At 36.6% G+C, this 72089-nt stretch overlaps 3 protein-coding genes and 1 non-coding gene across 4 annotated transcripts; all 4 read left to right on the plus strand.

Annotated features, from left to right (window-relative positions):
* Nucleotides 1-16840: 16840 nt before the first annotated feature.
* Nucleotides 16841-18185, plus strand: LOC131607504 (uncharacterized acetyltransferase At3g50280-like). The gene has a single exon (XM_058879509.1). The coding sequence runs from the start codon at nt 16857-16859 to the stop codon at nt 18180-18182; it is 1326 nt and encodes a 441-aa protein (XP_058735492.1). The 5' UTR covers nt 16841-16856; the 3' UTR covers nt 18183-18185.
* A 6382-nt stretch (nt 18186-24567) lies between these two features.
* On the plus strand, nt 24568-26467 carry LOC131639352 (uncharacterized acetyltransferase At3g50280-like). Its single transcript, XM_058909861.1, has one exon. The coding sequence runs from the start codon at nt 24785-24787 to the stop codon at nt 26132-26134; it is 1350 nt and encodes a 449-aa protein (XP_058765844.1). The 5' UTR covers nt 24568-24784; the 3' UTR covers nt 26135-26467.
* Nucleotides 26468-58327: 31860 nt separating this feature from the next.
* LOC131645349 (small nucleolar RNA R71) lies at nt 58328-58434 on the plus strand. Its single transcript, XR_009296978.1, has one exon. It is a non-coding gene; the product is annotated as a small nucleolar RNA R71 (small nucleolar RNA).
* A 9653-nt stretch (nt 58435-68087) lies between these two features.
* Nucleotides 68088-70642, plus strand: LOC131607515 (PI-PLC X domain-containing protein At5g67130-like). Its single transcript, XM_058879517.1, has 8 exons — nt 68088-68377; nt 68457-68579; nt 68766-68903; nt 69061-69159; nt 69273-69576; nt 69668-69891; nt 69984-70070; nt 70222-70642. The coding sequence occupies exons 1-8, from the start codon at nt 68258-68260 to the stop codon at nt 70411-70413; spliced, it is 1287 nt and encodes a 428-aa protein (XP_058735500.1). The 5' UTR covers nt 68088-68257; the 3' UTR covers nt 70414-70642.
* Nucleotides 70643-72089: the final 1447 nt, after the last annotated feature.

Raw genomic sequence — 72089 nt, forward strand, 5'->3', positions numbered from 1 at the left:
AGACATTAAACTCAGATATTAAGTGGATGTTAACCCCAATCCTATGTCTAGAATCAAAAGCTAACAGACATACCCCTAATCAAGATTTGTAATGTCTATTTCTACAACAACAAAAATCCAAAGCATTTAAGCAAAAAGATCAAGGAAACACCGATTAAGATTTGTAAAGCAAACTTTATACAACTAGTAGAAAAAGCAACAAACATCCATGGGTTTAGAGTAATTACATACAAACTCACCAAAAGAGAAATACAAAGAGAAGAGAAGAAGAGGAACCAAACATTTCTTGGTTTGTCAACACCAATCGATAAGAAATTCGACCTCCGATCATCCGATTACAAGCTCCAATGGTGTTTCCAAGCTAAATCTACCAAAAAATGACCTTGGATGAGTTGGGGTTCAAAAATACCCAAAACATAACCTAAAAAAATCTGATTTTCGCCTATTTATGAAATTTTCATATCTGTCCAGCGCGCATCGCGCCCAACTCGCTGACTTGAAAAAACAGCTTTTAGTAAAAATGACATAACTTGAGAACCGTAACTCCGATTTGCGCCCGGTTCGAAGCGTTGGAAAGCTTATTCAATTTCCTATCTAAAAATGAATAAATGGAAGTCAAATTGATGATTTTTATCATCCTTATTTTGATCCTTAACCACCGAATGAATTGATTCCGTCGCTCAAAATCGCGCGTTTGAAGCCGTGTCTTCGACACTTTATTGCTCATGCTCCAAATACGCAAGAATACCTACAAAAAGAGTAGAAAACTATCAAAAAGTATAAAAGTGTATGAAAATATATCTATTCACTAAGTATACGTATTTATGCACAAAACGGGGAATTATTCAACGGTATTAACAAAAAGTATCGATAAGTGCAACAAAACATATATACAAAATAACTACATTTTGGCACTTAACACTGGCCTGAGTATGATGACGCAATGCCACGAAAGAAAAAGGGCCGCCCCAACAGTACTTGTATTCGAACCGAAATGGACGTGCATGACAAAATGGAAAGAAAATGTAGCATTTGTCGTCAACTAGGCACAATAAAAGAAATGTCCTAGTCGTGGAACAACCTTATCGCATGTTTAATCAACTTTGTAACATATTTTTACGATAATGTATCGACTTTGTAACATATTTTTGATCAATAAACTCTACTTTATTAAGCGGCGGAATCAACAACACAAACATTAAATAACATAATTAGGATTAATGTCAATTTTACGAAATCGGCATATCGGAATTTATTGAAAAATTTAGAGAGAATATCAAAGACCGGAATCGAAAACTTTGCGCGAAATGAAACGAAATGGGTTATTTTTTTTATAAAAAAAACCTAACACATAGGAGCCATTTCAAATGGCTAGCCTATTCTTTATCAACATTTAAGCCAAATGGTTGAAGGATAGAAAAACACTTAGAAAGGGGGGGTTTGAATAAGTGTAGTCTAAAAACTTGAACGATAAAAACAAATTGCACAATTATTTTTATCCTGGTTCGTTATTAACTAAACTACTCCAGTCCACCCCCTTGGAGTGATTTACCTCACCTGAGGATTTAATCCACTAATCTCAACAGATTGCAATGGTTTTCCACTTAGTCCGCGACTAAGTCTTCTAGAGTATCCTGATCACAACCTGATCACTCCAGGAACAATTGCTTAGACACAAGCTAAGACTTTCTAGAGTATCCTGACCACCACGCGATCACTCTAGTTACAACTGCTTAGACACAAGCTAAGACTTCCTAGAGTATCCTGATCACACTTGATCACTCTAGTTACTTACAAATTAATGTAATCAATTCTAAGAGTATTACAATGCTTCTGAAAAGCTATAATCACAACAGTGATATTTCTCTTAAAGTTTAAGCTTAATCTCACTAATATATTACAACAACAATGTAGTGAGCTTTTATGAAGATGAAGTTTGTGAGCTTTGATTTGAACAGCGTTTCAGCAAGTTTGTATTCACAGAATTCGTCAGAATCGGTAACCTTGCTTCTCATCAGAACTTCATATTTATAGGCACTTGAGAAGATGACCGTTGGGAGCATTTAATGCTTTGCGTATTCCGTACAGCATTGCATTTAATGTTTCACTCTTTTGTCAACTACCTCGAGCCTTGTTTACGCTGTGTCTACTGACGTTGCCTTTAATAGCTTCTAACGTTCCTTTTGTCAGTCAGCGTAGCCTGCCATCTTGTACTTGCTTCTGATCTGATGTTTGTGTATACAACGTTTGAATATCATCAGAGTCAAACAGCTTGGTGCAGAGCATCTTCTTGTCTTCTGACCTTGAAGTGCTTATGAGCGTGATACCATGAGAACTTCAGTGCTTCTGCTTCTGATCTCAAGTTCTTCTGATGCTTCCATAGACCCATGTTCTGATTCTACTTTGACCATCTTCTGATGTCTTGCCAGACCATGTTCTGATGTTGCATGCTGAACCTTCTGAGTCAAAGCTTCTGAGCGCTGATTTGTGCACACTCTTTATATATTTCCTAAAGGGAAATTGCAATATATTAGAGTACCACATTATCTCATCCAAAATTCATATCCTTGTTATCATCAAAACTAAGAATATTGATCAGAACAAATCTTGTTCTAACAATCTCCCCCTTTTTGATGATGACAAAAACATATATAAATGATATGAATTTGCGATCAGAAAGAGCAGACGGCTAAAGACAATTACACAGCTAAAGCATAAGCATGTGAATATGTCTCCCCCTGAGATTTATAATCTCCCCCTGAGATAGATAATCTCCCCCTGAAATAAATACTAGAAGAATTTTAATAATAAAAGACTTCCCTGAGTATTTCAGTAGAGACGTTCACATATGCTTGATCTTCAGAACATTCATGACTTCTGATTCTTGCTTCCATCGGACAGCTTCAGAACTTGAATTTCTTTGATCTTTAGAACATTCACAGCTTCTGATTCTTGCTTCCATCGGACAGCTTCAGAACTTGAATTTCTTTGATCTTCAGAACATTCATAGCTTCTGATTCTTGTTTCCATCGGACAGCTTCAGAGCTTGAATTTCTTCTTACATCACTTCATGCTAGATTGTATCTGAACATTGTTGAATGTACCAGAGCATCATCAGAGCATCTCTACATCCTGAAATGTTACAGAACAAAGCTAAACGACAAAAGTCAGCATGAATGAGTCAAAACATAGAATATGTTTCAGAACACATAATATGTATCAGAGCCACATAATATGTATCTGAACAAATAAACATAATGTTTCAGAGCATATTCTATCATCAGAATATCTGAACATTCTTGCTTCTTGCTTCTGATTCTGAAGCTTCATAGCACTCAGCTTGCTTCAAGAATCCAAGAGCTTGATTCTTTAGACTTGCTTCTCCTTGAAGAGGATCTTTAATTCCTGCAAGTCAACACTCAAAAACCATAGAACTTTGCAAGTTCTGTTAGCAAATGCGGAGCCTTTCTCCTAGCAACCGATAAAAATAAATCAGATCATTTATCACATATTTCTCCCCCTTTTTGTCATAACATCAAAAAGAATATAAAAGATTCAGATGTAGAAAACAAAAGACAATAGGAATGAAACAGAATTAAACTTTTTCATTGATTTGAAAGAGAAAGTACACAAAAATATGCAGAACAAGCAGATGCAACAAGGAAAGAAAACGACAATGACCAAAGACTAAGACCCTAGCCTAGACAAAATCTGCGCCAGTATGTCATGAATCCCGTCAGTGCTTGCAGTTTGCCTTGCCATGAAGGAGCGAAACTCAGCATTGGTTGCTTCTTGCATGTCCAAACGAGAAGCTAGCATGGCTTGATTCTGATGTAGAGCTTCCAAAGTGTTCATCAGAGCTGAGGGTTCACCAGAAGAAGAAGCGCCAGAACTTCTGCCAACAGGGACAGCAATCTCAGTAGGGCGATCTTCTGGAAGGTCTTCAGCTTCTGCACCTTCCATCTCAACATCTGAGTCTGACTCAGAAGCAGCCTCAGCATATTCTGGTTCAGGCAACTCAGAAGCTCCAACTTCCAACGCCTGAAGAATAGCTGCTAGGTTTGTTGGAGGAGTTGGACCAACAACTTCTGCAGGATAAACCACTTCTGGAAAGACCATGTGAGGAGCGCTTTCAGAAGGGTTCATTCTGAACCAATTAAACAACCATTGAAAATCTCCAGTCAGCACTGGATTCCATGGTCTCCATACCACGATGTCTCTGCAGGGATTTCCTTCTTCCATCTCATCTGCAGGTATCCTCTCTTCAAGAACTCTTCTGTTCCTGATGAGATGGTGATAGCTGCTTTCACCAGCTTCCAAAAGAAGACCACGAGCACCAGGTGCTTCAGTCATGATCCTTCTCTGGACATCCATAGCCCTAACCAGAAAATCCTGGCAAAAGGCTTCCCAGAGGTTGCAGGTAGCAGACTCATCCAGATGGTTAAGGTATGCAGCACCCAGAATCTCCAACCAACTATTTACATCTAAGTGTAAAAGCTCTAGATAGGTATGAGTGGTAGGTGTTGGAGGGTTGACTGTGAATATGGAATCAGGATACACACAGCTGTAGAGGTTAGGTGTTCTGGTGGGAAAAGGGTGTGAGAGAGATGAGGAGATATCTGTGAGATGGGTTGAGGGGGGAAATATATCAGACGGTGATGATGGTGGTTGTAGAGAGATGAATGAAGAGGAAGAGGTGGTGGAGGTCTGTGAAGAGGGAGGTGATTGGGGATACCTTCAAGGGGTTTAAACACACGTCTATAGTAGTTTCTAGACAACATAGCTTCAAAAGGATTCACCTTGAGAGGATCGTAGGTGATCCTTGTCCTTTTTGGTTTGTTTTCATATTCTTCGGTTGCCTTTATCTTTTGTTTATGATCAGTTGCTTGATTTAATGAGCTTGACGAAGGATTCATGGTGACGTTGCAGATAGTGAAAACCGCTAGGGTTTATGATATGAATGCAGAGAGAGAGAGAGCAAAAGATGAAACTGAATGCAAGAGAGAGAAATATAAGAGGGAAAAAGAAACGTTTGAAGAATATAAAAGAAAAGAAATAAAAAGAAATGATGGATAGCATTTAATGTTACGTGACGTGAGGAGAGATAATTATGACAAAAGAAGTGATTAGCACAGTTATCTAAGTAGGCGTCCCCTCAACTGCACGCATGCTTGTCCAGAAATAGTGAATACGTGTTCATTTTCTAGAGAGACTGGTGATAGCTGTTTTGCTTTAAAAGAGCTTCTGAATCAACTTAGATAATGACACGTTAGAGATAACAGAATCAGAGATTCTAATTGATTAGTATCAGAACTTCTTATGGCTGCCTAGTCTTACCACATTTCAAAAGATACTCATACAAAGATCTTCTCATCTTCTCATTCTGGGCACAAGTCCATACTGATATTCTTCAGAATGAACTTAAACCTATCTTCAGCAAGGGGTTTTGTAAAGATATCAGCCCATTGATGGTCTGTATCCATAAAGTTTAAAGATATAACACCCTTCTGAACATAGTCCCTTATGAAATGATGTTTAATCTCAATATGTTTAGCTTTTGAATGTAAGATAGGATTCTTTGATAAACATATAACAGAAGTATTATCACAGAAGATAGGAATGTTACTCTCATATATCTGATAATCTTCTAGCTGACTTCTCATCCAGAGCATTTGTGTGCTACAACCAGCAGCAGCAACATATTCTGCTTCTGTTGTTGAGAGGGCAATAATAGCTTGCTTCTTGCTGTACCATGAGATCAGATGACTTCCAAGAAATTGACAACTTCCAGAAGTGCTCTTTCTTTCAATTCTATCTCCAGCATAGTCAGCATCACAGAATCCTACTAAGTTTTATTCTTTGGATCTTCTGTAAACTAAACCAACATTAGTAGTACCTTTCAGATACCTCAGAATTCTCTTAACAGCAGTTAAATGAGATTCTCTCGGATCTGATTGGAATCTAGCACACAAACAAACACTGAAGAGAATGTCAGGTCTAGAAGCAGTTAGGTATAGAAGAGATCCAATCATACCTCTGTACAACTTCTGATCTACCTTCTTACTTACCTCATCCTTACCTAGGACACATGTTAGATGCATAGGAGTTTTGGCTTCTTTGCTTTCAGAAAGATTAAACTTCTTCAGAAGTTCTTTCACATACTTCGTTTGATGAACATAGGTTCCATCAGAAGTTTGGTTGATTTAAATCCCAAGGAAATACTTGAGTTCTCCCATCATGCTCATTTCAAATTCAGCCTGCATAGACTCAGCAAACTCCTTTCCAAGTGTAGCATTAGATGTTCCAAAGATGATATCATCAACATATATTTGACAGATTAAAATATCCTTTTTAAAGGTTTTACAAAAAAGAGTAGTGTCCACTTTTCCTCTAGTGAAACCATTTTCCAGAAGGAAAGAACTTAAACGTTCATACCAAGCTCTAGGAGCTTGCTTCAATCCGTATAATGATTTCTTTAATTTAAAAACATGATTTGGAGACTTGGAGTCTTCAAAACCAGGAGGTTGATGGACATAAACTTCTTCATCTATATAACCATTTAAGAAGGCACTCTTGACATCCATCTGATAAAGAGTGATGTTGTGTTGAGTGGCAAAAGAAATTAATAGACGAATAGATTCTAACCTGGCCACTGGTGCAAAGGTTTCTGTGTAGTCAATCCCTTCTTGCTGACTATAGCCCTGAGCAACCAGTCTGGCTTTGTTTCTTACCACTTCTCCCTTCTCGCTTAGCTTGTTTCTGAATACCCACTTAGTGCCGATGATGTTAAATCCTTTTGGTCTAGGAACCAAGTCCCATACATCATTCCTTGTAAACTGATTGAGTTCTTCTTGCATGGAAATTATCCAGTCTGGATCTTCTAGAGCTTGATCAACAGAAGTTGGCTCGATCAAAGAAACAAGACCTAATTGACAGTCTGCATTGTTCTTAAGGAATGCCCTTGTTCTGATGGGATCGTCTTTCTTTCCAAGGATCACATCTTCTGAATGAGCTGATGCAAGTCTGGGTGATCTTTTGACTGTTGGCTCTTCAGAAATCCTGAGATTCTCTAAAGATGCAGCAACTTGATCTTCTGATCCATTGCTTCTGAGACTGCCAGCTTCTACAGCTTTGCTTCTTGGTTCTACAGCTTATGATATATCAATATCAAAATCTGCAAAATTCTCAAACTGCTTTGGTTTTTCAAGACCAAGCTTATCATCAAACCTGATATTGATTGATTCTTCTACAATCAATGTTTCAGTATTGTATACTCTGTACCCTTTAGAGCGTTCAGAATATCCAAGAAGGAAACACTTTTGTGCTTTAGAATCAAACTTACCAAGATGATCTTTAGTATTCAGAATTAAACATACACATCCAAAAGGATGGAAATATGAAATGTTGGGCTTTCTGTTCTTCCACAATTCATAAGGAGTCTTATTTAGAATAGGTCTGATAGAGATTCTATTCTGAATGTAACATGCAGTGTTTATTGCTTCTGCCCAGAAATGCTTAGCCATATTGGTTTCATTGATCATGGTTCTGGCCATTTCTTGTAGAGTCCTATTCTTTCGCTCTACAACTCCATTTTGCTGTGGAGTTCTAGGACAAGAGAAATCATGGGCAATACCATTTTCTTTGAAGAACTCCTCAAAGAATATGTTCTCAAATTCGCCACCATGATCACTTATGACCTTAATGATCTTGCACTCCTTCTCAGATTGGATCTGAGTGCAGAATTCAAAGAACACTGAATGAGACTCATCCTTGTGTTTTAAGAACTTTACCCATGTCCAGCGGCTATAATCATCTACGATGACTAATCCATATTTCTTTCCTCTGACAGATGCTGTTTTGACTGGGCCAAACAGATCAATGTGCAAGAGTTCTAGCGGCCTTGAGGAAGAAACAACATTCTTAGACTTGAATGCAGGTTTGGAGAACTTGCCCTTCTGACATGCTTCACAAAGAGCATCTGATTTGTATTTCAGATTTGGGAGTCCTCTGACCAGATTTAGTTTGTTAATTTGAGAAATCTTTCTCAAACTAGCATGTCCTAATCTTCTGTGCCAGACCCATTGCTCTTCAGAAACAGACATAAGGCATGTCACCTTCTGCTTCTCAAGATCTGAAAGATCAATCTTATAAATGTTGTTCTTTCTCTTGCCTGTAAATAGGATTGAGCCATCCTTCTGACTTACAGCCTTGCAAGACTTTTGATTGAAGATTATATCATAACCATTGTCACTTAATTGACTTATGGACAGTAAGTTATGCGTTAATCCTTCTACAAGAAGTACATTAGTTATGGAAGGAGAGTTACCAAGAATTATGGTTCTAGAGCCAATGATTTTGCCCTTCTGATCTCCTCCAAACATGACTTCTCCACCTGGTTTAAGCACCAGGTCTTGGAATGTAGACCTTCTTCCCGTCATGTGTCGCGAGCACCCAGAGTCCAGGTACCATGACATGTTGTGCTTTGTCTTCTTTGCAGCCAAGGATATCTGCAACAGAAATTATCTTCTCCTTAGGTACCCACAATTTCTTGGGTCCTTTCTTGTTAGTTCTCCTCAAGTTCTGATTGAACTTGGGTTTAGCATAATATTTAACAGGAGGAACAGCATGATATTCTTTAGGTTTATCAGCATGATATTTCTTAGGATGTGTCACATGCTTCTTGGTGTGAACAGTGTTAAAACTCTGTGCATGTGAAGTGAGCCTAATATCATGTGCATGGCCATATTTGAACTGATCATACAATGGCTTGTATGTGATCTTCAGATCATCAATAGGTTCAAATTTATGTGAGGTATCACCCTCATAGCCAAAGCCAAACCTTCTGTTTCCAGAAACACCATATATCATAGAAGCAAGATGACTTCTGCCAATACTTCTAGATAAGAACTTTCTGAAGCTCGAGTCATATTCTTTCAGAATATGATTGAGACTCTGAATGGATTTTTCTGTTTCAGAAGGAGATCCACTATCTTTGGATAGATTTAAAACTTTTTCCTTCAGTTCAGAATTTTCCACTTCCAGCTTCTTAGTTTCAAATTCAAACTGCTTCTTCAGCTTTTTGTATTTGATACTAAGATGAGCCTTGAGTTCCAGAAGTTCTGTTAAACTGGAAACTAACTCTTCTCTAGATAGTTCAGAAAATACCTCTTCAGAATCTGATTCTGATGTAGATTCTGATCCATCATCTTCTGTAGCCATCAGCGCGAAGTTGGCTTGCTCTCCTTCAGAGTCTGATTCTAATTTTGATTCAGAATCATCCCATGTTGCCATAAGACCTTTCTTCTTATGAAACTTCTTCTTGGGATTCTCCTTCTGAAGTTTTGGACATTCATTCTTGAAGTGTCCAGGCTCATTGCACTCATAGCAGACAGCCTTCTTCTTGTCAGATCTTCTGTCACCAGAAGATTCTCCTCATTCAAATCCATTTGAACTTCTGAAGCCTCTGAACTACCCTTTTGGAGATCATGGACAGTTCATCTTCTTCTTCTGATTCTGATTCTTCAGAATCTTCTTCTTTAGCCTGAAAAGCGTTAGTGCATTTTTTAACATTAGATTTTAATGCAATAGACTTACCTTTTTTTTTAGGCTCGTTTGCGTCCAGCTCTATTTCATGGCTTCTCAAGGAACTGATAAGCTCTTCCAAAGAAACTTCATTCAGATTCTTTGCAATCTTGAATGCTGTTACCATTAGACCCCATCTTCTGGGTAAGCTTCTGATAATCTTCTTTACATGATCAGCCTTGGTGTAGCCTTTATCCAGAACTCTTAATCCAGCAGTTAGCGTTTGAAATCTTGAGAACATCTTCTCAATGTTTTCATCATCTTCCATCTTGAAGGCTTCATATCTCTAGATTAGAGCAAGAGCTTTAGTCTCCTTGACTTGAGCATTTCCCTCATGGGTCATTTTCAATGACTCATATATATCATAGGCCGTTTCCCTGTTAGATATCTTCTCATACTCAGCATGAGAGATAGCATTCAGCAAAACAGTTCTACATTTATGATGATTCTTGAAAAGCTTCTTCTGATGATCATCCATTTCTTGCCTTGTAAGCCTTACGCCACTAGCTTTCACTGGATGTTTGTAACCATCCATCAGAAGATCCCATAGTTCACCATCTAGACCAAGAAAGTAACTTTCCAGTATTCAAAGTTTTCACCATCAAATACTGGTGGTCTAGTATAACCATTGTTACCATTATATTGCTCAGCAGAGCCAGATGTAGATGCAGGTGGGTTTGTTGGAATTTCACCAGCCATCTTTTACTGAAGCATTTTTCTCTTCCTGAATCTTTTCTAAACACGGTTAAGTGCTTGCACCTTAGAACCGGCGCTCTGATGCCAATTGAAGGATAGAAAAACACTTAGAAAGGGGGGGTTTGAATAAGTGTAGTCTAAAAACTTGAACGATAAAAACAAATTGCACAGTTATTTTTATCCTGGTTCGTTGTTAACTAAACTACTCCAGCCCACCCCCTTGGAGTGATTTACCTCACCTGAGGATTTAATCCACTAATCTCAACAGATTACAATGGTTTTCCACTTAGTCCGCGACTAAGTCTTCTAGAGTGTCCTGATCACAACCTGATCACTCCAGGAACAATTGCTTATACACAAGCTAAGACTTTCTAGAGTATCCTGACCACCACGTGATCACTCTAGTTACAATTGCTTAGACACAAGCTAAGACTTCCTAGAGTATCCTGATCACACTTGATCACTCTAGTTACTTACAAATTAATGTAATCAATTCTAAGTGTATTACAATGCTTCTGAAAAGCTATAATCACAACAGTGATATTTCTCTTAAAGTTTAAGCTTAATCTCACTAATATATTACAACAGCAATGTAGTGAGCTTTTATGAAGATGAAGTTTGTGAGCTTTGATTTGAACAGCGTTTCAGCAAGTTTGTATTCGTAGAATTCGTCAGAATCGGTAACCTTGCTTCTCATCAGAACTTCATATTTATAGGCACTTGAGAAGATGACTGTTGGGAGCATTTAATGCTTTGCGTATTCCGTACAGCATTGCATTTAATGTTTCACTCTTTTGTCAACTACCTCGAGCCTTGTTTACGCTGTGTCTACTGACGTTGCCTTTAATAGCTTCTAACGTTCCTTTTGTCAGTCAGCGTAGCCTGCTGTTATACCCCAAAATTTGCCCGCATCTTTTTTCAAGAAAACTTCAATCTAAAAATTAAGAGTTTCATATAATCTTGGATTTTCACATCCTGATTTATGAATACTTGATTTTTAGAATTTTTTCTTATATAGTATTTTGGCTCGCTGTTGGATTTACTCTTACGCAAACGCCAAGTACTGTTTATTGCATCACACACGCTATTTATTTGATATTTGTTTACATATAAATAGTACTGACACAATTGGTACAGAGTTAAATCTTTTGCAGGCGCAGAGTCCGGGATTCAGACTGTACTGGTAAACAAGTAAATTATTACTAATTTTTGTTTCCCACTAACTTTTGTACTATATTCCATTATTTTAAAAATCTCTTTTCAAATCTCTTTTTCAAAAATCAAATCTTAACTTTATTCTACACATCTCTCTTTTTCCCAACACTATCATATACTTTCTTTCAAATCTTACTTCCACTCAAATTTTCCTTTTGTACAGAATCACTTCATTCCCCAACGTCTCTATCCTTCTTTTCATTCTATAACTACCTCTCATTTTTTCCATAAAATCTCACATCAAATTCTAAATCATTTCTCAAATTTCTACTTCATATCCATTCTCTCTTCCTCCCCGGCAAAATGGCGAAGCGGATGGAAACATGTTTTCTTATGGTCATCACCATTGCTACGGTGATCATGTCCTTCTTCTGTCTGCATAGTCCTGAAAAATGTGGACCTGCGATGGTTACACTCCCGATCATCTATTTTCTGTTGGTCATAGCATGGGTTATTAATCGTCATTCTTAAAGTTTGTCGTATCTCTTATTTTCTTAAATGTACCGTTTATTCGTCGTACTGTTCATTATATTATGTAATGTTTGTACTGTCAGTATTAAATGTTGTACTATTTGTCATACTGTTGCTTAATTATTCAGATAATATTTTGTGTGTTTTCTGCTAGTCAAATATTTATTTTTTCTGTGCATTAAATGATTTTCAAGGTTATTATCGGTAATTTTGCTCGCGTACAGTAAATATTAATTATTTATTATGTCTGTGTTTTTTAACAAGTCATGTAAATAAACTTTCATCTTTCACATAAAACAAAAACAACAAAAAGAAAATTAACTTTGACTGTTGATTTTTCACTCTAGCTGTTACATGCATGAATAGTCAGTTGACAGTCAAACTGCTGACAGTACAATTCTCCGTGTTTTGTACCATCAATCAAATCAAACTTTTGCATTTCAAAATTCCAAGATTTTTGTCCTAGAAGTCTTCTGAATATCACATGATTAGCAGAGACTCAGCACTGCACAAAAATCAGGTACGCTTAACTGTCTCCTACACAAACAGTCCCTGATTAGGGTTTCTTGTTTTTTCAGGAGAAACAATTTTTTGAGACCTCAAATGGATTTCATGGACCTCCATATATCTCAAAGTACCATCATACAAATTTTCAGACTTCAATTCACTCAGACGCACCGTCAGCAGCTCAAACAGTCAACAGACGACCCGTTTGACCAAAAAGTCAACAGACAGTCAAAAATGAATTTTTTTGTCAACATCCATATTTTGTCAAAGGATTCATCATTTGATCATTGGATGATCATAATTCATCAAGGAAAGATCAAAAATCAACAAAACCCTAAGATTCAAAATTAGGGTTTTCTCCTAAAAATTCAACTGAACTTTGAGTGGTCATAACTCTCTCATCCTTCATCCAAAAAATTCAAACCAAAGCTCATCTTGAAGTAAATTCAATTATATTTCAAATGCAATTGGTCCCATGGTCATTAGGTTCACCATTTGAAAAATATGAACCAAGACATTACAGGTCATTTTCAAAGTCAACAAAAAGACACTTTTTTCAAAAGGATACACAAGGAGCATCAAAAATTATTTTGACATGAGACCAAAGACATTGGTTAGAGGACTCTTTGAGGTTTCCAAAAAGTGAAAGATCTCCTTCATATGACAAAAATTGAGGGATTTACACCTTGTTGAAGTTGGCTAAATTTTGGGAAAATGCATAAAACCAACATTGCTCAAAAATGTATTTTTTCCAAATGGGGCCAAGTTTTCATGGTTCAAACATGTTTTCCATGATATTATGGGCCTCCCACGACCAAGACAAGGCCCACACCATTTTTATCCATTTTTGGTTTAATTTTATCCTATTTTAAGATTAAATGAAAATGGAAAATGGAAGGATAATGGATAGCTTAGTTTCTAAGCATGAGTCATCCAAGAATCTTTAATTTTCTGAAGAAGATTGAGGTACAAGGCAAGAGCATTGAAGAGAAGCAAGACTTGGTCAACAATTCAAAGGTTTTAATATAAAAAAATCAAGAATTCAACAAAGGCAACCAAAGGCTTCTTGGCTTCAATTCTAAGCACAACATAGCTTATAAATAGCTTAGAGTACTTCACAAAGAAGAGGACCACGAATTCAGAAGAGAATCTATGCTTGTAACCATACTTGTAATCACTTAAATTTTTAAAAGAAATTCCAAATTCGAATTTTGAATTCAAGTCAGTTTCAATACAAACTAAACATTCAAACACCTTCCTCAAGTATCACTGAAACTATTCCAATCATTTCCCAGCCTTGAAACCCACTGAACTAAGCACTACAGGTCACGATTTATTCAAAATAAAACCAACTCGTATCTGATCATTCAGGCATGTTTAACAAGATGTAGACATATATTTGAACTTAGCTTAATGTCCTGATCATTTCTGGACATTTAATTAAAGTTTGGGAGCCTGTACACGAAACTACCATTTTAGGGTTTCTTAGTTCAAATTTAGGGTTTTTCGTTAGAACCAAAAATAGGACAAATTAAGGGCATGGTTGAATTCAGTAGATTGAGACGAATCGAATGGGCATGTCGCGCCAAATTTATATTCATGTTTGACCCTATTCGCTATTTTGCAGGTTTAGAAGGTATCTATTACAGCGCTTTTATTACAAAAACGTTATTAAAGGTGCTGGCTGGAGGTTGAAGACAATGAGGTGTCCTCACCTCATTGGATAGAACGCGCGCGCCAGTGTTTTTGAATTCTGGGTTCCCATGTGTGCTTTACATCATCTTTCCATGTGACCTCAATATCTGGGCCGTCTGATCTCATTAAACTCTCAATCCAACGCATCAAAACACTCATCCTTACCATGGTCCTCATTTAAATACCACACCTCATCATTCATCTTTTTATTTTCTATTTTATTTTAATTTCTTTGTTAAATTAATTAAAAATAGTTTTAAAAATCCAAAAAATACACAAAAAATATTTTTAAGTTTCTAAAATAATATTTTATTTTCTGATATAAAAATATTTTATTTTTCTTCATAATTTGAATATTTTGTGTACTTAATTAGATAATATGCATATATTTATCTTTTAATTATTTTCACCCAATCAAAAATCATAAAAAAATTTGTTCTTTATATTAAATATTGTTTATATATTATAAACTAATTTTGTACATATTTTGAATAATTTTCTCTTCAAGTTTTAACTATTTGTGTAATTATTTATATAATTATGTATTAATTAACTTAATAGATTTCAAATCAAATTTAAAAAAAAACAAAAAAAATTAGTTTTGTTTTAAATTTAATTAACAAGCATTTTTGAACATATTTTGAACTTAATTTTTAGGTTTGAAATTTATTTTCATCTTTTGTCCTCATTTTAATTTAATTAATCATGCATTAATTATAATTAAAATCAATCATAAAAATCCAAAAACATTTCTTTTATATTTCTTGCAATTTAAATTCCTAGATAAATGTATAGGTTGTCAAATTCATGTAAATAGCGTAGTTTACATTTCCCGCACAATCGATGTAATAGCGTAGATTTACTTTCCGCATTTTAGATTTCCGCATTTTAAATTCCAGCACATATAAACTGCGTACATGCCAAAGATAAAATTGAATCGTTATATCACTAACTTCAAAGATAAAATATCTGAATCCAAACACAATCACACTTGCACCTCTTAGGGTAATCCCTTTCTCATTCTTTTCAAAATCAAAATCAAATTCTATTATTTCAAATGCAAAATCGAACTTTTGTTTATATCCGGTGAAAGGATAGATTTTTAAAGGAAATAGGATAAATACCTTATAACTCAGGGTAGATCTCCTAATTTGCTTGCTCAAATCAAAACAAACAAATCTCTCATATATCATTGTTTTTTTTTCAAAAATAAAACTTTCAAAAAGACAATACTTTGTATATATCCAAACAAGGATCATTATGAAGTTAACGCTCTTTTTTCCAAAGCATCTTTTGAAAGATAAAAACACTTTGTATACATCCGCACAAGGATCATTACAAATTCAATTTACAAAGGTATTTGAAACCACATACGAGCATTTAAAAGCAATTGAAAACAAGTGAGCTAAGCAAATTAAAGAGCCCATGGATAACCATGGATACAAAGGGTGCTAACACCTTCCCTTTGTATAACCTACCCCCTTACCCAGAATTTCTTAAAGGTCTTTTTTCTGTTTCTTTTATAAACCTTTTCTTAATTGGATAAAATAAAAGGTCGGTGGCGACTCTCTGATTTTCAAACACAAAAGCAGAAACAAAAAGAGTCAGTTCGCGTATCTCTCCGCGAGAGGTATGGCAAAAAACCGAGCGCGCGACACCTGCCATCTTGTACTTGCTTCTGATCTGATGTTTGTGTATACAACGTTTGAATATCATCAGAGTCAAACAGCTTGGTGCAGAGCATCTTCTTGTCTTCTGACCTTGAAGTGCTTCTGAGCGTGATACCATGAGAACTTCAGTGCTTCTGCTTCTGATCTCAAGTTCTTCTGATGCTTCCATAGACCCATGTTCTGATTCTGCTTTGACCATCTTCTGATGTCTTGCCAGACCATGTTCTGATGTTGCATGCTGAACCTTCTGAGTCAAAGCTTCTGAGCGCTGATTTGTGCATACTCTTTATATATTTCCTGAAAGGGAAATTGCAATGTATTAGAGTACCACATTATCTCATCCAAAATTCATATCCTTGTTATCATCAAAACTAAGAATATTGATCAGAACAAATCTTGTTCTAACAATGGTATGGCGCATTCACCCTAATTTCTTACCAATGCGCCATTTAGCTTGGCGCATATTCTAAGTTGTACTGCCAAACCTAGACCCTTTGATAAATTTTTTAAAAAATTAGTTTTTTTTTATTTATTTATTTTAACCTGGTTATTTAATTTTTTTTCACTGAATCATCTCTGTATATTTGACTCGAAATTAACATTATAACAAGTTTAACAATTGAGGGACGAAGATTAATTTTGTGAGTTTGACAAATCAGAAGATAAATAATATAATTAAATTAAAAAGTAATAAATGTATCCATATTTGGCAATTATTTTCTTATTCAAATCTTATAAAGAAAAAGTAAATAATATCAATTTTTTCACATATATATTACAAAAGTGTCTAATAAGAATCTGATCCAAAATGAACTTTATTAGATTTATAATCTTTTTACATTTTTATTTTTATAAAATTGATTTTACTTATAAATAATAAAATCCATTTTTGACCATTTTTTCATTTTTAACACCAAGACAACTTTGCTGACTTAAAAGCTTTAAGAACACCTATAAGAATGGTCCTCTACCAACACTTCTTCACACAACAAATTAAAATTTCTCATTCTTCATTCAATCATGGCTTCCATCAAACTCATATCAACCACTACAATTCAAGCACCAACTCACATACCTCAAAAAATCCATTTAACCCCATGGGATCTCTCATCTCTCCAAGTTGAAATGAACCAAAAAGGACTTCTCTTTCACAATCCTCAAAACCCAAACGACACATCAAACCAAATCCAACATCTCAAAAACTCACTTTCCTCAACTCTTGCTTTCTTCCCACCTCTCTCAGGTCGTCTCATCATCGATAATCACGGCGACGACAACAACAACAACAACGCCTCGTGTTTCATCCTTTGCAACAACCTTGGTGCATTATTTATCCATGCAAAAGCTGAAAACATAAGTGTCTCCGACACTCTTAAACCAAACTATGTTCCTCCCATTGTTCACTCTTTTTTTCCATTGAATAAAGTCAAAAACTATGAAGGCACATCAAAACCATTGCTTGCTGTACAAGTTACCGAGCTTGTTGATGGTATCTTCATTGGCTTCTCAATCAATCATGCCGTTGTGGACGGTAAGTCCTTTTGGCATTTCATCAATTCATGGTCTGAAATCTCACGTGGTTTCGATCAACCATCGAAACTCCCTACGCTTAATCGTTGGTTTCTCGATGACTCGATTGAAATTCCCATTAAATTTCCATTTAAAATAGAGGAAAATCTAAAAAATACTGAAATTGATGAAAACTCTCTTCCACTTGAGAGGATTTTTCATTTTACAAAGGAGAAAATTGCAAAACTCAAATCAAAGGCTAATGAAGAGGCTAATACAGACAAAATATCTTCTCTGCAAGCACTTTTAACTCATATCTGGCGAGCTGTGATTCGTTGTCACAACATCGACCTTGAAGAAGAAATCATGTATTTTTTAGTCATCGATGCTCGAAGCCGAGTTGTTCCGCAGTTGTCAGAGAATTACTTTGGAAATGTGTTGCAGGTTGGTGGTGTAAAAGTGAAAGCAAAGGAGTTACTTGTTGAAGGAGGGTTTGGAAAAGTTGCTTTTGAGATGAACAAGATGATAGGTTCATACAATGGTGATACTTTGAAGAGAAACTATGAAAATTGGGTGAAAAATCCAAGCTTGTTTCAAGGAAGGCTTAGTAATGTTAAGGCTTTGGCAACAAGTAGTTCTCCAAGGTTTGATGTTTATGGTAATGATTTTGGTTGGGGTAAGCCTGTGGGTGTTAGAAGTGGGGGTGCAAATAAAAGTGATGGAACTATTACTATGTTTTGTGGGGAAGAAGAAGGGAGTATTGATGTTGAAGTTTGTCTTTCTTATGATGTTTTGGAAGCTATGGGAAATGATCCTCAATTCATAAATATCTTTTAAATAGTTTATGGTTATGAAATGTTATGTGTTGTTAATTTGAGTTTTCATAGAAGTCTAAGCACAAATTGTTGATATTCAAGATGTTGTTTGATTTTTAAGAATAAAAATATAAGTTTGGACTTTTTAGTTTGTGTTCTGTTAGTCTTTGTTAATCCCTATATTAATGAATGGTTTTGAATAGTTTGATGTTAAATTTGAGATTAAAATAGAAGTTTTAGTCGTAAGTTTTTCTTTAATAGATATTCCCTTTCATTTGTCTCACAATAGACTTTTTTTTAATATTTTTTTTTTAAAATAATGATTAATTGTGTTGATTTTAATTTTAATGATAAAATAAATTCATTAAATAAAATAATTTCATTAATAATAAGTAATAGAGTAGTTATATAATTTAAAATATAATAAATAGGGGTAAGTTAATGGAAAAAAATAAATAATACATTGATATTAAAAAAAAATTGAGACAAATAAAAATGAGAAAAAGGACACATATTGTGAGATGGATGGAGTACTAATCAAGGGAATATATGTATTCTTATTTGTGAATTCTTTTATGCAGTCTACTCGCTCCGGTCTCCAATATAAACAAAAACAAAAACAATATATAATTATTACATGTCATTATTCTAAATATACCTTTATTTTTTTAATATTTTAATTTTTTTAAATATTTTCAAAGAAAAAATAGAGGTAAAATTAGAAAGAATATAAAACTTAAATGCATTTAAACATTTTTTTAAAGGGTAAATTTTTTCGTAAAATTGCTTATATTTATAGGGATCAAATTACACATGAAGAGTTATACCACGAGTACACTCGCTCAATAACTTCATTTTGAATAATTTTTTTTAAAATCAATGACATGTAGCTTATGCAACATAGATCTAGAATTTAGCTTAGCATAGTCTATCATTGATGCTTTCATTACCCTAAACTCATGACTCCCCCTAAACCTACCAACCTTTCTTCTAAAGATATTATAGAAGAAATTGTCAAATTAGCTCATCTTCATTTGGATAATGCAATGCAAGAAACTCAGCAACAACTGAATGAGAGATTTCATATGGCTGCTGCAGATCTAGAACAACAGGTGGGGCAGATTCATAGCAGATTTGATAAGGAGAAACAAATTTCTTACTCTAGGCATGAATCCATCATGTCCATCCTTAGCAAGATTACTACCCAAATGGAACATCCTCATATTGTTTATTCATATTCTGCAGCAACATCATCAGTTATCACACATACCTCCCCTTTTATTTCCATTGTAACAACACCTGCTACACATGTCATCACCCCTACCCACACCCTCATTCGTCATTCTGCCACTTTTTCCACCAACCCCACACAGCCCACTGTTACTGCACCCCCAATTTTACTACTGAACCCCCAGCCCCCTTTTCCGCCCTATATTTCAACCCCAAACGGTATGCCCTCAACTCAGACTTTTACACCCCCTTTTATACCCCAGGTCCCTTATCCTCACATTCTCCCTTTACCCCCATTTCAAAGCCCTAAACTTGAACTCTCTTTGTTTGATGGTTTCAACCCTTTAGATTGGTTGTTTCAAGTTGATCAATTCTTTATTTTTTATAATTTACCACCTGAACATAGGCTATCATTGATTTCATTTTACATGAAGGGATACGCCTAATCTTGGTTTAAATGGATGCATCAAACTAATTTGTTAACTGGTTGGTACTCTTTCACTAAGGCGCTAGAATTGCGATGAACCAAGCTATTGGCCTTACCAAAATCATTGAATCCAAACTTAAAGATTCCAAACCCAAACCCTTCAAACAGTCTCCATATCAATATCAAAAACCAACTAATTCAGTTTCCAATTCCACACCGTCTAAAACATCCACCCCTTCTATACCAAATCATACATCTCTGCCTAAAATTCAAACAAACCCCCTCTCAAAACTAACCATTTGATGTCTCTCTCAAGCCCAATTACAAGAAAGATGAGCCCAAGGTTTGTGTTTTAATTACGATGAAAAGTTTGTTACCGGTCATAAGTGTTCAACTAGCAGATTTTTGTTGTTAGTAACTGAAGAGGATCTTAGTGAGGACCACATTGAAGTGGATGATAACGTTGAAACAAGTGTAGAACCTGATTTGCATGATATGTATTTTCACTTGTCTACTCAAGCTATGGCAAGACAGTTTCCCCCACAAATTTTTAAGTTCAAAGGACTTATTAGAGGTATGTCGGTTATGGCTTTAGTGGATACGGGCAGCACTCATAATATCATGCAGCCCCGGTTTGCACACCATCTGAATTTAACAACTACCCTAATTTCCCAATTCTCGGTTATGGTTGGAAACATATCTCATTTAAATTGTGAAGGTATCTGCAACAATGTTTCACTCATTTTTCAAAAATAGGTTTTCAAAGTTCCATTTTACCTATTACCAATAAAGGGTGCAGATGTTGTTTTGGACATGGCCTAGTTATGCACCTTAGGTCTTATGCAAGCTGATTTTTCCATTCCATCTATAACTTTTACATACCACAACCAAACCATCACTTTAACAGGTGATTTGTCGTCATATCCCATTCACAATACCTTTCATCAACTCTGTCACCTTGTCCATACCAAGTCCATTTCCTCCTTCCACCTCATGATAATGCAACCCATAGATTCATCTTTCATCCACAACTAACAGACTCCACCCACACAAGACCTTCACCCTGAAATTATTAAACTCTTAACCACTTACCAACCTATCTTCCAACAACCAACTGGGCTTCCTCCACCAAGACCTCATAACCACTACATAAATCTTCTCCCAAATACTACCCCAGTCAATGTAAAACCTTACTGTTACCCACATTCCAAAAAAGATACTATGACCTCATTGATCTCGAAAATGTTAACAAATAGAACCATCACTTCTAGCACTAGCCCATTTTCCTCACCCGTTTTATTAGTTAAAAAGAAAGATGGTTCTTGGAGTTTTTGTGTTGATTACAGAGCACTAAACGCGGATACAATTAAGGACATATTTCCTATTCCTACTATTGATGAACTTTTAGATGAGCTAGATTCCGCGACTATTTTCACTAAGATAGACTTACGCTCTGGCTATCACCAGACCCGTGTTGCATCGAAAGATACGTATAAAACAGCTTTTCGCACTTTTGATGGACATTATGAGTTCCTAGTAATGCCATTTGGTCTAACCAATGCTCCTTCTAATTTTCAATCTGCCATGATTGGCTTGTTGCGACCTTATTTAAGAAAATTTGTGTTGGTTTTCTTTGATGACATTCTTATTTACAGCCCTAACTTTAGTGATCATCTAATTCATTTGTAGGTGATGTTTTAGTTGTTAGAATCCCATTCATTTTATGTGTTATCTAAGTGTGTTTTTGCAGTTGACAAAGTTGATTACCTTAGGCATGTGATATCAGTTGATGATGTTGTACCAGACCCCGAAAAAGTGAAAGCCATTTTGGATTGGCCTCCACCTTGATCTCTCACAACACTCTGCAGTTTGTTAGGCCTCACCGGTTTTTATCGATGATTTGTACGAAACTACGCCTCTCTCGCCGCTCCTCTCACCGATTTGTTGCGTCCCACTAAATTTACATGGAGTTTAGAGGCCCATCCAGCCTTTATAGAGTTAAAACATAAAATGAACGACACGCCAATGTAGGTTTTACCAGGCTTTACAAAAGATTTCATCATCGAAACATTTGCGTCGGGCGTCGCCATTGGTTCAATCTTGTTTCAAAATGGTCGCTCGATTGCCTTCTTCATCAAGAAGATGTATCCAAGGATGCAAGCCGTTTCGGTCTATCTCTGCAAAATATTTTCAATCACCAAATTCGTAAAGAAATGGCGTCAATACCTTATTGGACAAAAGTTCATCATCTACACTGATCAAAAGAGCCTAAGAAATTTGTTACTACAAAAGATCCAAACACCAGAACAATAAAAATGGAAAGCCAAGTTGCAGGGATTTAACTTCGATATTTTTTACAAACCTGAAGTTCAAATCTGGTTGCGGATGCTTTGAGTCGAAAGTTTGAAAATAATAAGTTGGAATCTGTAGTTCTTACGTTGCTTGCTTTCTCTTCACCCGCTCTGGATCTGTTATCAACACTTTGTGCATTTTATCAAAAGGACAGTGTGGGTTAGTTATTACTCAAGAATATTAAATAGACTGGAAAAGACAACAAATTGTATCATTTGACAAATGGTCTACTTTACTACAAAAACAAAGTCTTTATACATGATCTACCATAGTTGCGACAAAGTATCATTTTGGAATATCATGCCACACCTACTGCGGGACATCCAGCTGTCAAAGCCACCCTTGCGCGGTTAGGCTCTTCTTTTTGCTGGCCGGGATTTTATCTGCAAGTCAAGAACATGATTAAGCATTGTAACATTTGCCAACATAACAAATACGAGACACAAAAGAAAAGAGGGATCTTAAAACCATTACCGATTCCTAATCAGGTATGGGAAGATTTGACCATGATCACTCATTTACCAAACTCGTTCGGCCACACGGTCATTTGGGTAATATGCGATCCTTTGTCCAAATTTGTGCATTTCATTGGCTTACCCTCAAAGTTCTCCGCTAAGGATCTTGTAGCTCATTTCACTGTGGAAATCTTTCGACTTCATGGGATCTCAAAATCTATAGTTTCTTACTGCGACTCCCTCTTCCTCAGCATCTTCTGGAAAGAGTTTTTCAAACTCCAAGGTACAACCCTGAAATACAGCACTGCTTATCACCCCGAAACCGACAGACAAACAATAGTAGTGAACAAATCTATGGAAACGTACCTTGGTTGTTTGTCTAGCGACCACACTCGTCAATGGTTTAAGTTTTTGCACTTGGCAGAGTATTGGTACAATACCTCGTTTCACACCGCCATCCAGATGACTCCTTTCAAAGCCTTGTATGGACTTGATCCACCCACGATACCAGACTACTTAGCAAGATCTAGTCGTGATGAGTCCCTGCATGTATATCTGTAGCAACGCCAACAAGTTATTGTGCAGCTTAAAGACCATCTAAAAATGAGTAAAATACTGAAACAACTGCACGAAATCATAGGATCAATGAAGTCGTCATCGATTGTTTATTTATCCCATGAGATGGGAAAGGAAAACATCGAGTAAAACCTATAGGAGAAAACAAACAAAGGTCTTACGACCAAGAGAAAGGGTAAGGATGTCGGTTACGCAAGGGGAATGGATTAGCACCCCTCACGTCCGTCGTACTCGATGGGATCCGCTCTTGTTAGTCTAAATCTAAGGGTGTTATCTAAAACTCTAAAGCCTAAAACTAAAGGGAAATGCCTGCAAATGAAAGAGAAAAGAAACACGGGGAAACGAAAGAAATATATACAAGATTGTGCTCGTTCAGGCCCCGCAACCTAATGCCTACGTATCCCTTTCAAGAATCATAGTCTCTGTAGTTCGGCTCAAAAGTTATGATGTGTCTGTGTGTGTTTTTTTTAAATGAACGATGTTAAACGTCGCGATCCACTGCTTCTCGACCTTTGGAGACTCTCGCAATTGTCTTGGAAATGAATTAACACGTTTTTAAAGGGAAAATAAAATTAAATAAACCATTTAATCAATTAATTAAAAATTGATTAAATTAATTAATCAAAGTTAAGAAAAACCAATTAGTAAACTAATTGATTTTAACTAACTATAGTCAACTAATTAAAACAATATTTAATTAATTGATTAGAAAGTTAAACAAGTATGTACAAAAATAGTGATCAAATAAAGGACTAAAAATTAAATACATATTTTTGAGGGAAAGTGATTGAAATATAGACAAACAAATCCCACTACGGCCCAAACTGTTCAAAAATAGTGATCGAAATATAGACAAACAAATCCCACCAACCACAAATTGCCAGCCCTTTGACTCAGTACCCTCACATCCCCACTACGACCCAAACTGTTCAAAAACCTCTTAAGGCCAACAAACCCAACAACCACCTACACACTTCCAGCCCATTTTCAAAATTTTCACCCCTAGTTTTTTCAGCTATGAACCTTGAGGACAAAATTCTTTATGGGCCCGAGAATATAGTTAAGAAGTTATTAAGACCCATTAAAAAAAAAAAAAAAGGAAGAAATCAATTTTTTTAAAGGACTTTCTTATGAAGTAGGGGTGCGGTTAGTATAAGTATTCTGAGTATTTCAGGGCACATGGCCCATTTAATATATATATGCTGAATTAATAAACAATAAAGAAAAATTGTTTTATCATTTTTATCTCTTATGCAACATAGATCTATAATTTAGCTTAGCATAGTCTACTATCCCTCAAACATGCATAATGCTTAAAAACGTCAAAAGCGCAAGCTGCTTTAGGGAAAGTGATCGAAATATAGAAAACAAATCCTACGTGAATTATTGAAATTTTATGAGATACAAAATAACATGAAAGTCATTATCCAAAAGGTTGGATTTTTGGATGGGACACAAAAAGACCCACTGGCTTGTTGTACTATAGTTAGTATACCAACCTAAAAGAATATTTCATATTTGACCAGCTCCGTCTTGGTCTCCTCACCAATCCACACTCAACAGCACAAAGCTTCGTTTAATTCAATGGATTCCGTGAAAGTAATATCCACATCTACAATCCAAGCACCGGTTCACAACAACGGCAACTCAACTCAGAATCAGAATCAGACAATCGAACTAACACCATGGGATCTTCAGTTCCTCCCACTTGAAACCATTCAAAAAGGCCTTCTTTTCCACCAACCCATTCTCTCATCCAACCAAAACCACATCAATCATTTGAAACAAACCCTTTCAACCACACTCTCCTTCTTCCCTCCCTTAACAGGCCGTCTCATAATCACACACCACAACGACCAAAACAACAACAACGCTTCATGTTCCATCATTTGCAACAACGTTGGTGCTCTCTTCGTTCACGCTAAAGCAGAAAACACAACCGTTTCCGACATCCTTCAACCCAACTACGTACCTCCCTTTGTTCACTCCTTTTTCCCACTTAACGGCGTTAAAAACCACGAGTCCACATCACAGCCGATTCTAGCAGTCCAAGTAACGGAGTTAAGTGACGGAATCTTCATTGCTTTCACTGTCAACCACGTTGTTTCCGACGGTAAGTCGTTTTGGCATTTCGTCAACTCTTGGTCACAGATCTCAAATGGTTCTCAGAAAATAACTAAACTACCTTCACTTCAACGATGGTTTCCAAACGACGTTGAACTTCCAATACGCTTCCCTTTCACAAAAACAGAATCACAAAAGAAAAACAGTTTTAGAATGTTACCAGAAAGAATCTTTCATTTCACCAAGGAGAAAATAGCAGAACTGAAATCAAAAGCAAACGTAGAAGCAAACAACCAAACAGATGAAACTAAAATATCTTCACTTCAAGCGGTACTATCTCACATTTGGCCTCGCGTTGTTCGTTGCAAACAACCCGATCCACAAGAAGTTTTTCGCTATATGGTAATCATAGGTGCTAGACCTAGGATGGTTCCTCCGCTTGACGATGATTATTTTGGAAATGCTGCTGTATTTGATGGTGTGGAGATGAAAGCCGAGGAAATTCTAGAGGGTGGAATCGGAAAAATTGGTTTGGAGATGAACAAGATGATTAGGTTACATTGTGATGAGAAAATAAGGAAGAATTATGAGTGTTGGTTGAGAGTGCCGAGGTTGATAGAGGTTGGTGCTGTGGCAAATGGTAACTCATTGGCAACAAGTAGTTCTCCGAGGTTTGATGTTTATGGTAATGATTTTGGTTGGGGGAAGCCTGTGGCGGTTAGAAGTGGGGGTGCGAATAAGCCTAATGGGAAGATTACTGTGTTTGCTGGAGCTGAAGAAGGTAGTATTGATGTTGAAATTTGTCTTTCTTACGAGATTTTGGAAGCTTTGGGAAATGATACCGATTTTGTGGTTCCTAATTCTAAGTAATGTTTTTTCAAGGTGAAGAAAATGTGTTGTGCTTGTGTCTGGTTGGTATGTTATGTTGTGTGTGTTATTCGTAGGTATTCATGTGTCTTGTTCTATATGTTGTAACTGCATTTATGTTTAAGGAGTTGTTATTTAAAATTTTGTTGGTTTGAACTTGTTTATTAGGATATGTTCATCATGTTAACAATGTATGAGCATCTGTCACTTACTTTCGTGTTTCTTAGTTTGGATTTTTGTTGTCGTAATAATGAGTTGGATTCCTATCATGGATGAAGTGATGTGTGATGAGAAAAGATTCTTATTTGGTCAATGAAACGTTTTGATTGAATTCCACACCCTTTTTCTCCTTATTATTGTAATACATCTGTTTTTCCATTTATATCCAAAGGCTCTTAATAGCCCTCAAAAGTAATTGGCGACACAAAATGGGCCTGACTCACCTGATCTAATGTGCCTGCCTTATTCTGGGTTTTTTAAAGACGTGGAGTACTATATATTTTGGCATTTTTATATTTAAAATACGGTGAACTCTTATTTACCGAACTAAAAAAAAGTGGGTAAGATTAATTATTCTATATAATAATTATTCTATATAATAAATAATTAAATACATAAGTATTAAATTGTGTCATCTGATTGGTGGAAGGTACAATACCTATCTTTTTATGATGGATAGAGAAGTTGTTCCCTTAAAATATATATTATCTGCTGTTCCAACCTCATATTTTTGCATGACAAAGGCTCACATCCTTAACTATATAACTCTATTTTGTTTTTTTAATAGAATTTTGCAAGTGAATGTGTGGGGTGATATACAGAAGTAACTAATATTTTGGATGATGTGCGTGAAAAAAAAATGTAAAATTAAAAATTTCATTTTTGCGATACAATACATTAAAAATAACAATTTTATATGCGGTGTGTGAAAAAAAATATAAATGTAAAATATGTTGTCGTAAGTAAACCATTAAAAAAACTATTTCTAACTATGTGATATTCACGTCAGAACACATTATTTGCAACGTGTTTATTCACGCGGCAGAGGGCGTATGGCAACTAAGTTATAATGCGATTTTTATTTCACAACTTTGTCACGTAAAAATTACGTTGCAACTTTTTGATCAGTACTTTCAGGTATGTGACAGTGAGTTGCGACGTGATTTTCATGTGGCAAAGTTGTGAAATGAAAATCACGTCGCAACAATTAATAATGCTGAAAATAATTTAATTGGAGTTGTGACGTGATATTCACGTGACAAATTTGTGAATTGAATATTACGTCACAAACATATATTTTTAAATGAAAATCTAAAAATAATTAATTATTTTTATTTTATTTTTAATAAATATTAATAAATATATTTACTATATTAATCATATATTATACTATATTTACTAAATTAATAAAATTCATTTTATTTTTAATAAATATATTATACCATATTAATAAAAAAAGCTATAAAGAATAAAATTGTTAATTAATAATTTTATAATATACTAATTTTTTATAATTAATATTTTACAAAAATTAAAATTTAAAAGTAAAATAAAAATAAAATAAATTTGATGGGTCGGAAACTTATCAAGGTTAAGATTATCGTCATTCTCCGCATCCATGGGTTCTTGACCACCAGCTCCTTCATTTCCACCAAACTCATGATTACCACTCCTTTGGAATTGCACAAATAGCTGCATTTGTTCCTTCATATCTTATTTGTTTCTTCGTCATTGTCTCCATTTGTCGTTGTTGCTCCTCTATTTGGGCCTTTAGCGTCGCCTCACGTTGTGCTGACTCGCGTCTCGCCTCAGTTTGCTCTAGTTGTCTTAGTGTTTCTAGCATTTGAGGTGTCAACTGTGATAGACATGATGTTCTTTCCCCATCTTTAACTCTTTGAAATAGAGTTCTATCCCCACTTCTCAAGCTCTCGTCCATATTTTCAACACCAAAAAACACTCATTTGGTCACTTTCCGTTATTTACTAAATTCCAAATTTAAAAAATCACACGTGGATTAACCGGCTTTGAACCTCTTGGAGTATATTGAGGATTTTCAACCAAAAATTGTGCGAGCAATGTTTGATAATCCTCCTACACATACAATAAAAAAAATTAAGTTAAATATAAGCTTCAACCACATAAATACACAAACATTGTAGATTTATGATTTCTTGTTTCTCCTAATGATAAATTAATATTGACATCTACTCAACCATATTTCATATAATATAATATACCTCTAGCTAGTGTAGGTTAATCTAGTTAATAAGGATTCAATTCATATCCCATAATGATTTAAGTTTTTATGATTTTTCACACAATAATGATTACTTGTTTCTTCAAAGCATATGAATGAGGATGGATTTAAATAATGGTGGCTAGTATAGACAATATTGTGAGTTGTAGCCAAAAGTTTGCATTATAAGGCAGGAATCTAGGCTACGTTGCATTAAGGTGTGATGGGGGGGACATTTGAGTCATGTTTGTTCAAATTGCTATAATTTATCATTTTTGGTAAATGAATAATGGAAACCATATGTACCGTGTGGCAGTGAGTTTGCAAATTTTAGGAGACAGAGGAGGCAATTTATATTCTTAGAATAATAATGAAAAACATTACAGCATAGAAGCTCTGGTATTTTTGTTGGGTGGGTGACTTGTGTTAAAGAATATTGGAAAGGAATTTAGGAGCTAGTATGATTTAAGGGTAAAGGGGGGAAGTATAGGAATCAAAATTTAATTGTCTAGGTAAGAAGCTGATTCTTTTTGTCTACTTGTGTTATCTTTTTTCATGCATCTAAACAACATTGTGTTTCACAAGAGCAATGTACCTAATTAAGCTTAAGATTAGGAACTTATGGTTGTGAAAACTAACACGTTGCCCTTTAAAATCATGTTCAAATAAAATATTTGTTATCATTCCTCGTAATATTGGGGTTAGTAGTAATTATTTTGTGGAAATAATTGTTATTTGATGATTCAAAGTATCGTGCTATATATGTAACTGTAGTTATTGCATTAATTTATAAAGGAGACGACATTATGGTTTCCATGTGCTGTAAAAGTGAGGATCATATGCACCCTGCTGATAAAGAATTGAAGAAAACAATTCCGGCTTAGCAAGTTTGCCATGTAATGCATCCTTAGAGGCTTGCAAGTAAGCATTTTTCAACTACTGCGGCATGTGTTTGTTGGATCGTTTTGAAAATAAACCGTATTAGCCAAGTAACATTAATAGTAACTGTTCATGAAGAAGAACAAGGCGTTAGTTATAAAACACACTCACATGGGACACGAAACGGACATGTACACTTCAATATGGATTATGACCAAAACATATGACTCCGACACTGCTGTATATATATATATAATACTATCTTTGGTCTTTAAAATAAGAAAAAAATTATTTTTTAAGTTCATTGAAAAATTTATGTACATTTGGACTACATACATTAATGAACTCAAAAAGTAAACTTTTTATTTATATTAAGAATTAGAGATAGTAGTATTTAACACTCATTTATCCGTTTATTATTAAAAATTTAAAAAAATATTATAATTAAAATGGATAACATTAGTTCTGCATTGATATTATTGCTGGAATACATGTTTAATCCTTTTAAATATGTTGAAGCATTGAAAAACAATAATTTTAAAGAGTTGTTAAAATTATCCTACACGTATTATGTGAGTGTCATACAGGTGTCAGACGCCGATTGAAAGAGTGTCATAACAAAGAGAAAAACCAATTTTTAAGAGGACACTTGTTTGGTTTTTTCGACACTTGTAAGACTTTTTCGACACATGTTGTACGAGTGTCATACAAGTGTTGGATATCGATACACGCTTACTCTTAGAGGTATTAGTGCTTCATTGGGCTCACTACAAAAAAGAAGTTGTGCAGCGACGTGGCCCCCACGTCGCAACATGCAATATCACGTGGCAACTGAAAAGTAGCGACGTGGGGCTCTATGTCGCAGGAGCCAAAGTGGCAACCATGTAGCGACGTGGAAACCACGTCAGAAAGTAGCGACGTGCCTCCCACGTCGCAACAGAGTTACATGGGGAACATGTATCTGCACACACAGCAGGTGTGGCAGGTGGGACAAGTACGTTTGTTGACCAGTGTAGCGACGTGGTCTCCACGTCACTACATTAAATGCTTTTTTTTTTTAAATTTAATAAGCAGGAGCTATTTCATTTTATATAATTAATTTATTTATTTATATAATAAAATTAATATATAATAAAATATATATAATAAATTTTATATAATAAATTCTATAAAATAAAATTTATATAATAAAATTTATATAATAAAATTTTATAAAATAAATTCATATAATTAATTTATATAATTAATTCAATTAAATAAAACTAAACATTCAAAACTAATATTTTAATGAATTAAAATGTATAATAAGTTACATAAAAATAAATTAAAAACAAATAAAATACAAAATGTTTTTAAGAAGCATCATCATCCGGAAAATAATTATCCGAATTAAAATCATCAGCCACTCCGTCATTCTCCGGCTGATCTTGAGGAGGAACATTACTGTGATTCCCACCTCCTTGCATAAACCGTCTCATCTGCTCCTCCATCTCAGCTTGTTTCTTCATAATGCCCTCTATCTGCCGCGCATGCTGCTCCTCTATATCAGCCTGCCTCTTCCGCATCATCTCCAACTGGGCCTCACTTTCGCGTCTCGCCATTTGCCTTATTAATTCAGTTTGTTCCTGTGTCAGATTTGGTTGACGCGATCCACCATCTCCATCCTGAACTCTTTGGAACAGATTACGGTCACCAGATCTATAGCTGGACGCCAAATTTCCAGCCCCAAAAAAGCAACCATTAGGCCCTTTATCTTTAATAACATCACACCAAATATAGTGATCAACATCCGCGTTAAGCGGCTCCCCATCTGCTGGCATGAATTGAGGATTATTTTCCAGAAAAATGGCAAGTCGTCTATCATATTCTTCCTGCACACATATATACATATTATAAATTAAAATATATTAAAACGTTGCCACGTGATTTTCACGCCACAACTTATGATTTGCCACATGATTTTCACGTGGCAATTTATCAATTGCCACATGAAATTCACATCACAAACTTTGTACCAATATAAAAAAAATAAACAACGTAAATTTCACTTACAAGATACATCCTCGTGCGCTCGTCGACAACACCTCCCGATCTCCTTGTCCGGGTCCTCGAAATCAGCTCAGGCATCAATGGTCTTCTCCCCAACTGGTTAGCCTATATAATATAATTAAAAATAATTAGTAAATTATATTATGAATAAAGATGTAACTTAAAAATTTTAAAACTTTTACCAATCGTCGGGCATGCTCGGCGGTGCTAATACTTCCAACTGTGTTGACACAACCGCCCTTTTCAGATGCCCTCATCTTCTTAAAAGTTTCTGATTTAGCCCGGAATTCTGGAGTCCTCCAATATATTACAAGCTCCTGAAAAACCTCCTCGCCTATCACGTTATATAGTTTAAACAACTTAGTTATATACAAGAATTAAATAAAATTAATTTAAATAATAAATGAAATATAGCCACACGATTTGCACGCAACAATATCTATATTTTCCACTTGAAAATCACGCCACAAAGTTACCATTAATTAAAAATAAATAAACAATTTAAATAAAATAACTTACCAAAGCTTTTTTTGGTACGTTCGTCAACAAAAACCCCCAATTTTTTTGTCCGTGTTTTCTTAACCAGCTCCGACATTAGTGGTAGTTTCTCCAACTCCTTAGCCTAAATAATAAAATTAACTTTAATTAAAAACATATAATAAATCAAAATATAACTCTAAAAAGTGGTAATAATTACCATGCGTCGAGCATGTTCGTAAGTATTTATATTTCTAACTACATTAAGGCTACCCCTTTTCAGATGCTCTCATTTTCTTTGATTTTTAACATCTAGCCTTAAATTCAGTTGTATCCCAATAGACAAAAAGTTCATCAAATACTTATTTGCCTTATTGCCTATCCAGTTAGATCAAATATTTCCACGTTCAAAACGCTTTCTAGCACGCCATAACATGTTAGAAAGTCTAATTGATCTTGTGCCATAATAATTTTTTTTAACCTCTCTCTTTTCCATTTATTCCCACATACACTTTTCCTACAATGTTGTATGACATTCAAATAAATAGTTAGATAATTATAATAAAAAAGTAATTTAAATAACAATAATTAACTTAAAAAATAAATTAATTATACTTTAAATTTACTAAACCAAGCTTCTTTTGCTTTCTTGTCAATATCCTTCCTTAAATCTCTTCCAAGATTTTTTATACATTTGCTTAATTACATAACTTATACATTGGGCAACAATCCGACTCGACGCGAAACTAAACAACAATAAATGAATTAGTATTAAATATAAATTTATATTAAAAATGGCAACATGTATACTTAAATAAAAATTTATAAATTAGAAACTTACGAAGAACCGATAGGCCAAATATAATATCTTTCGTCAATCATACAAATCTCACTCGGATCATCCATAATAGAGTCATCCTCCTCATCATCATGATCTTCCTCATTCTGCTCCTCATGATCGTCCTCATATGGCTCTTCAGGATCATCCTCACGCGCAGGTATTTGCGTGGTAGGTGAGGTATGGGATCTACTAGTCTATTAGAAGGATGAGGGTACTTGTGGAAGATGTAGGGTGCAACATCCCTGATCCGTTGTCACGCGCGGATCAAAAACGAGTATTTTGAAAACGGTAGTATAGCGACAATGGCTCGAGTCGTATCGCAATGATTCTTGTTTATTATCAACTAATCAAAATCGATGGGGGGGGGGGGGTTTGTTCAGGTTCGATTTATAGAAAAAGTGCTTAAAATAAGTGATTCTAAAATAAGTTGTTTTGAAAATAAGTGATTATGGAATTAAGCTAATCTGCTGTTTCGGTTCCTACTATCATCGACAAATATAATTCTGCGGATTTTATTCACATTCGAACACAATAACATTCAACAAGCGAGAATGTAATTATAAGAATTATGTTCCTCTTTCACCTGATTAAGCAAACGGTTCGACAATTAGCGGAATAACGAATTAAGCAGACGATATAACGCATACAAATTCAGGGAGTATAAATCAATCGAATTAACAATATTATTCTATGATAATTCGGATTAAGCAAACAAATGACACAAAATAAGATTGATATGAATAGAAATTAAATTGCAAAATAATATTAACCTCAAGTCTTGGAATCCGAATTACAGCAGATCAACTCAATAGGGATTAGTTCTCCATGGGATCGTACAAACTCTCAATATTTTCGTGAGAAGGATGATAATGAACAGTAACTCGGCTGCCAGCCCTATCGGAAAATAATACAATCTGTTTTTACAATCCTACTGGGTCAAACATACGACCCAGGCCCAAAACTAATGACTCGGAACTTAAATAAAACTAGTGCTGCAACTTCAACGAATTTTTTGGCCCTTCTAAAGTCCGATTCTGACTTCGACTCCAACATGAAAGTCGTAGCTCTCTCTCTCTCTCTTAGCTTTCCGGAGATTATTAGAACGCCTCAAACGGATTCTCGGAACTCCATTTATGGTCGTTTCCGTGCAGACTACTAAAGCTGAAAAAATAAATACAAAAAACAAATAAGTGCAAAAATAAAATAAATTATGAAAACACCTTAAAACATAAAACTAAATAAAACAAACCGAAGAAATGTTTGAGTACAAATATGGAAGAACGTGCATTAAAATGCACTGATCAATCCCCTAGTCTTCTTGAAGGATGAAGGTACCTGTGTCGGATGTGGGACGCGGGATCTTCCGGTCTGCTGGAAGGACGAGGGTACCTGTGTGGGAGGTGGAAAGCTAGATCCCCCAGATTACATGAAGGATAAGGGTACCTGTGTGGGAGGTGAAAATTTTGATCCTATGGTCTGTTGGTATGGATAGCTAGGTCCAACAACCAATTCTTTATTCTCCCTGTTCCCCTTTAGAAAACTCAGGGGATACTACGTTCACCGTCAGCACCTATCTGGGGTATTTCCTCCTTAAGAAGTTGAAATTTCTTCCGCCAACAAAACCCCAGCTACGGGGTTGACTCTGGAGTGTAGAGTTTTGTTGGCTATCTTCGGAGGAAGATGGAAAGGATGATAATGAAGGAAGTATGACCCCAATTAATTTTACAAGGGCCAGCGGTAGGCGCTACATTACTTGTCAAAAAGTACAGGAGTGCTTGGTATCTATAAGCATGTAGGGGATAACCATATGTTCGTGTAGTTAAGGGTGGTTAGGGCTTACTCGCAGTGGTGAGAGACTATGTTTGATGATGTTTATTGTGGTAAGAGAGAGCCAACTCACGTGAGGTGAGAGGCTCTATGTTTATGCATTATGCTGTGTCAATTATGATCTACTCTTTACCCTTGGGGCAAGGTATTTATAGAGGCTCTTGCGCCTATGATTTTCTAGAGAGTGATAACCGCCCACTAAGTCAATGGTGGATTGTTGAATCCCTATTTTCTAGAGAGACACAGATCAGTATGTTGACCCTGAATTCACTCTAATCGATGAACATATTTTCCCATGTTTCCCATGACTGGGCAAGTAGGGGGTACTTCGGGCGAGAAAGTTCCTAATGGTGGATGACGTATAAATGTCACCCCTACTGAGGGTTACCACTCTCCCGCCCTTTTAGGTCCTTTACAAATATATCACTACAGACTTGATAATTTTTACATAAAGATAATGTGAGATCACATGACATTTTCGTCTCTTGTGTTTAATAAATGAATAAATATTATTAGCAACATTATGAGAACCTAAATGGTCACAAAGAAATATACATAAGAGATTATATAAATGAACAAGGTTCATTTATGATTCATTGATGCATTCCCACGATGCACTAGCACTAATTGAGAAACACAGTGCACAATAAACTACATGTATAATTGGGTTTGTAAATATAACCCTTAAACTAAAGTGGCAATCATTTATTCACAAATTATGAAAACTATAGCCACAATATAATTATGAGTTTGTGTTCTCTCTAATTCTTCTATTCGTTCATATCTAACACTATAGGCATATGAATCACTCGTTGTCGATTGTATTTCTGTGCACTGGGTAGAGACGTATGACGGGAAGAGCTCACATTTAAAGAAAATATAATGATATAAATGCGGGTTACAAACTTCATATTATTTAAAAAAGTGAAAAGGATATATAAGTGAAAAAAAGCATAAATCTAGTATCATTTTAGATAAACTCTTAATCCACTCATTGGGCTTCTTATGCATGCGCGTTGTCAAAAATGTCCCTTGCTTCCATAAATGTACCTCCGGAAGCACCTTTTTTTTAATTTCAAAGTTCATTTGTTCAGTAGGTGCATCTACGGAATACTTCTAGCTATGCATCTACGGAAGCATTTGATCTATTATTCGCGCTAGACTCTTCTCCTAATAGAGTCTGAATGCGCTTTTAGGTGTAGAAATGATTGGATAGTTTTGAAAACATACTTTAGAGGCAATATAGGTATTTTTTGATATGTAAAACGGACAACCAAGCCCACCAAAATGAGGTTTTTTTAGTGGCTGAGCAGTGACAGACGCCATTGTTGCATTTTTGGAGTTTCATAATATTTCGTAGGTGCATCTACGGAACAAATGAAACGTTAGGTAGTTCCGTAGATGCACCTATGGAACAACCCCAATTTTTTGAAAAGATGGATGCTTCCGTAGATACATCTACGGAAGATTTCCATATTTGCACCTGAGGAGTTAACTTTGATATTTTTTCTTCCTTTTTTTTATATAATTTAATTGTATCTAACTCAACTTTATTTGTAATACAATGCAGACATTATGGCCGACCAGTCACACTGACTTATACGTGGGAGGGTCGCACAACATGCCTCTATGTGACATGCACGGATGCAGGTAGTCTCATAGGTGACAGATGGATCCGCCGTTCCAGCAGATGCAATTGATACCTCTGTTCCAGTAGAGAGGCCTTCCACACCCACTTCTTCATCCCGGAGGTGTCAGGATGATAGTGAGGGTTCCTCACAAACGCTCTCCACCCGCAGACGTCGCCCGAATACTTCTTCTACTCCTGTTCTACCTTCGGCCGATGCTGGATTTCCTGTGCCACCTCCTGATGGTGTTGACCCGTAACCTGGATGGTATTATTAGGGTGACAGACGAGGCATTTTTGTACCGTCTACATCGTGCCAGGACGGGTGGGGCACTTGACGGTAGAGGCAAAGTAGCCAGCAGACGCCGTGATGGACGCAGAGGCGAGGCAAGAGGCAGAGGAGGATGTTGTCCGACACACACAGTAGTGATGCCTATGATTTTATTGATGTATGTGTAGCAACCTGCTTAAAAATTTATAACTTAGAGAGTCGCCACCTATTCTGAAGGGCGAATAGGAAACCCTACGCAGTATAGAGATCAGGGTAAGATACTATATTCAGGTCGAGGGAAGGTGTTAGGCACCCTCAACCCTTTCCTATGGTTTGCATTATAGGGTTAATATAAAGAAAGGTAACAGACAGTTATAGGGTAAATGGCAAAAATTATCATAATTAAAGGTTCATAATTGAGGAAACATAATCGGGACAAAATGAGATTTATGGGGAAGGGGACTCGCCTTGGTTATCCAAGTGCCTACGTATCTCCTTATGGAGAATCAGAGTCAACGTAGTTCGGGGGACGGGTTGTACGCCCTTCGAGTTTGAAATTTGATTTCATATGGTTTTGGAGGCCTTTGAGTAGCCTATCGTAGTTTCGGATGAGGATGAAAATCCGTAGTTTGGTATTGAGGTTTTGAAAGGTTTGAAAAGTGTTTTGAGGTTTGGGCGTACAACCCTGATTTAATTTTGCACTATTAACCGCAACGATCAATAGATTCGATCGCCATAGTTAACAGATTTGAAATTGTATCGTTACCAATTTTAATCAATTGATCTGATTATTACTAATAACGAATTAGGATATATTTTTTTTATAATTTTTAATAATTAGTTTGTATCGTTACCCCTCATAATGGATTAATTCGATTAAAAAGAATAACGAATTAGAATAAGAAAAATAGAAAGATTAATCATCGCGACTAATAAGATAGTCGAAACCATTTAATCAAATAGAAATTAGTTATATTTTAATTAAATAACATTTTAATTAAAATTCATTATTGCCCATTGCGATTAATTGATTTTAATCGGGGCGAACAATAAATTGGCATTTTAATATAAATATCACATATTAATTTTATTTATAAAAATAATTATTAATATAGAAATAATATATTAAAAAGAATTAATTAAAACAAATGAGTAATTAAAATTAGTTAGTTTATTAGGGTTAGGATTTAGTGTGGTTGCTTTTAAGGTCTACGGTATGGGTACTAATCTAGGCGCGTTGGATTTGAATGGATGGAGGTTGGATGGTTCAGATCTAAGGGTATATGGTGGGCCATAGGGCTGCGCATGCATTGAATCAAGAGAGGTTTCTTAATAAAAAAAATAACGCTGGAGGAGGGACTCGAACCCACGCCCTCCCCCTCACAAGCGTGTAAGCCAACCACCAGACCAAACACACTATTTTGTTTAGCAAATGCTTTCATAATATAATATATGAAACAAGAAATCCAGGACTGATGCGCGCGCGAATTTTCAAACAGTCCAATGACACGAAGGCACATCATCATCTTCCCCATTTACCCTGCAAATTCCAGACGCGAATAGCTACGAAATAGCTACGATTATTTTCGTAGCGAACTTACCTGCAAAAATAACGAACACCATATACTTGCATATAAATGTTTCGCACCACCTCCAAACGCCTCGTCTAAGCCTCACGATCTCAACCCTATCCTAATTGCACTTTAATTTTACCCTAACCGGAAACCCCCAATTCAAACCTATGAACCCTAAATCGGTCTCCAATGGTGATTCACGATAAAACCACATAAACAATAAATTTCTTGCCGAGAAACAATCACATCATTGAGAACAATCAGAATATACAATCAATTTGCAATGGATATGCCTGAATTACTCTAACCGATCCAAATTTTAAAACAACATACCTTGGCTCGATGGAGAATAATCTGGGGGTGCTGAAGCCGTGTGATGATCCAGATAGGCTCAGAATACTCCAAGGAACGTGTGGTTATGCTCATAATCCTTTAAAGCCTCTTGATACTCTGAAACCGAATCCCAGTTTCTTGATGAATTTTGGTGTTCTTGAATATGCCTCTTTGCCCAGAATTTCGTCCCCTAGTCTATTGCTCTGCATCAACTACTTATAGAGGTTCAATTAGGTCTACAACAAGGGCCAAAAACTCCTTAAATCCATTCTTGCCATGTTTGTGAAAATTGATCTTATTCTTGAAAAGAAACTTTCTATTTTTTTTACCAAATCTCATGCCAATCTTATCCAACTATTTATGTACGAAAATTATACTATATTTTGACAGCAATGCTAATTGGATTTGATCTATATGCCTCTTGTAAAAAAATATTTGATCTTTCCCTTTAATTAAATTATTTTAAATCATTTAAAAATGAAATAAAATTATATATAAATTAAATAAAATGTAAAATTTGTGGCATATGGTTTGGGTAACTTGTGGATCAAGTTTGAGTCATAAAATATAGGCCCATTTGCAAAATTTTCCAATTTGAACCTTCTTTATTTCACATTTTGCCTCCAAAAATTACCCAACTTTGACCAAGCATATCTCACTCGATTTTTAAGCTATGAGAGAGTTCTAGGACTTTTTAGAAACCTCAAGAGGTCCTCTATAAGCCACTTTGGAACATATTTTTCATTTGGAGCTTTTATCTTGATCATATCTTCTTTGACAAAAAACTGCTTTTGAAGGATGCCTGAAAATGACCTGTAATCTTTTGCATCATACCTCTCAAATGAAGCATTTCTAGCCTTGGCTTGTGAGAGACAAAGTTGTAGAGAATCCAATTTCCTTCAAAATAGGCTTTGAGTGGGGAATTTTTGATATTCCATGTGAAAGTTATGCCCAGTCAAAGTTGGGTTGACTTTCTCTTAAGAAACCCTAATTTGAACCTTTTTGTATTTGTTCATGTCTGAGTTTCTGTTAATGGAATCATGATCAATCTTTGATCAAATGATGGTTATACTCTTATTCACTTTATGTTGACCCAAAATTGAGAGTTTTTGACTGTGCTTTGATTATGGTTGACTTTTAGGTCAAACCAGTTGACTGTGGGTTACCCGGACCATTGAGGGAGCACAGCTTTGGATTTGAATCTTGAACTTTGAATCATTGTGAATGGAATATGGAAGGCAAATTTTGGGGTATGACAGCTGCCCCTGTTCAATCTTCTTGAACCTGAAGAGGTAGAAGATGATTGAACACTGAAATGCCCTGAAATTTGCTTGCGTAGGGAAGGAGTTCTGTGGGAGATGGGCTTATAGATGCCACCTATTTTCCTGGCAGGGTACTTGTCTAAAGCATATGCTTTTCAGACCTGGATCATTTGATTGTATCTGAGGAGAGAGGAAGTAATGTCTTACATAAGACTACCTGAAGAGGTTCCTGAATAGGGTATATCGAAGGTTGATGCGAAGAAGCTTAGGCTTTGAACAATGCTTAGGAAGAATGTCTTGGAGAAGACTAACTGAGGAGTTCTATAAAAGAACTAAGTGTGTCTTAGAAAAGATTGGATAAACATTTTAAGAAGGCTACCTAGAAAGGCATGATATGTCTTAAATAAGACTCACCTAGAAAGGCTCCTAAAAAGATATGAAACATCTTAAACAAGATTCACCTGGAGAGGTTTTTTAGAAAGGATATGAAATGTCTCAACAAGATTACCTAGACAGGTTCCTATAAAGGATATGAAACGTCTTGACAAGACTATCTAGAGAGATTAGGATACGTCTTACACAAGACTAACCTAGGAAAGTTTTTTGGAAAGGATGTGATACGTCTTACACAAGACTCACTTGGAGAGGCTCTTAGACAGGATACGATACATTTTAAACAAAACTACCTAGAAAGGTTCCTATAAAGGGCACGATATGTTTTAAACAAAACTACCTAGAAAGGTTCCTATAAAGGGTACGATACGTTTTAAACAAAACTACCTAGAAAGGTTCCTATAAAGGCCACGATATGTTTTAAGCAAAACTACCTAGAAAGGTTCCTATAAAGGATATGGTATGTTTTAAACAAAACTACCTAGAGAGGTTCCTATAAAGGGTACGATATGTTTTGAACAAAACTACCTAGAAAGGTTCCTATAAAGGGCATGGTATGTTTTAAACAAAACTACCTAGGGAGGTTCCTATAAAGGGTACGAAACGTTTTAAACAAAACTACCTCGAAAGGTTAGGATATGTCTTAAACAAGACTGCTTGGGAAGGTTGTTAACCGTTTTGGACAAGGCTACCTGGAAAGGTAAGAAATTCTTTGATTGCTTCTGGATTGTCTTTGAAGAAAGACTTGGAACGAGGTATTAGAATTGTATCTGTTAAGATTGAATCGTCGATACGATCGTATTTGCACTGTAATTGGATGATAACATCCTTTTGATTATGAAGTGTCCTGAAAAGGCAGCGTTAGTTTTATGCAATGTCATGATGCATGTATCATGTAATGAGATTCTCAAAATAAATGAGAATTATGCATGCACGCCGATCCCACACTGCGGGACGTAAATAGTATAGGCGTGGGAAGATCAATTACGCAACAATGCTCCTTGTGTGATACTAGTGTGATTTCCCGAATATCAGAAATTTTGAGAGACGTGCCCCTTAATCTGAAGGAGGGACCTTTAGAGGGAACTCGAGTTTCACCATGTCTTGCCTGATATGCATTGCCCCAGTGTTTGAATTCTTGAAAGATATGCCTCTAGTCAATAGGATCCTTGATTGTATGCCCCTGTTTTTAGGAAAACCCTCTGAACGTGGTTTCCCCATCCAAGGGTCTTTATCAGGAATGATCGCCTTTGATTAGACCAATTTCGAGGTCTCCTTGATGCTAAGTGTTGATTTGAATGTGAAGCAGATGCTTTTCAGAATGAGTCAAGCGTTTCGGTCGCATTCGACGGACGGTGATTTGCTGAGTACTCAGAATGAGGTGATGTTTTCTATGAGATTACCTGAAGAGGTCCTTGGAAAGAATGGGAAATTGTCTTAAACAAGACTGTGCTTTAAACAAAGCTCAAAAGGACATGTTTGTGAAGAGGGTCAAAAAGATTCCTAGAGATGATAGAGACTGTTTTTTGGGAATGTGGCGTTTTAAACAAAACTTAGGAAAAGACATCTTGAAGAAGATCACCCTAGAAAGGATGGTGAACTGTTTCAGAGAAGACTCTGTACTTTAAACAAAGTTTGAAAAGGTTCTTGGAAGCATAAGAGAAGTTTGAATATGTCTTAAAAAGACTAACTGAAAAAGTTAAGAGATATCTTACAGAAGACTACCTAGAAAAGGCTCTTAGAAAGGAAAATGTCTTAGAGAAGACTATCTGAAATGGTTTGAAAATAGAAAGGATAAGAAGATGGGTCTTAAAAAGACTATCTGGAAAAGGCTCCTAGAAAGGGTAAGAAGTATTTGAACATGTCTTAAAGAAGACTATATGGACAGATTGAGAAGTATCTTATAAAGGTTCCTGGAAAGGATGTGAGAGTGGCATTGACGCCATCTGATACTGAGTGACCTTTGCAACATGCCCCCAGGTGATGGACTTGCCCCATGGGCTATTCAGCGTCCTTGAGAGATTCCATGGATCTTGATTAGATTGCCCCATGTAAATGGGATAATGACGGGTTATGCCCCGTGTACACATTAGCCATCCCAGTCATGCGTAAGAGATGTTTCTTCTTTTGACAAGCTTTTAAAGCTACTTCGTTAGTCAGTAGGATTTTTAGCCATTAGCCATGCCCCATGCAACTTCTCCCTGATGTTTAAACATTTGAATCCATATAGACAAGTGTGCTTTATAATGAAATTCATAAGATGCGAATGCATATGTTTGTCTTGAAAGTTTAAAAACATTTTTTTGAATAAAACGAAGTTTTTTTTTTAAGAAAGTGATATCAACTCAAGAGTTATAGTAGACCTTAAGGAGTCGGGATACCTTTGGTAACGATATGCTTTCGAACTAACCATGCTTCAGTTAGGAATTTTAAGGGTTGTAACGTGGCCTGGTTCACGGTTTAAAGAAACAAAAGATAGAGGCTCAAAGTTTTTTTGTACCCATCCCCATCTTCGTGATGTTCTCCAATCCTATGCTCAGTTGACTATGCGTTTAAGCTCCAAAAGACTTTGGGAATACCGATATTCATGATGGTTTAAAAACCAAAAATTTATTTGCAAAGGCAGCCATCTTCCTTTCTTGTAATATTTTCCCTTTGTCGAAGGTATATAGTGACCTCTTTTCGATTTTGTTATCCCTAACTTTTGCCTGAACTGTTCGTTTTAAAACTACAGTCAGCGGGATGCCCCAATTTTTCCTAAGTCTCCTTAATAGGTTTTGACTTAGCAGGCCCTTGCATTGCTTTCTTTTTCTTTGCGGACATTGACTGCCGGACTTAATGATGACGGAGAACCATCGGTGATTATGTTCAAAGGAACAGTTTGGAATAATTAAGTTAACTGAGCAGCTACCCTACCCCAGGTTATGCATTAAGGGTTTTATATGAAGGAAAACTCCTACTTCTTTAGGCTCAAAGGGGTTGACAAGGGATTAACATCCTTATATCTCCATTATTTGGGAATCGAAACAATGCCTGTACATCGTCAACATGGTCTGTTCGAAAGCATAATGTATGAAATTATGGCATCGTTTTCGTCATTCTCCCTCTAAAGGTGTACGGTTTTAACGAGAGTTGAATATCACAAAGAAGAAAACCAAGTAAAAATACAGTTTTAAATATAGTGAGAACACTAGGAATAAACCAAGACAAATGTAAGCAATGCATTAATGATTATTGTAAAGTACACAGCATATGTCGTAAGACTAATGTTTAAACAAACGAAAAGAAATTGCGAATGAAAACAAAACTAATGATCTAATAAATCCTCCTTCTAGCCACCTATGGCATTAGACTTGCGAGGATCTTCGAACTCAATGAGCCCTTCTTCAATCAAATCTTGGATCTTGTGCTTCAATGGCCCACAATCCTCTGTATCATGGCCAGGACTATCTGAGTGATAAGCGCACCTAGCATGATGCTTGTACCCAGGAGCGGGGTTAGCTGGAGCTGAGTATGGAGGCAGCAGAGTTACCAAGTTCTGACTGAGCAGACGTTGCAATGCTTGAGACAGTGGCATGTACAACGGGGTGAATGATCGTTTTGGCTTGGACCTCCATGTGCGTTGGCCACCCTGTTGCTTTTGCTGATCCCTTTGCTATGATACTGGGGTCTGATTACCCATGATTGCCCCCACAGTGTTGGATTCCTTTTTTCCGTCATATGACTTCTTTGTGTGATAGGAACCTGAGGGTGCCCCTTGTATCTTCCCATTTTTGATTCCATCTTCAATTCTCTCACCAATGACTACCAAGTCCGAGAACCCTGAAGATATGCTTCCGACCATCTTGTCGTAGTATGGTCCTTGCAAAGTGCTCATAAATATGTCCACCAGTTCTTTTTCCATTAGGGGAGGTTGGACTCGAGAAGCCATTTCCCTCCACCTTTGGGATTACTCCTTGAATGATTCATCCTTCTTCTGTGACATGTTTTGTAATTGCATCCAATTGGGTGCCATGTCCAAGTTGTACTTGTATTGCTTCAAGAATGTGTTAGCCAGATCATTCCAGCTTCTGATATAGGATTTCTCCAATTGTATATACCAGTCAATAGATGCTCCGCTTCAACTCTCTTGGAAGAAGTGTATCATCAGCTTTTGATCGTGAGCATAAGCAGCCATTTTTCGCACATACATGCGCAAGTGATTCCTCGGACACGTGAGCCCTTTGTATTTCTCGAAATCGGGAATCTTGAATTTGTGCGGGATAGTCAAGTCTGAGACTAAGCTCATTTCGAAGGTATCCACGTCGAAGACATCGTATCCTTCTACCACTTTTAGTCTCTCTTCTAGTGCCTTGATTTGTTCACTATCCTTGAAGTCTTCCCTAGAGTTGGGATTAGACTGTTGCGTCTGAGGTGCTTGGTCTGTGTTGTCCACCTCTTGCACTCCGTATTGTAGATCCAGGTAATCATCATCCCTAGGGACATTGCTAACAGGAATGCGAACTGTGCGGGTTGTCCCTTTTGTTTGTGGAGTGGGGACAAATCCTTCTTGGGAGGTCTCTCCTTTCTCTTGGAATTGGATAGCTCTCCTAACAGATCGGACCTGAGGTCTATCCTTAGCTGGGCCAAAGCCTGAAACAAATCCTAGCGGCGGGTTTTCGTCATTGGGGATCTCATCCTGAACCAGGGTATCCCTAGACTGAACCTCTTTTGCTTTTTCTTGTTTATCCAGGAGGGTCTTCATGAATCCTAGCATCTGAGTCATACCTCCTTTAACTTCTTCCATACTAACCTTTAGTTGATCCACCTCCTCACGAAGAGCGGCTTGATTCTGTTCTAGCTGATCCATTGATTTCTTCTGCTGAAATCTTGTTTGATAAGACGGTCGGGATGTTAGGTTATCCTTCCCAATGGTCCCTTGTTCTGGAGATAGAAGAGAAATCTTCTCTTAATGCCATGAAAATCATGTGTATGCCATGAATGATATGCATGATATACTTTTTCTTTCTTCCTTTTTTTTGAAGAAGATATGATGCAAGAATGCACATGATGTATGATGAATGGAAAAAAGAAATGATAAAAAAATAATGATCAACACATATATATACATATAGCACATAATCACATAGGCCCTAAGTTCATAGGTTCGACGTAGCGGCTCTAGGGAGCCTACCTTTTTATAGGGGGGGTTCTAGAATGTCTCATGGGGTCGTTCGTAGCCTCCGAGACTTTTTATCTCTTCGGATTTTAGAACAACTCATTTTATCCATGAGGTTCGAATTTTTGGGGTAGGTTCTCGGAGAGATCAGCCAAGTATCCAGTCCTGCCCTCAACAAAGTCAAGCCTCGTTTTGGACATTTCCGAATACTCGACCCACTCCGAGTGGAGTTATCAATGAGACTCGTAGGCGATTTGATTCCCCCCTGATCTCAAAGTTAACTCCCACACTTAGGGTTTAATACAACATAAAAAAAACCAGCAATGCATATAAAAAATATAACAATCAGGCAATTAAATATAAATATATTAACATAAATAATTAAATATAAATATATTAACATAAATGATTAAATATTTTTAGACAAAAAATAAACAAATAAACAAATTTTTCAAAAAAAAAAAATTACAAACGCTAAAAAAAGGCAAATTAGCCAAACCCTAAAAGGTTGCCAAACCTAAACCCTGCCAAAACCTAAAGCCTATAGGAGCATAGTATTCACCATTTAAGTTTGTCCCCAGCAGAGTCGCCAGCTGTAGCAACCTGCTTAAAAATTTATAACTTAGAGAGTCGCCACCTATTTTGAAGGGCGAATAGGAAACCCTACACAGTATAGAGATCAGGGTAAGATACTATATTCAGGTCGAGGGAAGGTGTTAGGCACCCTCAACCCTTTCCTATGGTTTGCATTATAGGGTTAATATAAAGAAAGGTAACAGACAGTTATAGGGTAAATGGCAAAAATTATCATAATTAAAGGTTCATAATTGAGGAAACATAATCGGGACAAAATGAGATTTATGGGGGAGGGGACTCGCCTTGGTTATCCAAGTGCCTACGTATCTCCTTATGGAGAATCAGAGTTGTAACACGGTGAACTGACTTTATATCGAAAATGTTGCGGATAGCATGAGTCGCCACCGACTTTTATTTTATCCAATTTATAGAAAGGCTAAAAGAACAGAAAAATACCTTTTGAAAAGATTTTGAGTTCGGGGGGTAAGTTATACAAAGGGAAGGTGTAAGGCACCCTTTGTATCCATGGTTATCCATGGGCTCTTAATTGCTTAGCTCACTTTGTTTGTTTGAATTGTTTGAAAAGTAGGGTGCGAATAGGAAAACTTCGTTTAAGGACTTTAGCTTGTAAATAAGCGTAGCCTTGTTTTGAAAGTGTTTGAAAAATGAGTGGGAAAAGTATTTTTGATTTGAATTTGAAAAGAGCAAGCAATTAGTAGCAACTACCCTAAGTTTTAAAAATTGTTCTTTTAGTCTTTCGGGTGAAAGGGTCTATCCATACCATAAAGGGTAGGAAGTCTTTCAATTGGATGTGAAGGGTCATCGAGATTTATCGTTCGCCATAAGACTGTCCCTTGCCATAAAGAGGGCAGGTAGTCTAAGGGAAGGATATAATAGTCATTTAAGGCGTCATGTGAGTATACCTTAGCAATGGGGACAAATCATCGTTTTTTACAGAGGCAACATCGAGGGACAACTTTGATGATAATGAACCGAGGGCAACATTTGTTTTGCTTTAGGTATCCTCGGAATCGGGGGACTTGACTATTTAATATATTTAGAGGCAACAGGCAACAAGGCAACAAGGCAACTAGAGGGATTACCCTAAAGGTGTGTGTGTGGCACAATCAGGTGGTTAATGATCGCGACTTTACGTGTCTATAAATCTGATAACTGCAAGTGCACAGTCGTGTCGTGTAGTTTTAAAAGATATCGAATCCACAGGGACTATGAATCGATCTACCGTTATCTAAGGTTACTATGTAAAGCTAGGAGTACTAAAATTTCGATTGTTCCTAAGGGAAAGTGATTGTGAGAAAATAAAGAATAATAATAAAAGACAGGTATCAGTATGTATTTCGTTTAACTAAAGGTAATCCGAAGGTCCATTGGCTTTTGCATAATTAAATTAAAAATCTTTACTAATTCCAATTGATTAAAAATCCTCGTCTCAAACTTTCGCTCTGTTGATTCAGACTACTATCCTAATCCTAATGTACGCTTTCGCCATCCCATTAGATTTTAGAAGAGCTTTTTGGAAACAATGTAATTAATAAAATGCCTATTTTACGAGGTCGTTATCTATTTAAATCTCCTAATCTCAAACTTTCGCTCTGTTGACTCGGAGCAAGCTAATAACCCTAACGTACGCTTTCGCCATCCCGCTCGAGTGTAAAAACAATTTTTGAAAATAAATAAGTTCCAATTAGTCTTAATACGCTTTCGCCATCCTTAAAACTAATGTCCTATGTCTACTATCCAGTTAAAATCCTCAAACTTTCGCTCTATTGGTTTTAACCTTTGACCGTCCTAAGCCCTCAAACTTTCGCTCTATTGGTTTTAAGACTTACTAATTAAACTAGACATATAAACCAAAAATAAGTGATAGTTAATAAAACATAATTTAAGCCAATTTATTTCGGATCTCTACGGTTAACTTACTTTACATACCGACACCTTTAGTAATTTAGCCAGACATATTAATATGATTAAACATGCATAAATCGGTTCGGCTCATAATATTAGACATATTAAATGGAATATAATATATCATGCAATAATAATATAAATAAAGGCGGTAAATAAAAAACCTGAATTAAAATAAATCTGGATTGAATTGAATCTTGAAGTACTCGAACTTCCACCACAGGTTGGCTGGATCGTTCTTCGGAATTTAAATGGCAGAAAATAAAAAACAATGAAATAAAGCAATAAATCTAACGTAAGGCTAGATCTACGAAAAGTTCACAACAATTTCCAGTATAGAAATCGTTGTGAGAAAATAAACGGTTAAATGGAAGCAGAATAATGAAAAGCAGTTCGCGGTACAATTTCGGCAGCACTTCGTTGGCAGGAAATCAGACAGATTGAAGTGAAGTGACATGTCCTATTTATAGGAGGGGCTTTGCAGTTGCTTTGCGTGAAAAAGGGAGCTTTTTGCAGACCAGGACGTGGAGACGTGCGTCTCCTATTCTTCAGGAGGCAGCTTGACTGACTTGAGACGTGCGTCTCAAGTGGAGAAGATGTAGGAACATGGAGACGTGCGTCTCCCTTTGCTGACGTGGCATAGAGGGCGTGGAGACGTGCGTCTCCACTTGCTGGGCAGGTTTGGGCCACGCGCCTTTGGTTCCATGGTGGGCTGAATATCTCTTTTGGGCCTTTTGGGTCCTAATTGCACCCCTCTTTCGCTTCAGCACTCCTTTTTCGTCTTTTAGGCATAAATATCGGTCATTTAAGCTCTATTTTCTTTCCTTTTCGCAAATAGTCGTAATTGAAGTGTAAAACCTGAAACAAAGCAAAAACACGCGTAATATCGTAATAAATTAAAATAATAAACAGAAAATGCTATAAATATCTATGGATTTTAAGCTAAATATACGATATAAAATCGTGTTATCAAATTCCCCCAGACTTGAACCTTTGCTTGTCCTCAAGCAAAATAAGAAGATAAAGATAAATGAAACACACTTCCACCATGTCGTTCAGTCATACTCAGTTACATAGCGTTCTTATTCGGAAATAATGATAATGAATCTAGCAATAAACCTATAGTAACAACACTAAATAACTCCCAGTATGCATACCAATCCGAATCATGCCATTATAGCTCGACCTATTTGACTTGTCATCATGTTTCACCCTTTTCATTCGCGCGCAATCACATTAAGCCCATTATCTTGACACGCACATAGCAGAGTAGTCGGTTAGTGACTATGATCCTTCTCACGGAGTTCTGGCACAATATGTGGTATACTCCTTAGCATTCACTTGTAGATTGTGGGGAATCGGACAATAGTCCTTCCTACCAAGTTCATTACCAGATGACTTCTGAACCAATCGACAGTGAGTTTTTTTTTTTAAATTCTTTGTATTTGAAATTTGCGACCGTTAGGCTAAATGATCTTGTGAGGATCACCTTACTTAGTAGGCACATTTCTTCTTATGGTTGAGCACATAATTATCATTATGAGGATCATACACTTATATTCATCGACTCTCTGCGTAGTTTGTATCTAAGACGGTGCCGACTGCTAGAATAAACTACTAAGGGTTATTTCAAAACTTAAGGTCGGTGGTTTTGGTACAACGGGTACTCAAATCGGTTACGCATACTCGGGGGTTTTAGAGTGTTGGGACAATAAGGATATTGACTATATTCAGTTTCAATGCGTTGAGTGTTTGAGTAGCTTTGTATTTCTCGAACGTGTGGGGTTTGCGTTTATCGTTTAGGAGCAAATATTTTTGTTATGGCTCAAGAAAATGGAAGAAATTGAAATAACTACGGAATTATACATATAAGACTTAAATTCCATAAATATACTTTATTGAATTTGAAAAACATTACAAGGAAGGGAAATAACTGAAGGGAAAAATAAAACTAAAGGAAATAGAAATAATACGACTCCCCCAGACTCAGATGATGCAATGTCCTCAGTGCATAAGAACTACTCCTCATTGTTGCGGTTTCGAGAACTGCTCGCACCTCTTGTACGAACACGGTGACGTCTATCAGGAGAGTCGTTCACACAAATGTCAAGATCATGCAAATATGTAGCAATTTCAGCGTATTGACTTTCGTTCCTAATAGCATAGTCACGGTGCTCCTGTTGCATCTCTCTGATGAGCCTAATTGTTTCAGTTTGGTTTGTCTGCATAGCTTGAACGAGTTGATCTTGGCGTTGAATAGCAGCATACATGGCTTCAAGAGTGATAGGCGGAGGGTTGTGTGGAGGAGGTTGGTTGACATCAGCTTGCCCTTGGTTGAGTTCTTCTTCATTTGCATCCATAGGTTCATTAGGATGTTCTTGTTGGTCATCTTGAGGGTTGTCTTCAATAAGCCTCCAACGTTGAACATAACGGATGTTGATTCTTTCAGGGCATGGAAGGATAACATAAGGAATAGGAACTTTGTTGACGACCAAAGTGTAGCGGCCATCGTGGCGGGGTGAAACCAAGTGGGAATCGCGGCAGTAGGTGAGATCGAGTGACTGAGCAGGCTTCATAAGATGTGAGAGTGAGAGGAGCTCGTCACCAAGACCTAAAGCACAGGCTAAGGTAGTAATAATGCCTCCAAGCAAGAATGGATTTGTAGCGGGGGCGTTAACTAAACCTTGGATGTGTTGGAACATAAACGGTGCGGCATTGAAACGGATATTGTTAAGCGCACAGTAAAGGAAAAATAATTCATTTTGGTTTACCTTGTGGTTGTTAGATCTCGCAAAAATAGTATGCCCCAAGACACGTTGAAAATAACGTATAGCGGGGTTTTGAATGTGGGAAGCATGGAGAGCTCTCCAACCAGTAGGATTTTCTCCAGTGAGATTGAACCAAAATTCAAAAGCGAGATCCTCCCAAGATCGACCATTGAGTTCTTGAAAGATTGAGCGGTGAGCAATTGGTGCATGATTAAAATGCAAATATGAAGCTACGACATCTTGTTCGAGAGCATATTCACGGTTGAACATCCGAAATTGGATGCTACCGGTTGAGAGTGGTTGATTAGAGGGAGTGTCGTAGTTGAAAGAACTCAAAAATTCTAAGACGAGCGGCTCATAAGTATGTACGGGTTCGGTACAAAGATGGTGGAGGCTAGATTTGGTGAGCAGACGGGTAACACCATCAATGAGACCCAAAGTTTCTAGACACTCGGTGTTCACAAATTTTGTGGGAACAACCGAACGTTCGTAGAAAGCAACATATTTTGTTCGTTGAGCATCATTGTCATCATCTCGGAAGATAATGTTTGAAAGGTCGGGAGGTGGTCTCTCGGGACGCTCACTACGGGTTAATGAACGTGGAGGCATGGTGAGTATGGAAATGAAAAATAGAAATGTAGTGTAGGAGAAATAGAGAATGGTATGAAAGTTGTGAAGAATAAGAGTGGTGGTGGTGTGGTTTTATAGTGAGGTTTGAAAATGGTGTGGTTAATGGAAAATTAAAATGGATTAATGGTGGTGTTTGAAGTTTGAATAGAATAGAAGGTTGGGAAATGATGAAGAATTAAGAGGTGAATGATGGAGGATGAATGAGGTTTATGGAGTTTAAATGGAATAAATAGGGGAAGAATGAGGAAGATTGAATTTTGAAATTCAAATTCAAAATTCAAGAGGGAAAGAAGAATGGTCTGCATGGTCAAATGCAGACTGTTGGCCTTGGGAGACGTGCGTCTCAGGCAGCCAGTCTGCTGGGGCAGAGCATGGAGACGTGCGTCTCCTGTCCCCTGATTCTGGTCAGCTGGTCCCACACAGATGGAGACGGGCGTCTCCTGGTTGCAGGCAAGTGGGTCACGCATGCAAGTGACCAGACAGTGCTGACAGATACCATTAATATTGTCCATCAGTTTATAACAGTGTCGAATTTAAATACTATTAACAGCAAAAAATTATAGGGAAGTATATATATAGCAGTCAATAACAGTGTAACATAACACAGTAGCAGTAATCAAAAGAATTTTGCATTTAATAATAAACCAGTACTGAGTGTTAACAGAAGTAGAAAACAAAAGTGCAGAAAAATGCAAATCTAAACTAGGAATAGAAATTACTAAAACTAGAATAAAATCTAATAGTCTAATACGGTAACATCTAGCCACGTCTATTGTTGTTCTGATTAGACTGAATGTGTTTGAAAACTTCGTCGAACTGAGCATTTACGGTGTCGATAAAATCAAAGAAATGCATTTGCAAAGTGTGTAGTTCATTGCGCACATGTTGAACATCTTGTTGAAGCGCAGTGATGGCTTGCTCGTGCGTATTCAGATTAGGCATTCTTTGATTCACCGATGCGGTAGATGCAGCGGGTTGTTGTTGCTCGACCTCGACATCAGTCATATCAACAGTGTAGTCATCAACGGAATCTTCAGAACGAGTTTCAGGCTCATACTCAGATATAGGTTCATCAATAGGAAGAGGTTCGTAATCAGGAATGGGTTCATCAACGGGAAGAGGTTCATAATAACCAGGAGGCGTTTCAGGTTCAGATTCAGATGCAGGCATTTCCTCATCAAAATGTTCATAAGCTTGAGGAGTTTCAGGTGATGGCTCTCTCTCAGGAATCTGACCATAGTAAAGCCAGTTGGCAGGGTTGTGCACACTCGTCCTAGGATTTGGTAAGGTGAACTGATACCAAACTTTGTTATCAATTAGCAATTCAAAACGATCAGGTCCAAGATTACCGATGATACCTCGATTAAAGCAGAAATTGATGTCCATAGAGGTATGGGTACCATAAGGTGTCAATCTAAGCAAAGGCACTCTCATTCCTATGGCATTAGTCGGCAAATATTGACAAACCCGCCGATCCTAATGGGCGAAACTTCGTCTTGCGTGATGCGCTCGAAGTTTGTTAGCATGAATGCGATGGCATTGACCGGGCGATTCTGAGAGGTACAAAACATGATGAACAACTCTTCTCTAGTGACTTCAGTGACATTATCAGGCTTTCCAAAAATATAGTGAGCAAGGATCTTGTGAAAGTAGCGGAAAGCAGGATTGTGGATGTTCTCAGATTGAAATTCATTCTCTTCAGGGTTGTCGTTTCCAGTGATCTTGCCCCAGAATTTTTCCAACTCCCAGTATGGAAGGTTTTCTTCAGCTACTTGGGCGTATGCATCAGGTCCATGAGGTAGTTCTAACATTTCAGCAAAATCTCGGATGCAGAAATTAAACTCCATACCAAAGAGTCTAAAGAGAATAACTCCTTTTTTCAGTCCTTGTCCACAGTTTGGGAGATAGGTCAGGGAGCTCAAGAATTCCAGAGTGAGCTTCCGGTAATTGCTAAACTTGCGGAACAAGTGAGAACCAGTCCAACCAATTTGGTTAAGCAGGTGTAGGATGCTTTCTTCGATACCAAGTTTCACCATAGTTGGTTGGTGAGGATAGCAAGTCAAATCCATGTGTCTTCCAGCCAGCTTGTTAAATCTTGCTTCTTGGCCTCTACCACGGAACACAACTTCCATATTATCAACTTCTTGCATCGTAGTTAGTAGTTAAATGAAAAACCTAGAAGTTGAAAATATTGAGATTAAGTTAGAACTAGGCTAGTGTTCATTTTTTTTTTAAAAAAAACAAATAAAATTAAATAAAACAAGTTATAATAATAATTATAATTATAAAAAGGAAGTATTTTTACGAGTTAAGAAGGCAGTTATAATTATAATAAATATTATAAGATGTATGAAAAATAATAAGAAAATTAAAATCTAGAATAATTTAAAAATAGAATAATTAAATGAAAATTAAAGGTTAAAATTTTAAAATTAAAATGAAAATAAATAGAATAAATAAATAAATGTGGGTTGTCTCCCACCAAGCGCTTTGTTTAATGTCGTAAGCTCGACGATTTTAAAATAGAAAACTATTTTTTCGAAAGAGCGGGCAGTTCGTCTAGTTTAAAAACTTCGATGTTTTCATCGTATTCGTGATGATGGTAATACTTAAGACGTTGCCCATTTACGACAAAAGGTTTGACGGTTTCTCCTTTGATTTCTATCGCTCCACTTGGAAATATGTTAGTTATTTCGAAAGGGCCAGACCATCTAGATCGTAACTTACCAGGAAATAATTTTAGTCTAGAATTAAATAAGAGCACTTTATCGCCTATGCTAAAATTTTTCCTAGATATACGCTTGTCGTGCCATTTTTTCGTTCGCTCTTTATAGATTTTGGCGTTTTCGTAAGCGTCTTGTCTAAGTTCTTCTAATTCGTTTATGTCTAAAAGTCGTTTCTCACCAGCGGCAGTGTAGTTTAGGTTTAAGTTCTTAATGGCCCAATAGGCTTTATGTTCTAACTCTACCGGTAGGTGGCATGATTTTCCATAAACGAGTTTGAATGGGGTAGTTCCTATTGGAGTTTTGAAAGCTGTTCTATAAGCCCATAAAGCTTCATTTAGCTTGGTTGACCAATCTTTCCTAGATATAGCAACAGTTTTCTCCAATATTTGTTTTATTTCGCGGTTAGATACTTCTACTTGACCGCTTGTTTGTGGATGGTATGGTGTGGCTATTCGATGATTCACTCCATATTTTCGAAGGAGTTTCTCAAGTATTCTTGAAATGAAATGGGAACCACCATCGCTAATTACCAATCTTGGCACACCGAACCTAGGAAAGAGGACGTTTTAGAAAAGTTTGATAACTACTCGTGTGTCGTTTGTAGGAGAAGCAATAGCTTCTATCCATTTTGAAACGTAATCGACGGCTACGAGTATATATTGATTTCCAAACGATGACGGAAACGGTCCCATGAAGTCTATTCCCCAGACGTCAAATATTTCTACTTCAAGAATGCCTTTTTGAGGCATTTCATCGCGTCTTGAAATGTTTCCAGTTCGTTGGCATCTATCACACCTTAGTACAGCAAAATAGACGTCTTTCCACAAGTTGGGCCAGAAAAGTCCAGATTGAAGGATTTTGGCGCAGGTTCTAGATGTGCTATGGTGTCCTCCACACGGTGCAGAATGGCAATGTGTTATTATGCTTCTTATTTCCTCCTCGGGTACACAACGTCTAAAGATTCCATCGGGGCCTCTTTTGAACAGGAGTGGGTCGTCCCAATAGTAATGTTTTAGGTCGTGGAAGAATTTCTTCTTCTGTTGGTAACTTAGATCAGGAGGAAGCACACCAGCAGCTAGGTAGTTTACAAAATCTGCATACCAAGGTGCGTCAGATCGGGCCAAAGCTATTTCTGCTAATTTGTCGGTTTCAGAGTTTGGATGGTATGGTTCGAATTCATTTGCTTCTAATTGGGCGATGAGTCTTTCATAAGGGAAATCATCGTCAATTGGTACTTGTTCGGGTTTCAGATTTTCTAATCGAGAGAGGTGATCTGCTACGACATTTTCAGTGCCTTTCTTATCTTTAATTTCCAGGTCGAATTCTTGCAGTAACAAGATCCATCTCAAAAGTCTTGGTTTGGCGTCCTTTTTGGTTAGGAGGTACCTAATGGCGGCGTGGTCAGTGTATATGATTATTTTGGCTCCTACCAGGTAAAACGGAATTTGTCTAATGCAAATACGACAGCTAATAATTCTTTTTCTGTCGTGGCATAATTCATCTGAGCTTCGTCTAGGGTTCTACTCGCATAATATATGACATGTAGTTTCTTATCCTTTCTTTGTCCTAGAACGGCTCCTACAGCATAATCACTTGCGTCACACATTATTTCGAAAGGTTCATTCCAGTCGGGAGGTTGCATAATTGGCGCAGAGATCAATGCTTGTTTAAGCGTTTGAAACGCTTCAGTGCATTTATCGGTGAAAATAAATTCGGCGTCTTTCATAAGTAGTTCAGTTAAGGGTTTGGTTATTTTAGAGAAATCCTTAATGAAGCGTCGGTAAAAACCAGCATGTCCCAAAAAACTTCTTATTTCTCTAACGGTTTTGGGAGGTTGGAGGTTTTCGATAATTTCGATTTTTGCTTTATCAACTTCGATTCCTCTATCGGATACGATGTGTCCAAGTACAATTCCTTGTCGAACCATGAAATGGCATTTTTCCCAATTAAGGACTAGGTTTACGCTTACGCATCGTTTAAGCACCATTTCAAGGTTTTCTAAACATGTTTCAAAACTTCCTCCACAGACAGAGAAGTCGTCCATTAAGACCTCCATTATTCCATCTAGGAAGTCGGCAAATATTGCCATCATGCATCTTTGGAAGGTCGCGGGTGCATTGCAGAGCCCAAAAGGCATTCGTCTATAAGCGAATGTACCATAAGGACAGGTAAATGTGGTCTTCTCTTGGTCGTCAGGGTGGATAGGAATTTGGAAAAATCCGGAGTATCCATCCAGATAACAAAAATGTGAGTGTTTAGCTAGGCGTTCGAGCATTTGATCTATGAAAGGTAAAGGGAAATGGTCTTTTCGGGTAGCTTTATTTAGCTTCCTATAGTCTATGCACATTCTCCATCCAGTTTGGGTACGTTGTGCTACAGATTCTCCTTTTGCATTAGTGATTACAGTGACTCCTCCTTTCTTTGGTACGACATGAACAGGGCTAACCCATTTACTATCGGATATAGGATATATTATTCCAGCTTCTAGTAGTTTTTGGATTTCCTTTTTAACCACATCGCTCATAATAGGGTTTATTCGCCTTTGATGTTCCCTAGAGGTTTTACTATCGTCTTCGAGCATAATGCGGTGCATACACAAAGAAGGGCTTATACCTTTTAGATCTGATATGTTGTATCCTAAAGCGGTAGGGTATCTTCTTAGGACATTAAGTAATTTTTCAGTCTTAGTTCGTCCTAAGTTGGCGTTCACTATAACTGGTCGATTTAGTTCTTCGTCTAGAAATTCGTATCTAAGATCGGTAGGAAGTGTTTTTAGTTCTACAGCAGGTTTCTTAGGTCCAGGTATAGGATCGGGAGTTAAGGCTAAGCATTCACTCAGGTGGTTATCTTGATATTCCTCACGCCAGTTGTCATCTTCAAGAATTGGCGGTATAGGAATTCTTAGGATCTCGGTTTCCTTATTTGGTTCGGATTTTATTTCCTTGACACACTCGTCGATTATGTCAGCAGAACAGCATGTGTCAATTATAGAAGGTGCTTTCAGGAATTGGGAAAGGATAAATTATATTTTCTCTTCTCCTACTTCGAAAGTAAGCTTTCCTCGCTTTACATCTATAATTGCTCCAGCAGTTGCTAAAAATGGTCTTCCTAATATGATCGGGATGTTAGAATCTTCTTGGATATCCATAATGATGAAGTCAGTTGGGATGTAGAATTGACCTACACGAACAGGGATATTCTCTAACATTCCTACAGGGTACTTAACTGAACGGTCTGCTAGTTGAAGAGACATTCTTGTTGCTTTAAGCTCACCTAGATTGAGTTTCTTACAGGTTGAAAGAGGCATCAAACTAACACTAGCTCCTAGATCGCACAAGGCCTTCTCTATGATGGTTTTTCCAATTACGCAGGGTATAGAGAAACTACCAGGGTCTTTCAGTTTTGGAGGCATGTTATTTTGGATGATAGCACTACATTCAGCGGTAAGCGTTATAGTTTCGTTATCCTCGAGTTTCTTTTTGTTTGATAAGATTTCTTTTAAGAACTTAGCGTACGAAGGCATCTCAGTTATGGCTTCTGTGAATGGTATGGTTATGTTTAATTGCTTCAGAAGTTCTACAAATCTTTTAAATTGCGCTTCGGTTTTTGATTTAGCTAATCTCTGAGGGTAAGGAATTGGCGGCTTATAAGGTGGTGGTGGAACATAAGGTTTCTCTTTTTCGGGTTCCACTTCGTTATTGTTCTCATTAGTCTTAGCAGTTTGTTCGTCAGTTGTTTTCTTTTGGGTTTCCTTTGGCTCTTGTTGTGACATGGGTACGTTTTGGGTTCTAGGATCTATGGGTCCATCGTAATTAGTTCCACTTCGCAGTGTTATCGCGTTCGCATGTCCTTTAGGATTGGGTTGAGGTTGAGCAGGAAACGTGCCAGCAGGGGCAGCAGTAGGTGCTTGTTGTTGAGCTACTTGTGAGATTTGAGTTTCTAACATTTTGTTATGCGTAGCTAAAGCATCTACTTTGTTTGATAGTTGTTTTAGTTGCTCGCTATTGTGGATGTTTTGATTCAGGAAGTCTTTATTGGTTTGTTGTTGGGAAGCTATGAAGTTCTCCATCATGATTTCTAGATTGGACTTCCTAGGGGTGTTTTGAGCAGCTACAGGCTCTTTTTGGTAGCCAGGTGGTACAGCAGGTGCTTGTCCAGGCGCGTACAACGCATTGTTGTTCTTATAAGAAAAGTTCGGGTGGTTTTTCCATCCAGGGTTGCACGTGTTAGAATAAGGGTTTCCTTGAGCGTAATTTACTTGATCAGATGGGACTCCAGTCAAGAGTTGGCATTCAGCAACTACATGTCCAGTCAATCCACAAATCTCGCAGTTAGGTGCTACAGCGGCAGCGGTGGCTGAAGGAGTGATGGTTAAATTCTCGATCTTTTGAGTTAAAGCGTCTACTTTAGCGTTAACGCGGTCTATACCACTTATTTCGTACATTCCTCCTTTGGTTTGGGCTTTCTCTAGAGCGGCTCGTTCTCCTCCCCATTGGTAATGGTTTTGTGCCATGTTCTCTATGAGTTTGTATGCTTCATCATGGGGTTTGTCCATTAATGCTCCGCCAGCAGCGGCATCTATAGTCATTTTAGTGTTATATAAGAGACCACCATAGAAGGTATGGATGATCAGCCATGGTTCGAGTCCATGATGAGGGCATATTCTAAGCATGTCCTTGTAACGTTCCCAAGCTTCGAAGAGCGATTCGTTATCTTTCTGGGTAAATCCGTTGATTTGACCTCTAAGCATAGCAGTTTTGCTAGGCGGAAAGTATCTCGCTAAGAATACTCTCTTCAATTCGTCCCACGTAGTTATGGAATTGGAAGGCAGGGATTGAAGCCACGCTCTCGCTCTATCTCTCAATGAGAAAGGGAAAAGGCGTAATCGAATAGCTTCGGAACTAACGTTGTTGGCTTTGATAGTGTCGGCGTATTGCACGAACACAGATAAATGGAGATTGGGGTCGTCTACAGGGCTTCCAGAGAATTGATTCTGTTGAACAGCTTGGACCAGTGAAGGTTTCAGTTCGAAATTGTTTGCCTCAATCGCAGGTGGTGCGATACTTGAATGCGGTTCAGCGCGCGAAGGAGCGGTATAGTCTCTAAGAGGACGAATAGCAGCCATCTCTAACTTCGGGGTGATTTGATTGATTTGATCAGTAAAAATCAATTCCTGATTAATCGGAATTTCTGCTACTTCGGGAAGGTTGCGAGCTCGACGTTTAACGTTAATGAAACGTTCGATCTCGTTAATTCGTTGTATTAGGTCTCCTCCTTCTGAACGAGTATTTGGCATACAATCGTTCAAAGAGAAAGGGAAGAATTGTCCTAGTCTCTACAGTGTAACAGTGAGTTACGATATCGACTTAAAAATAGTCCCCGGCAACGGCGCCAAAAACTTGATCGCGACTTTACGTGTCTATAAATCTGATAACTGCAAGTGCACAGTCGTGTCGTGTAGTTTTAAAAGATATCGAATCCACAGGGACTATGAATCGATCTACCGTTATCTAAGGTTACTATGTAAAGCTAGGAGTACTAAAATTTCGATTGTTCCTAAGGGAAAGTGATTGTGAGAAAATAAAGAATAATAATAAAAGACAGGTATCAGTATGTATTTCGTTTAACTAAAGGTAATCCGAAGGTCCATTGGCTTTTGCATAATTAAATTAAAAATATTTACTAATTCCAATTGATTAAAAATCCTCGTCTCAAACTTTCGCTCTGTTGATTCAGACTACTATCCTAATCCTAATGTACGCTTTCGCCATCCCATTAGATTTTAGAAGAGCTTTTTGGAAACAATGTAATTAATAAAATGCCTATTTTACGAGGTCGTTATCTATTTAAATCTCCTAATCTCAAACTTTCGCTCTGTTGACTCGGAGCAAGCTAATAACCCTAACGTACGCTTTCGCCATCCCGCTCGAGTGTAAAAACAATTTTTGAAAATAAATAAGTTCCAATTAGTCTTAATACGCTTTCGCCATCCTTAAAACTAATGTCCTATGTCTACTATCCAGTTAAAATCCTCAAACTTTCGCTCTATTGGTTTTAACCTTTGACCGTCCTAAGCCCTCAAACTTTCGCTCTATTGGTTTTAAGACTTACTAATTAAACTAGACATATAAACCAAAAATAAGTGATAGTTAATAAAACATAATTTAAGCCAATTTATTTCGGATCCCTACGGTTAACTTACTTTACATACCGACACCTTTAGTAATTTAGCCAGACATATTAATATGATTAAACATGCATAAATCGGTTCGGCTCATAATATTAGACATATTAAATGGAATATAATATATCATGCAATAATAATATAAATAAAGGCGGTAAATAAAAAACCTGAATTAAAATAAATCTGGATTGAATTGAATCTTGAAGTACTCGAACTTCCACCACAGGTTGGCTGGATCGTTCTTCGGAATTTAAATGGCAGAAAATAAAAAACAATGAAATAAAGCAATAAATCTAACGTAAGGCTAGATCTACGAAAAGTTCACAACAATTTCCAGTATAGAAATCGTTGTGAGAAAATAAACGGTTAAATGGAAGCAGAATAAGGAAAAGCAGTTCGCGGTACAATTTCGGCAGCACTTCGTTGGCAGGAAATCGGACAGATTGAAGTGAAGTGACAGGTCCTATTTATAGGAGGGGCTTTGCAGTTGCTTTGCGTGAAAAGGGGAGCTTTTTGCAGACCAGGACGTGGAGACGTGCGTCTCCTATTCTTCAGGAGGCAGCTTGACTGACTTGAGACGTGCGTCTCAAGTGGAGAAGATGTAGGAACATGGAGACGTGCGTCTCCCTTTGCTGACGTGGCATAGAGGGCGTGGAGACGTGCGTCTCCACTTGCTGGGCAGGTTTGGGCCACGCGCCTTTGGTTCCATGGTGGGCTGAATATCTCTTTTGGGCCTTTTGGGTCCTAATTGCACCCCTCTTTCGCTTCAGCACTCCTTTTTCGTCTTTTAGGCATAAATATCGGTCATTTAAGCTCTATTTTCTTTCCTTTTCGCAAATAGTCGTAATTGAAGTGTAAAACCTGAAACAAAGCAAAAACACGCGTAATATCGTAATAAATTAAAATAATAAACAGAAAATGCTATAAATATCTATGGATTTTAAGCTAAATATACGATATAAAATCGTGTTATCAGTTAATTCAGATATTTATCTTGTAATTAGTTATCTACTTCTGTTAAAGGCTTGCACTCCCTAAGATTACTAACCACGCAGTTTAAAATTGCAGAAATTAAAAGGCAGAAAATAAATTCCTACGCTATTACAATAAACACCTGCGGGGATGGGGGAAATTAAAAGGCGAAAGAATAAGAGAAATCAATAATTAGTTTTATCATCTTGATCTAAAACCTTCATCTTCCTCGAACCCTTGATTTCGTCTGAGAATTAAACAGAAAAACAATAGGGGTGAGTGTATTGACTATTCGAGGCAAACCCTATTTTGGGCAAAAGGCAAAAAGTAAAATAATATTTATATAAAATAAAATAAGGATTGGAAACTTAGCTCTGATGGTGCGTAGTCGGGATATCTTGGCTAACCCTGAAAAATGAAGAAGAGAAAGGTAGAAAACTTTTTGTGGCAAGTACAAGGCATTGATAATAAATAAAAGAGGAATTATGTAATTAAAAATAAAAAATAAATATATGAAAAAAAAGGTTAGAAAACTTAGCTTTTTAGTTGGTAAGGCGCGTGGTCGGAGGATTCTGATTAAACCTGAAAATTGGACACAAAGAAGAGAAATTGTTAGTGCACGGATGATCTACAAACCTTAAAGATCTATAAACCCTAAAAGGTTTACAAACCCTATCCCTGAACCTAACATGTTTATTCAAGAAAACTTATTGTGACCTACAGGGTTTGTAAGGCTAAAATATGTGTTAGTGGATAACACCTACCAACACCAGTGATAGTGATCAATGAGGGTTTAAGACGTAAAAAACTCAACTTGATTAATTAATTGATTAAAATATATATACAACAAATAATATTTTTAATGTTAATATTATAAAAAAAAATTGAATATTCGATTAAATTAAATTAATCATATAAAATTATTATAGTACAAAAATGTTTAAATTAAGTGAAAACAAGAAAAAGAAACAAATAAAAGGGAATGAAGAATAAAAAAGGAATTATGTAATAAACAATAAAATAAATAAAAAAGAAGAATTACTTAGCTTTGTTCAGATGTGGTGAGCTTGTAGGTGTATGCCATAGGGCTGAATGGGAAACGCCAATCTGCAAAGAAAATACCACAAAATTTTGCCTGCGTGAGGGATCGAACTCACGTACTTGCGGTTAGCATCTCCACAACTTTACCATCCCATCTGCATAAGTTATTTGTTTGACTAATACTTGAATAAAATATATATGAAAAGGATCATGAGTGGTAACGGTCAAATCACAAGGCGCGTGGGACCCAATATCGTGTTGACTGACCAACCAGCATCGTCCACGTGCGCAAAAGACGAATTGAATATTGGACCAGCCACCTGAATCATTCCACGTGCTTCTCTTCATCTTCTTCAAGGTGGACCATGAGTTAGCTACCAAACAACTTCCAAAATCTGGAAATTTGCTACAACCTATTCGTAGCAAAACCTGCAATTTCCAAACAACTAAAAAAACGATGAATCAAAGCAAACAAAAAACATGGATAGAACAAAAAGGGCCTTCTGAGTGCGATGGTAACATTTGTTTGGTCCGGAAACGCACGGAAACATGAAAACGCAAACGTGGTATTTTCATGCCCTAACAATGGCATCTTCCTATATGGACGTTAAAGCTTCGTATCCATGGTTCAATCCTCTCCTAAATAGTGTCAGGAACTCATGCAAACGATTAGATTGGAGGAAAACACGATAATTAACCAAAAACGAAAATCACCATGCCAAGAATATTATGAACATGAAGCATGTGTCTTATGCATTATGGGACATAACCAATGGCTCATTCTTACCTCATACTACCTGGGGAAGAGGACTGAGTGAATTTGGAGCTTTTAAATTGCTTGAAGGAGGCACACGAAAATTCTCTTATTCTTGAATATTTCTTCCCTTTGAAACCCTAGACTCCTCCTCTCTTTTTTTCGTCCTCCCCTTATTCTGCTATTGTGGAGTGTATTTATGTGTGAGAATTAGGTCATGAATGGGCTTGGTCCTTGAGTTATTGGAAAAAGAAAATATTTGTTTTAAAAATCATTCTAAATCTTTCCAAATTTGCATGATATCTTTTCCATGGTGTTTTCCACGAATTTAGACTCTCCCATGTGATTATTTGGATCATCTTGATTGATTTCAATTGATTAAAAATCAAATCTTTGATTAAAACTAATTTTTATATTTTATAATAATTTATTCCATATTTAAATGAACTAAAATTCAAGTAAATGAAATAAATATTGTAAATATAAAATAATTAATTTAAAGATTATTTTAAGGCCCGTGGACAAGTTTGGAATGCATCTTTTAGGCCCATTAGTCCAACAACATCAATTTGTGCAATTAGGGCTTGGTGTTTTTCTTGAGAATCGACCAACTTCTGAGCCTTGTATCTCCTTCAATTTCTATCATATGAAGATGTTCTTGACCATTTTAGAGGGCTTAAAGAGTCCTCTAAAGCATCCTTTTGGTTTCATCTCAATTGAGTTTACCATGTTCTAGTTATGAGCTTTTTAAAAAAGATGTCTTTTTGTTGACCTTTTGGAGGACCTATAATGTATTGGCTTATATCTCTCAAATGGTGCATTTCATGACTTTGAGCCCAACATCAAAGTTGTAGAGAATGAAATTTCCTTGTGAATAGGCTTTTGTTGGGGAATTTGTGATGAAGTATGAGAGAGATATGATCAGTCAAAGTTGGGTTGACTTTCTCCTAGAAACCCTAATTTAGAAACCTTTTGAATTGTTGATTTTTGATCTTTCCTTGATGAACCATGATCAATTCTTGATCAAATGGTGAATGATACTTCAATGAGGATGTTGACAAAAAAAATCAGGAATTTTGACTTTGCTTTGACCACAGTTGACTTTTTAGGTCAACCAGTCGACTGTTGATTTTCTGAGCAATTGAGTGTCCAATCTTTTGAGATGAGACTTGATACTTGTCATGGAGATGATGTGAGATATATTGAGCCATATGAGATGCCTTGGAGCCATTGATTCACTGATTTTTCTTTGAATAAGCCAAACCCTAGTTTCAGAGCCTTGTATAGGAGAGTGTGTCTAGGAGCTTCATGTATTGATTTGAATTTGTATAAGAGAAATAATATGGGCAAATTTTGGGGTATGACAGCTGTCAACGTAGTTCGGGGGACGGGTTGTACGCCCTTCGAGTTTGAAATTTGATTTGATATGGTTTTGGAGGCCTTTGAGTAGCCTATCGTAGTTTCGAAAGAGGATGAAAATCCGTAGTTTGGTATTGAGGTTTTGAAAGGTTTGAAAAGTGTTTTGAGGTTTGAGCGTACAACCCTGATTTAATTTTGCACTATTAACCGCAACGATCAATAGATTCGATCGCCATAGTTAACAGATTTGAAATTGTATCGTTACCAATTTTAATCAATTGATCTGATTATTACTAATAACGAATTAGGATATATTTTTTTTTATAATTTTTAATAATTAGTTTGTATCGTTACCCCTCGTAATCGATTAATTCGATTAAAAAGAATAACGAATTAGAATAAGAAAAATAGAAACATTAATCATCGCGACTAATAAGATAGTCGAAACCATTTAATCAAATAGAAATTAGTTATATTTTAATTAAATAACATTTTAATTAAAATTCATTATTGCCCATTGCGATTAATTGATTTTAATCGGGACGAACAATAAATTGGCATTTTAATATAAATATCACATATTAATTTTATTTATAAAAATAATTATTAATATAGAAATAATATATTAAAAAGAATTAATTAAAACAAATGAGTAATTAAAATTAGTTAGTTTATTAGGGTTAGGATTTAGTGTGGTTACTTTTAAGGTCTACGGTATGGGTACTAATCTAGGCCCGTTGGATTTGAATGGATGGAGGTTGGATGGTTCAGATCTAAGGGTATATGGTGGGCCATAGGGTTGCACATGCATTGAATCAAGAGAGGTTTCTTAATAAAAAAAATAACGCTGGAGGAGGGACTCGAACCCACGCCCTCCCCCTCACAAGCGTGTAAGCCACCCACCAGACCAAACACACTATTTTGTTTAGCAAATGCTTTCATAATATAATATATGAAACAAGAAATCCAGGACTGATGCGCGCGCGAATTTTCAAACAGTCCAATGACACGAAGGCACATCATCATCTTCCCCATTTACCCTGCAAATTCCAGACGCGAATAGCTACGAAATAGCTACGATTATTTTCGTAGCGAACTTACCTGCAAAAATAACGAACACCATATACTTGCATATAAATATTTCGCACCACCTCCAAACGCCTCGTCTAAGCCTCACGATCTCAACCCTATCCTAATTGCACTCTAATTTTACCCTAACCGGAAACCCCCAATTCAAACCTATGAACTCTAAATCGGTCTCCAATGGTGATTCACGATAAAACCACATAAACAATAAATTTCTTTCCGAGAAACAATCATATCATTGAGAACAATCAGAATATACAATCAATTTGCAATGGATATGCCTGAATTACTCTAACCGATCCAAATTTTAAAACAACATACCTTGGCTCGATGGAGAATAATCTGGGGGTGCTGAAGTCGTGTGATGATCCAGATAGGCTCAGAATACTCCAAGGAACGTGTGGTTATGCTCAGAATCCTTTAAAGCCTCTTGATACTCTGAAACCGAATCCCAATTTCTTGATGAATTTTGGTGTTCTTGAATATGCCTCTTTGCCCAGAATTTCGTCCCCTAGTCTATTGCTCTGCATCAACTACTTATAGAGGTTCAATTAGGTCTACAACAAGGGCCCAAAACTCCTTAAATCCATTCTTGCCATGTTTGTGAAAATTGATCTTATTCTTGAAAAGAAACTTTCTATTTTTTTACCAAATCTCATGCCAATCTTTTCCAACTATTTATGCACGAAAATTATACTATATTTTGACATCAATGCTAATTGGATTTGATCTATATGCCTCTTGTAAAAAAATATTTGATCTTTCCCTTTAATTAAATTATTTTAAATCATTTAAAAATGAAATAAAATTATATATAAATTAAATAAAAGGTAAAATTCGTGGCATATGGTTTGGGTAACTTGTGGATCAAGTTTGAGTCATAAAATATAGGCCCATTTGCAAAATTTTCCAAATTGAACCTTCTTTATTTCACATTTTGCCTCCAAAAATTACCCAACTTTGACCAAGCATATCTCACTCGATTTTTAAGCTATGAGAGAGTTCTAGGACTTTTTAGAAACCTCAAGAGGTCCTCTATAAGCCACTTTGGAACATATTTTTCATTTGGAGCTTTTATCTTGATCATATCTTCTTTGACAAAAAACTGCTTTTGAAGGATGCCTGAAAATGACCTGTAATCTTTTGCATCATACCTCTCAAATGAAGCATTTCTAGCCTTGGCTTGTGAGAGACAAAGTTGTAGAGAATCCAATTTCCTTAAAAATAGGCTTTGAGTGGGGAATTTTTGATGTTCCATGTGAAAGGTATGCCCAGTCAAAGTTGGGTTGACTTTCTCTTAAGAAACCCTAATTTGAACCTTTTTGTATTTGTTCATCTCTGAGTTTCTGTTAATGGAATCATGATCAATCTTTGATCAAATGATGGTTATACTCTTATTCACTGTATGTTGACCCAAAATTGAGAGTTTTTGACTGTGCTTTGATTATGGTTGACTTTTAGGTCAAACCAGTAAACTGTGGGTTACCCGGACCATTGAGGGAGCACAGCTTTGGATTTGAATCTTGAACTTTGAATCATTGTGAATGGAATATGGAAGGCAAATTTTGGGGTATGACAGTATGTATTTGATTACATTTATGTACTTTATTTTGATTATGTATATAACATTATTTGGATGATATATACGATGTAATCTTTTGGTGTACTATATTTCATTGCCTTTAAATTGCACTACTTTGATGTATTATAATTTGATCCATTTTTGTTATAAAAATTTGTTATAAAAATTGAGTTTTTGAGTGAAATGTAGTTGATTTTAAACATAACATAATGTTTCGTAGGTCCATCTACGTAACATTATGTTTTTAACGTATTCCGCAGATACATCTACGAAAGATTTAGTGAATTGAATTAATTTAAATTTTTTCAATATTCACTATGTTTTTAACCCTTCTGTAAATGTATTTACGAAAAAAACTAAATTTTGTTTTAAAAAAATACTTTCGAATATGTATCTACAAATTCAAAGGATATAATTGAAATTTCACCATGTACCTAAAAAAATTTAATGGGTGGATTGAGATATTCTTTTTTATATAATGAAAACGATATATAAGTGAAAACCATATTATGTATGGTCTTTGCTCACTTGTATAATTAATTTTGATCTAATGGAGATTAGGGGTGGCAAAACGGGCCGCCCGCCCCGCCTAAAGCCCGTCAAAAAATGAGCGGGGCGGGCATGCCCGCCAAGTGAAATGGGCATAAAAATCATGCCCGCCCCGCCAAGATGGCGGGTTGGCGGGCGGCGGGCTTGCCCGCCTATTTTTATTTGTATTTTTTTCTTCATTTTTTTAATAGATTAATAGTTTTTTTTACCTTTAGATTAGATTTTTCACTTATTTTTTAAAACAATTTTTTATAAAAGCAACTTTTTAACAAATTCGACTTAAAAAAATATTCCATATATTTACAAATAAATATATAAAATAAACTATCAATAATTGAAATTATTATAATTAACTAAAAAAGAGGGAATTTCGGAGGAGGTGAGGGCTTTGGCGGGCGGCGGGCATTGGCGGGGCGGGCTATGGTGGGCGGCGGGTTTTGGCAGTGCGGACTTTGGCGAGCGGTGGGTCTAAAATTCCTATCCAACCCGCCATTTTTTGGCGAGTGCGCGGGCTTTGGCTAGCGGTGGGCCTAAAATTCCTATCAAACCCGCCATTTTTTAGCGAGTGCGCGGGCCGGTCTGACGGGCCACGACCCGTTTTGCCACCCCTAATGGAGATGCTACCCGTCACCATGCATCTATTCTAGTGAGATTGGCTTTTAGAGCTTGATGGACTTGCAAGACAACAAATTATATCTTCAAAAACTCCCTAAATTCTTTTTTTCTTTTAAAAGTACTTTTCAATGTTAAACTTCTTGGGTTTCTAGTTAGATCCAATTTTATTTAATCTAGAAAAAAAAACAAAAATATTTAATTCATTACCAATCATCAACATGTATTCGTTTCTTATTTCTATATTTCAAAAATTAAAATGAGATGAGTTTACTTCCATCACTAAACAAAACTAAACCCCTTAACCACCTCTTACCATTTTAAACACAAAATCATCAATCACCACCAAACTTGAATTATATATCTTTCTTCTATATTTTATATACCTTTTGTTTTTCATGTTTCAACCTTTGTAGCTTAGCTTCATTCTTACCATGTGTTCACATTTCCGTTCAAAATGCAGAGCACTAACCACCACCATCTTCCTCCTTTTACCACTCATCTCTTCTCTTTTCTTCACCTTTTCTACCGCATGTTCTAACGGCAATTGTCAGGTTCTTTCTTTTTTCATTTCAGTACAAGAGATCTGTGAAAATTTGCTTTTTTTTTTTTTCATACTTAATGAATTTGCAGGTTCTGGAAACTTGTTCTGCTGCTACGGACTGTGGGTCGGGTCTCTTTTGCGGTAATTGTCCTGCTTTGGGATTGAACCAACCCATCTGTACCAGAGGGCAGCCCATACTTCCAACATCCACTGTAAGTTCATTTCTTTCACTTGTTGAAACTTTACTTTTGTAGCTTAAAAAGCATGTGGGTTTTTGAAAAAAATAAGCTTTTTTGGCATGTGTTGGTGTTGGATACCTGATGACTTCAATCTGAAGTATTGGTGCTGTATATAGCTTGTGATTGTGATTCTTGTTTACTTTTTGTGGCATGGTGCAGGTGAATGGATTGCCTTTCAATAAGTACTCATGGATAGTGACTCACAATGCCTTCAGCATTGTTGATTCGCCTCCTTTGCCGGGCATTCAGAGACTGACATTTTACAATCAAGAAGATAGTGTGACTAATCAGTTGAGGGTATGTGTGAATTCGTAATCGGTGTTGTGCTTGCAATTGAATGGTTTTGTTGGATTAAGTTGGATTCTATACTAATTCAGCTTGACGATGTTTTGTGTGTGTGTGTTTTGGGAATTTAATTATTTGTTGTATTTTTTGTTTGTTTTTGATGATTTAGAATGGAGTGCGAGGACTAATGTTGGATATGTACGACTTTCAAAATGATATCTGGCTCTGTCATTCGTTTCGAGGGCAATGCTACAACTTCACTGCTTTTGTAATCTAAGTCTAACCCTCTTTGTTATACCGATTTTACAATCTGAGTTTTTTTTGTGTGTTGTTGTTATGCGTTTGCGTGATTGTAACTGCTGAAATGTTTGTTGTGTTCAGCAACCTGCAATCAATACTTTGAAAGAAGTGGAAGCATTCTTGACGCAAAATCCAACTGAGCTTGTTACCATTATAATTGAAGACTATGTGCATACTCCAAAGGGGTTGACGAATCTGTTCACAAGTGCTGGATTGGATAAGTATTGGTTTCCTGTGTCCAAGATGCCAAAAAAAGGAGACGACTGGCCTACTGTAACCGAGATGGTTCAAGCGAATCATCGACTTATTGTTTTCACTTCCGATGCTTCGAAGGAAGCTCAAGAAGGAATAGCTTATCAATGGAAGCACATGGTGGAAAATGAGTGTAAGCGCAATACCATTTATTTATACAAGTATATATAAAACTCTTTTATGCATAATTTTTAATGAAAACTTGCTGATTCACTTGTTTTCAGCTGGGGACCCTGGAGTTCAAAAGGGTGCTTGCCCACATAGGAAAGAATCGAAGGCATTAAACTCTAAAGGAGCATCACTTTTCTTGATGAATTACTTTCCAACGTACCCGGTTCAAGCTGACTCGTGCAAAGAGCATTCCGCTCCACTTGCTGAGATGGTGAATACATGCTATAAAGCTGCAGGGAATGTGGTTCCGAACTTCATAGCTGTTAACTTTTACATGGTATTCCTCATTTTTCAGAATGGTTAATGGAAACTTAACTATAACACACACATTGCATACACTTTTAACATTTTGATTGAAAATTATTGCAGAGAAGTGATGGTGGCGGTGTTTTTGATATTGTGGATAAAATGAATGGCCACTCATTGTGTGGATGTAGTACAGTTGCCGCTTGCCAGGTTTGTCCGTGTTCCTTATTTGTGTCTTATTGTATGATCTCGTGGAATCCTGTAAAAAGGCCGGCTTTTATCTCGCCGCAGCCTCTACTTGTACATTTTGATGAACATAAATTTTAGCAAAGACGATTACATTGTTTCTGAAATTCTGCAGGCAGGTGCAACCTATGGGTCTTGCAAGAATATTTCTGTTCCGGGTACAAGTCCAGCGAGCAGCACTGGTGGTAGTGGAAGCTTTACTGGATCTGTTCAGTTCTCTAAATCTGCTTCACCCGTTCGTTATCCAAATTCATTGTTTGTTTTCTTGTTTTACTTTCTGCATATTGTAGTCTTGTTTAAATTCTGATCATTAAACATTATCATATACCTTATGCAAGCTAGTCTGTCAAGAAATGTCTTTGCTTGCGCACTAATATATTAATTTAAGCCGTGCAATTCATGAAACTGTTGCTAGGTTAGAAAATTAGATGAGCTTCTGCTTATGCTTAGGCTATATTCATGAATATTTGATGTAAATTGTAATCGAGAGATCAAGAGTTTATCTGGAGCTATAAGAAGTTCAGGTATGTTATATTTTTTTGGTTGTAGAAGTCAAATGGTTGATGCAGTGTCTTTGATTATTGTAAACCCAGGGGTGCTGTGTTTGATTCTTACTGATAATAATAAAAAATATTGTCTAAGTTGGATTAGATAGTTCATCTCATCTTGAAAGTTTGTGATTTGTTAAAAAATGTGGCTGACCCTAACTCGGAGGAAGAGAATTGTCCTACTTATGAAGAAATGTTAAGGTTATATATTGTCCGATGTGAGACTCTTAACATTAAAACTGACTCGTAGGGCGAAAATTGTCCCTACTTATGAAGACATGTTAAGGTCATATATTGTCCCTCCGATGTGGGTCTCTTAACATGATTTCACGATTTCACTAGTTGGTCGCTTGTGTACTAAATGAGGGTAATTGTGTGACAATTTCCTTTTTTGTTTTGTGTTTGTTACTCTGTTATGTTATTTAGTACATATGAATATCTTACCTTATTTTATGGAGCATATCACACGACAAGATATATGGTTTAAGGAAATTCAAATTTATTAAGATTAGGATTTATCTAGAATTTTAGTTTAATTGAGATGTTAGCTTATTTAAGGTTATTTTCATCATTGTTGGGTATAAATACCCTTTAAATTCCTTATGTTAGGAGACTTATTGATGATTAACCGATGTACATTTATATATTGAGAGAGAAAATGAATGAATACCTTAAAAAGGAATGAAGTGATAGTGTTTTGATGGTTTGAGAGAGGAGTATAAGGGATGGAGGGATAAGGGCTTGGGTGTGCAATTCTTAAAGCTTGTTGCCGATGTTTGCGAGGGTTTTAGGAGCCAACTTAATTGGAATCAATCTCGCTATAATGGAGGGGATCCTTACTTGTGGAGTGATCATTCCTCCCTGTAGTGATGCATTTGCATGCCTTCTTCTTTACTTAAATTTTTGAGTGAAAGACCCATTTTATTCCCTCACAAAAACTGCTGAGGTCATATTAGTCCTTAAGAAAAAAAAAGTTCCTATTAAGTCCTTTATAAAATTTAACCGAGCCATATTAGTCCCTCTAGTAATATTTTTTTCAAAACAATTTTTTTCTTACTTTTGAACTATGATTGGACTGCTAGTGAAGATCCATTTTAGTCTCTCACAAAAAAGGGAGAGTCAAAATCAGTCCCTGAGAAAAAAAATTCCTATTTAATCCCATACGAAATTTAAAATTTAACTGAGCCATGTTAGTCCCTCTTTTAATATTTTTTTCAAATAATTTTTTTCCTATATTTAAACCGTGATTGGACTTGACAAGATAAACCTTCTTTTAGAAATTGAGTACGGGTCAGAGGTTGAGTTCCTTTGCACATGGTCTTCAGAGTCTGAGTTTCCACCAGAAGCTGGGTTACCTAGTTGTGAGACATCAGAATCTTATCATTCAAGATTTGAGTCATCAGATTCTGATCTTTCAACCAATTTTCTTTCGACA

This window comes from Vicia villosa, linkage group LG1 (assembly GCF_029867415.1).
Source record: "Vicia villosa cultivar HV-30 ecotype Madison, WI linkage group LG1, Vvil1.0, whole genome shotgun sequence".
NCBI lineage: Eukaryota > Viridiplantae > Streptophyta > Magnoliopsida > Fabales > Fabaceae > Vicia > Vicia villosa.

Bases quoted from the DNA above. Each gene is read 5' to 3' on its own strand.
- LOC131607504 (XM_058879509.1), top strand. From the start codon at position 16,857: ATGGCTTCCATCAAACTCATATCAACCACTACAATTCAAGCACCAACT.
- LOC131639352 (XM_058909861.1), top strand. From the start codon at position 24,785: ATGGATTCCGTGAAAGTAATATCCACATCTACAATCCAAGCACCGGTT.
- LOC131607515 (XM_058879517.1), top strand. From the start codon at position 68,258: ATGTGTTCACATTTCCGTTCAAAATGCAGAGCACTAACCACCACCATC. The intron at 68,904-69,060 runs GTATGTGTGAAT...TTGATGATTTAG, and splicing joins GTGTGACTAATCAGTTGAGG to AATGGAGTGCGAGGACTAAT. The intron at 69,577-69,667 runs GTAAGCGCAATA...ACTTGTTTTCAG, and splicing joins GCACATGGTGGAAAATGAGT to CTGGGGACCCTGGAGTTCAA.